We start from the raw sequence: 72,089 nt of genomic DNA, 5'->3' as shown, positions 1-72,089 counted from the left end.
ATGGTTAGGTGAAGGAATGTGAAGAAAAAGCATTTAGGAGACCAGTGAACATCGAGTACTTTTAAGTCCTGAGAAAAATCACAAAATAATTGTCTTATTGTCCATATTCAGATCCTGAGGTACATTTTAGTTACCTGGTTAGAATGAATAGTGTCTTCTCAGTAGTGAGGGGAGCGTTGTCATGCAAAGATTGCTGTATTATAGTTTAATCTGAATCATATTTTACAGCAGTTTAAAAGTCATCACTTGACAGCATGCCTTTGCATGCTGTAACAGCATGCCCTTACACACTGTATCATTGAAAACTAAAAAAACTCAAAAAGCTTCAAATGTTTGTGAGAGAAGCTACTGAGTGAATGTTCACATCCAAGCAGAAGAGTGAAGTATGCTGATGCTTTCATTTTTGCTCCTTACAGTGACACTGTGTGGATGAAACCAGGAGTACACGTACAGAATATCCTCAGTGAAACCCTAGTTAAGAGAATAATGCATGCAAGTTGTGTCTACCTCTGTTTATTAAACCTGAACTTTAAAAAAAAAAAAAAAAAAAGGCAAAACAGGCTGTGAGCAGTTTGTTAATGGGTTCACCAGAGAAGGTCAGAGGAGTGGATGTGGGAGCACTGACAACAGGCACACTCTGGTTTTGTGCCTTGTGGTTGCTGGACACGGGAGGGTTGAAAAATGTGTACCTGACTATCCAGGCTCTCTCTAATAGGAGGTGACCTCTGCAGCTTTTCCTGCTTTTGGGGCAACTGTGGGCTGTGTTGCCTCAGGCCCATCACATATTCTCAGAAAGCTTATACACACTTGATTGCCTGTAACACCTATAGCCTCTGTCAAATTAGAGTGAAATCAGTCAGCAGGGATTTTTTTTAAGAGACAACAGTAGGCAGACATGGGTACATGTACAGTGTAATCAAATTAGCTTTGTTTCCATAGAATATCAGGCTAAAAACATAGATGCACAATTTGCTGCCCGACCATGCGGAGCAAAATATGCCATCAGCTTCTATCTGCCCACTGACAGATAAATTAAATGGTCTTTTTTAATTCATCAGTTGATCTGGAGACACTTGCCAGTATTCCTGTCCTCCTATTTCCATGGGGTTTTTTTTCAGAAATCCTCCCTGTGTTGGATCTCCCAGCCCCACTCAGAAAGGGGTTGTGTCCCATGCCATCCAAGTTGCCCATGTGCAGGCAGGGTGAAAGCAAAGAAGTGAACAGGAGGTGTTCGATGACCCTGGCTGGTGAGAAACCCTGTCAGGTGCACACCAAATCCAAAAAGTAAGGTCAGAAACTGGCAGTGATGCATCAAATCTGTTCCCTAGATGCCCAGCCAGCCCTGCTGTTTCCATGGCTATATCCCTTGGTGTCTGCCTGACTTCTCTTCCAACTTATAAACCACCAGCCAGTCTCAGACACTTTTAACTAAGAGGGAGATTTCTCCAAAAGGTTAAAAGATGCTATAATTTTTCTGAAAATAGGTAGCTGTGCAAAAGAGCAAGATCTTATTCCTTCATTCACTGAAGAAAATGCTCCTGAACATGCCTGGCTAGATGTCAGGTTAGGGATAGGGCACACCAGACTTTGCCAGCTCACCTGGTCACGGGATGGCTCTCAGGAAGCCCGAAAAGGAGTTGGACATACTGAAGCTGTTTACTGTGCTCTGTGTGTACCACTGCTCATCCAAATGCTTTGCAGTGGTCTGCAGGTTCAAGTCCTTGATGGTGCAGCTGACCATCAAGGCCCCAAGATTTAGTGCATGATTCAGGAGTGAAATATGCAGCTGCTCCCAGATTCAAATTAAGGCATCTGGGCAGGAATCAGAGTGCATTGAATCATCCACAGAGCAGGGTTTGGGAAGCTACAGCCAACTACTCCAGAGTGCCTGCTTTGCAGGAGCTGTCAGAGCTACACTTTGCTGTGCCTGGCCTGTCTGCTCATTTCTGGGCTCCCATGCCATTCTGGTTTCACCCAGGAGAAAACTTTATGTTGGGGACTGACAACTCTTGTCATTCAATATTTTGTTCAGCTCTTCATCCTAGCCCAGCTGTGCTCTTTTGCAATTTTCTTTCTCATGTTATTGCAGCTTGAAATTAAAGGTCTCTACTCTAGCAAACCTTTCTGTTGCTGAATGATCCAGGGAGCTTTCCCCAGAGTGAATTACACCAACCAAGGTCTCTCAAAATCATCTACTGCTCAATTTTTACTTCAGCAACAAACACTCACCATTGATTTTGGAGGCACGAGGAAGACAAACTAATATATGCCTGACAGTCCTGGCCAGAAAACTTAATTGTTTTCCTACACACCTGAGTTGCATGTAAAAGCAGACAGGTGGCTAAAACTTTTCTCGGGGTTAGTTGGATGGAGACAGACCTCATTTGAGTTAAAGGGTGGAAAGGCAGTGTTGTGGCTAGCATAAGGAAAGTTGTTCTATTTGCAGTACTGCAGAAAGAAGAAAAAAATGATAATTGAAGAAAAATTTTGATGATGTGGTTCTCTTAGTAAATTGGGAACAATGACCCTTGAAGGACCATAAAGAAAGTGAATGTCAAGATAATTTATTATTGTTACATTATCTACCTCATTTTTCACTTTGTCTTACTGAGTTGTTATATCCCTTACAAGGTAATGCCCCATACATTAATGAGCACCTTTTTATCTTTCACGGGTGTGAAAAAGAAACAAACAGCTTCGAAAAGGGGTATTTTCTGGCAGTTTTATGTGTGTCTAATTGTTTTGACACAAAAATGAAGTATTTTTTGATGTGGAATATTGTGTATTTGATTAGCAAAACAGCTACAGTCTCTAGGATAGCTGAAAACATGTGAAGCTTCCTGGAAGCTACTTCTCTCTGATGTAGCATTTGAAGGAGCAGCTCTCTTAGTTTAGGGAGTCAGCTGGAGAGGGGAAAGAAATGTTTGACATGGCTAATTGGTTTGTTGTTGGCTTGTTTGTTTTGTTCTGCCCTGTCCTCCAGGAGAGCCAGTTTCTACGCCTGCCGCCTTGACAAGAACTTGTATGTCATCGGTGGAAGAAACGAAACTGGCTACTTGTCCAGCGTTGAGTGCTACAACCTGGAGACAAACGAGTGGCGCTATGTATCTTCACTACCACAACCCCTGGCAGCCCATGCAGGAGCCGTTCACAATGGCAAGATATACATCTCAGGCCAGTGTCTTGAATAATTCCTGCTGTGTGACAAGAAAACCAACCCAAAACCACCATAAAAAATACATAAACCGCAGAACCCCAAAACCAGAGAGCTAAATTCCTGCTGCAGCACAATGTCTTTATTTATATTAATGAACTGATGTGTATTTACTTTGCAGGAGGTGTTCACAATGGAGAATACGTCCCCTGGCTGTACTGCTATGACCCTGTGATGGACGTCTGGGCCCGAAAACAGGACATGAACACAAAACGAGCAATCCACACTCTGGCTGTAATGAATGATCGACTGTATGCAATTGGAGGAAACCATTTGAAAGGTCACATTTTTAATAGCGAAAAAGTATCACAGCGTCCCACATCTCACAACGTCCCACAGCGTCCCACAAAAAAAGAATATTTTTGTTAGACAGAGTTAAATACATTGAAAGCCAAGCAACACAATTTAACAGGACACTTGAGCCAGCAATTTTAAAAACATTTTATGCAAATTATTTTAAAATTATAACAGTACATTAAATATATGAGTAATGAATGCTTTAGATAATAAAAATGGGAGCTTCCATTACTCAAAGGCATGGACAATTTGTCATTACCAAGAATTCAATGAAACAAACAGATTATTCTTTGACCCGAAAGTACCAGCAATATTTTCCTCTGTAAATCATTTTCCAAAATGTGCAGTTAAAGAGAGCTTTATTCAGAGCAACACACAAAAAAAAACAAGCTCCTGATTTAATGAAGAGAAAAAAAAAAAAAGCAAACTTCAAGCCATTAAATATTAGGACTAGGCTCTTTAAATCCCTTTTTAGTATTAAATGCAGATTGTTTATTGTAATTCTTTTTAGAGGTCTCTTGTTTTCATCTTTTGAAAAGGTCTCATATTAAAATAACTATTGCTTTGGCATTTGGTAATTTTATTTTAATACCATTGATGTTAAAGAATGCTTCTTAATCCAGCCACTTAGACAAAAAGCACACCTCCTGCTCCTTTATCCGGTGATAATATTTGATCGTTTATATTCACTTTTTTCTTCTTTCTCCTTTAATGTTGAAAACTAAAAAATAAAAGACTCCCAACAACAAATGATAAAATCATAATATAGAAGAAAAAGTAAAAAAAAGTGTTAACTTCCAGTAAAACCAGGTCATGTCTGACCCCAGTCCTTGGGCCCCCATGACACTGAAAAGCCACATGCTGCTTTTGGAGATCTGAGTGTCTGTGGAGCATGCAAGGGACAAAGTCCCAGATGTAAATTTTCCCTGATAAATAGTACTGGTGCATAAACCCCTGCAGGCAGGTTCAGTGCTGCTGTGCCTCCACTCCCCACCCCCAGCTGGGATGGGTGTTTATGGACTGGACCTTATAAGGTGAAGAGGGCAAAAGCTGCTTGCACATGAACAACTGCCAGGATTCAGTGCTTCCCAGTGTTGGCTTTTCCTCCTACAAAAGTAAAACCTGTCACAGCTCTTCTCAAGCTAAAGCACATGCTTTGGTTTGCAGAGGCTTGAACTGCTTCTATTCTGCCACCTTCTTTTTTTTTCCCCACATAGTTTCACCTACTTCTAATAAGCCTTGCATTGTAGCCTGTACAGCTGTTGTCCTGGGTGCCTTTGTTATGCTTGAACTGCTCACCGTTGTGAGGGGTATTTGAAATCCAGGCTTCTGGAAAGATGTGGCTGTCTGGTAAAAAAGACTTTTTGAAAAAAAAAAAAATGGTTTCTCCTATACAGTGAAACAAAAGGAAGAACTGCAAGGATAGGGAGGAGGGAGGGGACTGAAGTGTGGATGAAATGTTACAAATTCTCCACAGGCCGGGAATAGCAGGCCTTTGTGAAGCTGAACTGTGTAGTAGTGTTAGCTGTGCATTTACCACATCACAGCTAGTCATGTGCATACTGCAGTTTGTTACAGAGCTTTTGACAGCTTCTGGGTGCACAGCAGTGGCCTTTTTTAGGTGCCTTGAAAACCTTAAAGCAGCAAGTAATTATTTCATATGATTATGAATTATTTCGTATTATTTCACACTCATTCCAGACAAATAATATGCAAGCAAGCAGCTCCCTTGTGAAGTGCCAATATCACCAAACACCCTTTTTTACAGAAAATCTTATTTCTCTTTCCTGTCATACCTTGAAGAGAAGAGAGAGGGTTAAGAAAAGCACTTCAGCATATCAAGAAAGCCATATTTTTACTGCAGTGCTCTGATAAAGAAGGTAGTTTGAAATAGGGAATTTCCTAAAATTAGAGCAGGAACCAGGACTCTTGTTTTCAATGTCTGTGTTGGGCTCACTTAATTCATATTAACTGATGCAGCTTGAGAGTCTTGAGCTGAGACCCCTCTGCCCTTTGGTGATCAAACAGAAGCAGTCGTTTGGAGCATTTTTTGGCCTACCAGGGAAAGATGGGACCACCATCTTTTGTGGTTACATTTTTTTGTTGCCTTAAAGACTTTACCCCAGCTGTGTGCTTTAGAGCATACCTTAAATCAGCTGGAAAATTGAAACTGGTCCTGCACATCATGTCCATCATGCTAAGCACTTTGTCCCTCTAGAACCAAGTGGCTTCAGTTGTCTTAGCTCTCCCTGGACTTGTTAGACATTGATTTCTGAGCAAAATTCAATCTGTTCCATTTTGAATAGATTGGATCTGCTGAATTTTGAGAAAGACTGTCAGGACAATTTTTTCCTACAGGTTCAAACTTGTATTAGCACTGGTAGACAAGGAGGAATTTTTTTTGAATCTGCTTGTGTCGCTGATAAGTTATTACTGAGTGTTTCCTGATGTGGTCAGGTTTTATATGGAGTCATGATTTGTAGAAGACTGTAGAACTAATGGTAAAAACCTTCAACAGATTTATTTGAACTGAAATAACGAAGCATTAATGTTACAGAAATTGGCTTAAATGTAAATGAAAATATTTTCTAAAAAATGTTTAACAATTATTTTATAATTTTAATAGTATAATTGTAACTATAATTTAATAAATTTAACAGTAAATTAAGTAATAAAACAGTATGTCATAACACATGTTCTCTTTTCTTAATGCCCTCATCCAGGTTTCTCCCATCTCGATGTAATGCTTGTGGAATGCTACGATCCAAAAGGTGACCAGTGGAATATCCTCCAGACTCCTATTCTGGAGGGTCGCAGTGGCCCTGGCTGCGCAGTCCTTGATGACAGTATTTACCTTGTAGGAGGCTACAGCTGGAGTATGGTGTGTACCTTCTTTCTACAATCACCTTTCCATTCCCTCTGCGTTCTTGTGGCCAGTCCATATAGTATGTAGATGGGATGGAGAGAAGAGGGGAATTAGCTACAGGGGCAGGCTTGGGTTGTTTTTCAGCTTATGGAGAACATGGAGTGTTTTTTTCCCCTTTGTGCTTCTCTATTTCGATCAGTTATTATTACACTCTATTCACCGATATGGAGCAATTTAAAAATCAAAAGGAATTTTGAAAAAGTGGTTGATAGGACTGTATGCTTACAGCTCTGCTTATGAAGTGCTTGTAAAGGAGACTGATTTTCAGAGGCTGGGTGCTGAAAAAACATAAACTTATTGAAGAGGTTCTAAGTTAGAGTGACCCCGAGACACTTTCAAATATCATTAGAGCTGATGTGTGACTTGGATTTTACCAAAACCACATTTAATACGACATTTTTTTCTACTACCAGGGAGCCTACAAATCTTCTACTATTTGCTACAGTCCTGAGAAAGGGACTTGGACAGAGCTGGAAGGTGACGTTGCGGAGCCCCTAGCAGGACCTGCGTGTTCAACCGTGGTATTGCCGGCCTGTGTTCCGTACAACAAGTGATGGGCCAGGAACACTGACACGAACACTGAGTGCATTTGGGAAAATAATGACGGGTGACGTAAATATTTTATTAGAACAGAATTCCTGTTAAAACAAAGCTGCCATAATTGACCCCTCATTCCATGTTTATGCTTTAGGAGCAAACTAAAAGAAAAGAAAAACCAAACCATCTCAGATAGGTGCCGGTGTCTTATGAAGCGAGAAGCTAAAACACACCGAACATTACATGCTGACAGACTGCCATTTCAGACTGATTTAAACTTTTCCTGCTGCAGAGACACTCCTCACATCAAATTTAACTTAAAAAAATAAATGGTGGCTAACTGTTCAAATAGAGCCTGAAGAGACAAGATCAGTATTGTGCATTGTATCTACCTGCATGTGATCTGTGTTGAAGTCATGAGGATATTGTTTTCATGAATGTTTCAGAATTCAGATAGTGAAAAGCTCACACTGCATTGCAGAATTGTCTCCTCCTCTGTAATCCTAACCTACAACTACTTCATATGCTCTGCAAGCAACACAGCATCAGAAGATTATAAAAGGTAAAGAAATATCATTCCGTTTTTGCACAGCTTGGCAACTAATACACTCTGCCTTCAAAGTCCCCATGTGCAAGTGCAGCAGAAAGCAGACTACAATGAAAGCTATGCTTTACAGAGCACTTCTTGCAATAGCAGCTTAGGGATTAGGATCAAATTCTGCTAATCACACTTGTGTAAAGTCAGAACCATTTCACTGAAATCACATGGAATGACTGGTTCTACATTAGTATAACAGAATTTGGATCCTACAGCTTAAAATCTAGCTTTGAAAAGTAAGTTATTTCTATGACCACTTAACGAAGCACCAGAAACCTTACTTCCTTTTCACTTACCTGTTAGATATCAGCATCTGTGCAAGTTCTTTCCAAAGACAAGAAGACTGCATTTAATCATAAATTTATTGCTTTGGACTCTGAAATGCTTATGCACATTTTTGGAGAGACACTGGTAAGTAGTTAAAGTAGTCCTATGTGGTTAATCTTAAGATGCACTCTGAGAGAGTTTTACTATTGATCCAAAGTAATATAAGGCTAGACTTTCCACTGCCTTATACCTGTGTAATTATTTACACATCGCAAAGTGAGTTCAGAATTCTCCCACATGGGACCGGTAGCATTTAGGACTTGCTTCATGAAGTCAGACAAACCAGACTGTCTATGTGTTAAGCTTATGTCTTTCTGTCCTGGCTTTGCAAAAGCAGTGACAAAATCTGAGCCTGATTCTTGACCACCTTGCAGCTAACAGACATAATCATTTGCCCCTCATTAAAGTATGTGCATAATTCTTCCACTGTGGTTTACTAGTGCTGCATCCATTACTCTCAGGACCATCCTCTTTACTGGTGTAAATTGACATTGCTCCGTCGAAGCCAATGGATGTACATTATGTCAGATAAATATCTGGCCTTTAATTTGCCTAGTTGTAACTGGCTGTACCAGATAAAAGGCAAAGGACACTCCAATCCTGCATATTCAGCCCTGCACATATCTTTCACGACAGGACTTAATGCTAGTGCATTAAGCAAGGAGCAGGCAGCTACTGGAGGTTGGTTTCAGCTGCAGAGGCAATAGACGGGAAAAAGACTTCATTATTTGCTTTGCAAAATAGAAAAAGGGTGAATGTACACAGAAATTACACTATATATTGATGCTTGAGAGCAATATAAATAACGGAGAGCAAATATCATGGGACTGTTTCTCTCTGGCATCAGTCCAATTTTATTGCAACTCCCTTGCTTGCAGCAGAATTACACAACTTGTAAAATTGGAGTAGTGCAGTAAAGACTGGTACCACACAAATGCAATAATCCAATTGATGAGGTAGCACGCCTGTAAGAAAATGTTTAAACAAAATAATTATCTGAAGATGCTAATATTTGAATGTGCCCTTGGGGAGTTTTCCAGTGAGCATCACTAAGGAACTCATAAAGGTGGAGTGTATATCCTGAAATCTCAATCCATTTCTCCTACATAGTGCAATCTTAGTTGGTTTTGTATTTATTTATATTGTTCAGATCCAAGGGATCCCTTGTAAAATACATTTGGTGCAATCATGACTTTTTTTTCCTTTCCTGTTGAAAGTATATAAATATAAATATATATAAAAAAGGAAACTGATAAGATACTAAATGAGGAAACCTTGTATGACATTTAAAAGGTCTGCCACTGAACACTGTCTGTCACCTGTCTCTACTAAAATGTACCATTTTCAAAGGATACTTCTTGTCCTTTTAAATGGTTCCTTTTTTTTTTACCAAGATAATTTAAAGATTTATGAGGACTGTATCTAAATCTTTCTATCTATCAGGAAGGCATGACCAAGGAAACAATGCTAACTAAATAAGTCACACAAAGAATGTAAATTTTGTACAGTACTAGACTGTGTAAATGAAGCTTGCTTGTAGGGGGGAAACTTTAAATAAAACTTTATGTACTAATTCAACTGTCTGCCATATTCCTACTTATAAAGTGTATGTATAAATAATATCTACATTAAATTCTTTGGAACTTTTTTTATCATGTAGATGTGTGAACTTCCTTTATTTTCTGGTGTTACATAATGGCCTCATTGTTTTCCAAGTGTCATTACTCAGTGCTTGTCAGTGCAGTGACCGCAGTAAAAGGCGGGTCTGTAGTGAGTCGGTCTTCCCCAGAGCACAGTGCCCGGCCTGGGAAAGCAGCACCTTTTTCCAGCAGGGAAAGCTCCACCCCTGTGCCTGCTCTCACTGGAGAAGCCACTGCATGCCTGTGAAACGCCTCTGCCTTGCGCTGCTCCCTCTGTTCCTCTGTCCCACAGTAAGTGAAAAGGACCCTGCTTTGTTAAGCCCAGTCTTGCTTTGGGGAATTTAATGCTGGTTGTTGTGGCAACTTCATACCTCTTCAAAATGTTCCACCCTTGGCAACTGACCCTTCTACCTATGGGTATTTCAGTTCTTGGAGGGAAAGTGCTGGCATGGGCGTGCTGTAGAGGAGTTGGGACAAGAGGTATACGCGAGGCTAAGACAAGGTAAAAGCAGGAGGCTCTACCAGGAAGCAGAAGGATCATCAATGCCAGTTACTATTCATGCATTGTTTATTCATGCCTACAAACCTTTGTCAGGGACCAGAATCTGCCTATGCAAACCAGGGGGGTGCACTGAGCAAAGTGGCCCCTGTGTTTAAAGCAGGTGTGGGCTGTACTGGATAGCACTAAGATAGCACAATGAATAGAATTGTTTCATTAATGAGTTTATTGCAGCAGAGGAAGGAAGGGAGATTTATGCTTTTTTTTAAGTAATGTGGGAGAAGGATGAAGAGGAGAAACTGGAAGCAATGGGCAGAGATATGACTTAGAAAGGAAGGGAACAAATAAACAAAAGGAAAAAATGGGAAACGAGACTGTGAGAGGAGAAGGTGGGATGTTTTTGAGGATCAAGGGCACAGAAAAAATCAGGATTAATGAGGAAAGCAAAGATGGTTTTTGAGAAGCACATATCAGACCAGGGCTGGAAAAAAATTAGAGGAAAGGCAATACAAAGGGCAGAAGAGAAACATAAGAAAATTCAATAGAAGACAATATGAGATAAACATGAAACTAACTAAAAAAGCCCTTGGGTGATGGTATTCAGCTAATCATTTTCAGTGGTCCTGCTGTTAAGCAGAAGGATAAATCAACAGAGTACTTAGGTGTTGCAGTGTTCAAGCCTTAATGCACAGACTTCAGCACAACAAAACCTATCAAAGAGATGCCCAGTGACACCTCACTACAGGGCCTGGGCTGTGGCAAACACCCAACCACAGCCAGCACCTGTGACAAGGGATGAGAGCTGATGCTGGTGGTGGGAAGCACAAGAAGAACAGATGAGCTACAATTCCTGGTCCCAGCTGCATTGAGAGCCCTTTCCATTTCTGATTCTCGTATGAGAGTCATCTTTGGGAGCTGGACACATGGACTGTTCCATAGTTCTCCTTCTCTGCTGTCCTTCCTGCCAAACCTTAATCTTCTCCATTTCATCCTCGGCATGACAAACTTGCCTAGGTACTTTTGCAGAGAGTTTTGCAGGGACCCGGAAAACAACAGATTTCTGACTGAAGGTGTTTCCCTGATCTTGAGCTATGGTCCCATCCACTGGGTGAAAAGTGTGACAAGACTGATTTGCTGGTGACTTGCAACCTGTACCCATGCCCTTAAGAATGACAAAGAGGGCATTTGAAAAATATGTTTTTCAATAATTACAGTGCTGTCTTTGAAGGTACTCTGCACCCACCCCCCAAAAGCTGGCATTGTTCCTTTCCCTCATATGTTTGTCCCCCTTTCTGCTTTTAATACAATGACTTCCTCTGCTAGCTGCATCTGTGAGCCAATTTCTGAGAAAAATCCATGCCAAACCTCATTATATATACTGGTTTCTATTGTATTATAATCACTCATCAATAAAGTACTCTACTTCCCCTGCTTTTAAGGGAGAGGCCATGTTTCAATTTAAATAGAGCTTTCTGGTACAGACAAAGGAGAAAGAAATCCCAAGCAGCGCTAAAAGGCCCAAGGTAAGTGCCAGTGCACACACTCCAGGGCAGTTTTAAGATACACATTTAATTTCTGCTATTAGTGCAGCAGTGGAAAGGAGTCAGTGTTTCAGCCTCTCGGGTCCAGTCCAAGGAAGCAGTCATGGCAGCACTGGAGGTCAGGGTGGTTTGCAGGAAGGGAAAGCACACTAATGAATTCTGGAGGGTTTGTAATGCCATAAAAGATTCAGTTAATCTGCAGCATAGATGTTGATCAGCAAAACTGAACCTAACTCTCTGGACCTTGTCAGATGTATTCTGTGCATGTCAGTGTTCCACACCAATTACAGATTTTAGAAGATGCTCTCATGCAAAACTATGTGCCCTAATATATAAGCCAGCTCAGATGTAACTAAAATTAAAATCTGACTGTGGCAAATCTCTGTGATCCTGATATATGAAAATCCAAATAAATGATTTGTTCCCAGAAATGAAAAATAACTTCAGCAGGAAATTTCAAAATTACTTATGCAGGATTAATCCAGTTCAATGAATGCATCTTGCGTTGATTAATAAAGCAATCCTGAATTGCAAACTAAAACGAGAGGAGACTTCTGGTGCTGATATATTTGTGTATTTCTGAAGCTGGAGAGAAATGCGCACTTGTGAGAGATGTGGTCAACCGGTGTAAACAGAGATTGAATACAAATAGTGATTTTCTAATTGTCTGTCTTCTCCCTGCAGCAGAAAACTACCTTTTTGTCATTGATCTTTTCTTCAAGAACATAGGTACGATGTTACCTGCCACATATTGAATGAGAACAGGGCATCTAACATGATTGTACGATGACTCCAATTAGTATCCAAATGACTTCTGCAGTTTTATATAGCAAAGAAAAAAACCAAACTTGAGCTACTTTCTGCTGATTTTCTTGCCACACAGAGTAGAAATTTTGTCTGGTAGCATTAGCTTTTGTGATCTGCTGCCCTTGAATTTAATTGGGCTTAGAGGTGAACAGATACAGGGAACCTATTTGGAAAGTGAAAACAAAGGAAGGAGATTTAAATGAATGTAACATTTTCCCAAAATTTTCATCAGCATCTACACAGACAAAAAAAATTGTTTTATTTATTTAAAAGGGTCTTTTAAATCTAAAAACCTGTTCTTCAGTTTGAAGAATTACTTTCAATCCGTGTTTTAAAAAGGAGTAGATATGATTGGCTGAGATATTTTACAAAATATCATTAAAATCTTTTTGGTTTTATCTTTAAAAAATAGTTTCTTGTGTCACCCTTAAACATCTTCCAGAAAATCACACTTGCAGGATCAGATTTGTAAATCTTCCTTAATATCTGGGTGTGTTGTGTGGTATTTGGTTCCTGATCTTTGAAAACTGATTTCCATTTTTGCTTCCATTTGTGCAAAATAATTCAGTTTTCAAAAAACTTTGGCTGACCAAGATTATTTTGTATGAATGGAGGCTGAACTTAAAAGGTACTTCACTGTGAATAGTGAATATGACTGATGATCCTTTTCATAAACACTAACAGAAAAAAAAATTGTTGTTTCCTGTGTATGTAGGGGTTTTGCAAAAAGTATTCAAATATACATGTACACGTTTACACCCAAAAAATGACAAGTTCATAGGCCATAGCAAGGACTGCTGTGACATTGTTTTTGCTAAAACTGTTAACTCAGTAACAGCACTGAAACTTGGATGTTTTTCTTTAAAAACCACCTCTTTAACTGCGAAGATGCCATTAGTCACAGCAGGGAGCATAACCAGAAGGAGGATGTCTGTAACTATAGCAAGAGAGCACATTAAACTGTAGGTCAAAATCACGACTGACTGATTACCTTCAGGGTGAAAGTAAATCTTCAGACTTGCCGGAGTGAGAGGGAACAGCACTGGCTGGGGCTTGCCAAGGTCATCCCCTGCCTCCCCCACAGCACGGCGGGGCCGGCGATGTCCAGCGCGCTCCCAGCAGACATTTGCTGACTCGCCTAACCTTCGTAGCCATGTGTGACGGGATGGAGTCACCGTCATCATCAGAAAATGCCTCCTAATGTCTAGCTTCAATGTCTCATTAGTTTAAAGAGGTGATTCCTGGAAAAACCTAAAATAGAAAACAAATATTTTCCAAAAGTCTAAGTCCATAATTGAATAATCTAAAACTTTCACAACAGACAGAATCTTTAAAGCTGCTTTTTCTTCTCCTGCTTTCAATGGAATAAACAAGAGAACTATTTATTTCCACTTTACAACAGCTTTTTTTTTTGCAAACCCAAAGACTCCCAGTCTTCACTTTTCTCTAAGCCTCCGACTCAATCTCTCCCTGACTATGGAATTTATATCTACCAGCAGTTCTGATTTTCTGTTTTTAGCTGATCTCCACCTGGCCCACATCTTCACCAGCACAGTGACCAGGAGGTTTCTGTCTAACTTACAGTAATGCAGCCCAGGATTGCAATGGACTGAAGCTTTGCAATGAGGTCTTTCCATCCCTAGGAAACTTCCCTATAACTTGCCCAGGTCACAACTGATCAGACCGATATTTTGGCACAAGACAAAAGATCTCCCTCTTATCTGTGCTTCCACTGAATTTAAGGACGAGATGTCATCTGGCTGTGCAAGATTCAGATAGGGAATCCAATAAACTTTAGTGAATGGACATACAGGACTGTGGTTAATTAACCTGCTGTAAGAAAGTGTGGCACTTTAATCACTGGGCATTCAGAACAAAATTACTGATGTCTTTTAAGCACTTTTACTTCTTCTAGGGGAATAAAATTAAAGATATCGGTGAAGAATTATATCTGGCACATCACCACCTCTTGTGAATTATTCTCCAAGCATTCTCTTTTGCCATGATATATTCCAGCGTTTTCAAGAGCTGCTGAGCACTTCCAGTACCTGAACTGAATAGATATATTTCTCCAACAATGGTCTTTTTTGAGTAGCACAAGGGTCTCATGCTTTGGACCGCCTGCTCTTGTTTTTAGGCAGTGGCTCAGGGCAATTATTTTCATAGACTGATGTATTCGTGCTTCTGAAAAATATCAGCTCTCCTGCTTGTCCTGTAAAAAATGTCATTGGTCATCAACTTCAGTTGATTCCAGTATGGATGCTTACTCCATCCCTGGCCCTGTAGTTCAGAGTTCAATCAGAAAACCTTTTGTTGCAATCTTTAGTGATACTGGATCTAGTAACTAAGTCTTTGCATTCAGGGTTGCAGTAACACTAGGCATTCCTCTTACAGTGGAGGAAAGAAAAAACCCAAAGAGCTGTAGCCTTGGTCTGCAAAGTGAACTGTGTATTAGACACCATGACTAGTCCAACCCAAAACATCAATGAATGAAGTCTTGGAGTAGCCCACACCCCAGTCACTACAAACACCACATTTCCATGCCAGCCCATTGGACTGTGTGGCTTCACTCCTTCCTCTCTCCTCCATTCCCTGGAGATAAGCAACAGCTCTTCCAAATGCCTCCTCCCTGGTGTCACTCGTGGTATTCCCCAGGCTGTGTCCAGCCCTGGAGTTCCCCCAGCGCCCACTGTCACTCACAGATGGGCAGCAGGGCTGGCATTGGCCATGTGTCAGGGTCTGCCACTGTACCCTGACCACGTCCCTGTTTCAGATGAAGTTATTAAACTACATTGCTTTGGGGGAATTAACTGTGCAAACATTTTAGGACCCAGCTGCAGAACAGAATTGACACCCTCATAATTTACCAGAGGGCACTTATTGGTAGCTCTGGAGATAACTCAAAAAATAATTTTTAAGACCTGAACAACACTTAACAGATGAGAAAAAGAGTTGTCATTCTGTACTTATTGCTTCCAATTAGAGGATGAACTGTCCTCTATTTTCTAAAGCATGTTTAATTTTGAATGAGTTTCTCATGAGCAGTGGGCTACCATAGGCAAATCTCATTTTGACAAGTACTAATTATGGACAACGCAGTGGCAGACTGTAATCTCTGTCATGAGAGCTATCAACAGGGATGCAGCGAAGGCTTAAACAGTGGGTGGCAGTACTCTGGGTCAAATTAATCACCACCATAATGACAATGAAATCAGTAGAGCTTTGGGATGTTAAGTTTGATAAAAGAAGCCATTCTGTTCTCTGTCTGGCTATTTACATTAAAGCCTGGCCTCAGCTTGAGCTAATCCTTTGTCACAGTGTTCAGGGCTGGAATTTTTTGGCATGGGGAGAGAGAACAAAGAGCAGTCCTCCTTGCAGAAGAAATGTTTTCATGTCCAGGTCTGAGTGGCTGAAAATGGATTACCTCAGTGTGAAGGAGACAGCCTCACAGGCTGCTGTTCTGAGGCACGTGAAAGGACTCAAAAATCTAAATCGGATTTTTGGGGGCGCAGCATTGGAAGTGCTGATGTGCTTGAAGCCAGGACCATTTGGCTTTGGATTCTTGTGAAAGAGCTTTAGGAAGGTCTGTTTTACTCCTTTGCATCCCTTTGCCGTGGCCACAGGTTGAGGTCTGAACAAGACTCCCTGGAGCTCCCCCCCTGGAGCGCAATGTAGGCAAATGCCAGACAAAGAGAGATGCAGTGAGTGCAGACACAGCTGAAAAAAAAAAAAAGGAGAAGAATCTAGGAATAACCAGGTGAGACAATTCTGCATGTAATGATGCTACACTAAACTGTGTCAAATCTGAACCCAAGTCAGCCTTGCCCTACAGCTATGGACTTGCTCACCATGAGTGCCTCATAGCACTTAATTCTGCTTTAGATACGTGTTGCATGCTCTGCTGCTAATGGCAGTTTCTATAACACCGAGCCTTGGAACATTCCCTAGCAATGTTCCATGTACCAATGTGTACCAATGCACAGGCTCCCTCCTGACCCACAGGAAGGGCACGTGCAGAGGTTGGACAGGAACTGCTGCCTTCCCTGACAGCTCTTAAGGCTTCACATCCCAGGCAGTGGGGCCCAAGGTGCTGTCCAGTGCATTCCAAGTGGTCCATGTGGACACAGACACAGCAATGGGCTGTGCTGCTTGTGTTCTGCTGTGGCACAAACATGGAACACCTCCTTGTTTAGCCACGCAGGGGTCCCCAATCCCCTGTCCTGCCCCCCTCAGGGCTATTGTTCCATGTTCTCTGCATCTTCTGGCAACTTAACAAATACTGCTTTGATGATGGTGGTGTAGCCCAGCATTTTGTCTGGGGCTACAATAGAGAATTTTCATTCTGACATCCACAGTCTCATATAAATGGAAGAATCAAATGTAAAACAGTGTCTTTCCATTCATCTATTTAGTACCAGACTGGTTACAAAAATATATAAGTACCCTAAAACCCAAATAAACTGCCAACCATCCATTTTGGATCCATTTTGTAACTGTGCAGAATAATCTGTTCTTTTATTAGAGTGGTTAAAGGAGATTTAGAGGGAGAAAAGAGCATGGTGACTTCCAAGGGAAGAGTGAGTGATTCAGTGCAAAAAGGGTAAATTTCATCTGCACATTCTTAACTGTGAGGACATTCTGCACATCTCAGGAGTGCACTAAGTGGTGCAGTAAACCAGTAAATTAGAAGAATGTAAATTCTTTAGTAGGAATTGCACGCAAGGGAAAAATGCTTCCTCATGCTCATATTTGTTTTCATGAAAATAATGTACACTCTTCCTAAAATCATACTGGTACAGAGCTGAGTAAGACATCAAAACCAGTAATAGATATTACACTGGACTAAGAAATGGCAATGACACAATTATCTTCTGTGTTTCTGATGATCACTGTGATAAAGCCAGGAGCTGGAGTACTTAGAGCCAGCTTGTAGCATTGTAGCTCTTTCTGCCTCTCCCTCTGTCTGTCTTATTTATCTCTCATTAAACTAAATTGTATTCTTATTGGCTGACTGACCTCTGATACTGTTATTAATTGATTTATATAGTGCCTTTTGCAAGCCTCAAGGCACTTCAGAGAATTGAAAATATATATAAGGATCACTTCACCAATCACCTCAGTGCAGCCACCTCTGGGCTGGAAACTGGTGGCCACTGCAGTGGCACTGGGAAGAGTTTGGGTTAGAAAAGAAGGCAGGGTTGCGGAACCAACACTTCCAGCAGTTCTACTGTCAAGCCGCTGCCTTGCTATCAGACTAAAAGAGTCAAAAAACTTTAAGAAAAAAGACTATTTCTGGCAAATAATGAGTCAACAAAATATGTTTGAAAGCAAGCTTGAGCTAAAATATTTTCATGGTGAATGCAGTGCCCAAGGGCTGTGGCAAGGCCTGTGTTTTTTCAGGAGGTCCTGAAGACCACAGAAACTCCCTGGACATCACTCCCTCAGAACTTCTGCCCAGCATCAGCCTCCTTGCAGCACTGACCGACTTCCCCACTGTCTTCCATGTGTGTGTGCAGCATGTCCCCACAAACCTTGTGGTACCCAAAGGGCTGCGGGTGCTGCCATGAATAAATGCCATGCACTGGATCACTGAACAGCTACTGGGAGCCAGGTCTGCTGCTTCCTCCTGTCACCTTGGGAAGCTGACAGGGGTTTCAGAGAGGAGACTGGAGTTTCCTGGCACTCTGAGCCCTGTTCAGCTCAGGACCTAAAGCATCCCACGCAGTGTGCGATGGCTGCTAGCACCACTGCTACACTTCCTTGATGCCTGCAGTGTTATGAGTAATGAAGAAAAAAATGTTAAACTAGGCAAAGACACATAGTGGGTGGCCACCCTGACAGGAAGGGATCACACACACCAAAGAAAGGATGCAGATCTTCTCCACAAAAGGACACCCCAGCCATCTTTCCCTTACCCTCTGTGGCGATTCTCAACACCACAGCAGAACCACACCTGTGGTCCCTGTCAGCATTGATGCCAACTTCTCAAATGTAGCAAGGCTGTAGTTTTTCTGTATAATAGCTTGAGCATTCACAATAAACATTTTAATACTTTCCCATCAATCAGAGATGAGAAGGCTTTGTAGTTTTTTCACAATATTATAGTTTTGACTTCATTTGAAACATCTGAATGCCTCTAATTAAAAAAAAAATTAAAAAGAAAAAAGAAAGAAACCTTTCTGAAGGTGCAAACATAACAGAGAATATAAGTAATCTTGATTATGTTAGGTCATTAAAGCCACTTAGTGAAATGCTTTATATAGATCTGAAGGTTTTGAACCCTTCCCCATTAAAATGAACCCTGAACATGAAAATGTGCACCCCTTTCCAGAGCAGAATTAATTTCACTAACTCCATTAACAAGCAGGTCTGCTCTCGTCTTATCTTTCAAGAATTCTCTACCTGATTGCATTTATGTTCTCATTTAGCATCTCAAAATGGGCACTTTCTCTCAAGAAAGGTTAGTGCATGACTCACCCTCTTAGTTAATCTGACTAATTAGCATACAGTCACCCATTAACAGCATTAGAACAACAACTGTAGCTCTCACTACCTCACTCTCTGGAAAAAAAGACCTCTTTTAGTTTGCAAGGACATTGGTTATTCCCTGTCTTTTGACAAGTGTGGGGTTATTTATCACACCAGCACAGGATTTGCACATAGCTCTGGAAGGGGTGATATAATTCTTAATATCCTGCAAAAACCCTCAACCCATAATCTTTCCTAGCAACTTATTGAAAATTATTCAAAAATTAAGTCCTTAAGTCTGCAAAAACCTTTCTGACATCCAAGCTGCTCCCATGCACCTCTTCCAACTTCACTGAATGAAATCAATGGTGGAAATTAAATAAGTTTTTCTGATGTGCGATAAGTCACAATAAATGTATCAATATTAAAATCTTTCATACTCCCACCATTCATAGTGGTCTTGGACTTATTTCCCGCAGATATCCTAGATGTATCAAGACAGAAGGAAGATTTGTGGGTGCTTAGAAGAGTAATTTTCTGGGAAGCATGCCTTGCAAACCAGGAATATTTTTATTCATGGAGGTGCTGCTGGGAACAGCAGGTTAAAAGACAGAACTAGGGAGGCAAAGCCAACAACTGCCAGAGCTCCTTAAGACAACCGCAGAGTGCCCAAGGTACTCAAGGAGATTTACGCACCCAATTTCAGCCTGCCCCAAATAGTCTGAAAAGCTGTAGAACCCAGATAGGTGTGAATTTCTATTATTTATTTCAAAGGGTTGTTCACTGGAAGCCTAATTTTGGTCACTTAAATGCCAGGACAGTTAATCTTTCCACTGCTGCTCACCACACCAGAAATCCCTGTAATCTAACAGACTTCTCCTGTGCCACCAGCACACAGGTGAAACCCACCAATGCCTTCACACACCTTCACACCCAAGGAATAAACCTGCTGCCTGCTGTGCTGCCTGCACAGTCCTCAGATGGTCTTCAAAGCATGAGGGGAAGTATTTAAAGCTCCTTGCTGTAAGCATGAAGCTGTTGGATGCTGGTGTTTGTCTGGGTTTTTAAAGTGGCTGTGTTGGGTGCTTTAGAGCCAGCTCTGGTGCCTGAAAGACCTTGAGGTTTTGTAACCTCTGTACCTCACCTCCTCCTCAGCCAGTAGTGAGAAGCAGCAGACATAATAAATGAAAAATGGGTATTCAACACAGCATCACAAACTTCAGAAATCTGAAATGCTTAGTGGACCTGCAGGTTTTACCTGATGGCAATGTCACTGTTCACTATCAACAGCAAATCCAATCTTTGGGCAGGCTCAGGCTGGGCAGTGTCAGAAGTCATGCTGAGTGTTTCTATCTGCTTTGAGCAAAAGCTGAGCCACAGATCCCCTGACCAAAGATCCCTCACAGGAGGTGATGCTGGTTGTACCCTCCTCCTGCTGCGCAGCCGTGCCATGCCACTCGTAATGACTGTGCCTCCACAGCTGGGACTGAAAAGCAGAAAAGCTCCTGGCACAGATGGGACAACACCAATGCCCCAGGAATCTGAGTCAAATCCTGGTTTCAAAGTGCCCCTGATGGTACCAACAAAGATTTTGTCCAACTCACATTAGCAGTTAAACTAGTTTCAGGACCAGTGGAGGGCAATATTGCTTTGGCTTCCTTGAATAAAGGGATTGAGGCACTAGCTAGGGCACAGACCTGATGTTTGCAAGGCAAAGCTCTTACTCTGGGCACAGGATGACACATTTTGCTCCACAAGAACCAGCCCCAGGTGTGTACAGCCTCTGGAGTACCAGCACCGCCTTGTGGAACACCTCACTCACTAAACACCAGCTTGCTGTAGAAATTGATAGTTTTGAACAGACACCATTTCCCCAGACTCATACACAGGGATAGAGAGAGGTGGAAGCAGCTCCAGGGTGAAACAGATTCTCTGTACATACCAGTCCTCTTATGACTTCTGTTTTCCTCATTAGAAGCTTGACTCAGCATTCAAAAATTTCCCAGTTCTGCATTTACCACAAGTTCATGTCTAAGTATATATATGAAGGGGGTTAAAAACAGTACTTAGGCTGTATTTTGTAGAAATACAGTCTAGTTAATTCAGGACATTAAGTACTTCTGGATTTGAGCAAAGCATTCAGAAGTTGAAGTCAGCAAGTCTGCAAAAGCAGCATGTGACTTAAAATATTTGCCCTTTTTAAAAGTAGCTTCTTAGACCCCTTTCATAATTTCAGATTGCTTATTTTAACTTTAAGAGGGAACATTCATATTTTGTGTTGCTTCTCTTAGCACTTCAGACTCAATCTTGCCGTTGTATGGCTTATTCTGCTATAATTTCTCTCCCTGGAAAGCAATGCTTTGCACTTGAGCTCAGTGAAGAGCTGTGGCGTTCCTCCTTTTCCATCTTTGGGGTCTGTGGCAAGTGATGGCTGCTTGTTGGCAATGATGGAGCAGGTGGCTGCTGCTGGGGTGGTGAGTGGACTTTCTGAAAAGATGGGACAAGAGCAAGAGGGTTGAAGCCTGGTTAGATAGAGATGGCAGGACATTGTCCAAACGTGGGGCAAAGCTGGGGCACCTGAGGGGAAACTAAAGCCTGATGGGGTTTGCAGGATAGTTATGGGGTTTGTGGGGGCAAATATGAGGGGTTTTTTTCTATCCCCTCATTCACTGGCTGCTGCCACATCCCTGCCTTGTCCTGTTTCCACTGTGTCAGGTGGACCACAGTCCCCATGAAGGGTCCCACAGCAGTTGCCAGAACAGTTCCAGCATAGACCACCAGCAAGCAGTGACAAGTCCTGATGCTAGGCTGTAGTGGGGCAAATCTGTCAGGAGAAATCATATTTTTTGTTAGACCTGTTACTTGGCTGTAAAACCACAGAAAAGCTTCCTAGCTTTTTTTATCTGCAGAGAAATTTGTGTCTGAAAACATATTTTTTCCCAGCTATATCAGTTGCTCCAAGAAAAAAAAGTGTAATCTCTTAATGCAATCTGTGTCTGTCATATCTGTAGATATGTATCACAGCTACATCATGATTCAGAATTTAGCACATGCCATTCGGTGTGAGCTGCAGATCTGTGCCTGCCGAAATGCTGTCCAAGAGCCACAAGTGCACATCAAACCATTTTTTAATTGCAACCTGTGTATGTTCAACCTGACCTTTACAGACACCAGAATTTATTTACACAGCATGGAAAGGGGCAGAAGATTGGAACTGAAGCCTGGAGTGTCTTAATGTGCTATTGGGATTCCTTTTTGCATGAGAGAAGCACTTATATTTTTTACATATAACTATTACATATAATATATAACTAATGATAGGATAGCAGCAAAGATTAGTGGAGGTTAGGTACTTCAAAATTAACAGAGTTGACAAGATTGACAGAAAATAACTGCATTTCACCTTTAACATGTGACTGCAAAGAACAGGCTGTCAATGCACAAATCATTCTTATTGATATTATACATCCATGTTTCTGAGAGAGTTTTAATGTTAAAACTATTGTCAAAAGCTTTAGTGAAGATCTGAAATAATCACCAAATAGATTTTTCAAAAACTTAAAAGCAATTTGGGGTTTGAAATTTCTGTCTTGTGATTCCACCAGGGACACAGGGGAACTATGAAGGTTCAGCTGCTTTTTTTCTTCCTTGTTGTGGTACTTCTGCCCCAAGGAGTTCCATATTATTGCATTATATGTAGAATGTTTCTGACTGTAGAAGACAGGAAAGAACCTAGTTGAAAAGCCTCTACTTTTAATGACAAGAGGTGCTCAATGTTCAGTGGTCTTGGACTTCAAGAAAGAAATATACTGTTTGTATGAAGACTTGCACCATTGCCTATCTGCAACTCTGATCATGAGAGAATCCAAAGAGATTCTGCAGTTAAAAGAGTGCTGGCACATCACATGGCACAAGAATGTATTGGTTTTACTCTACTGATACAATTTAGTGCCTCTTGTAAATCCATGCTTGTCCATTCCCTTTAATTTGCATACTTGCCAACAGTCAAGCTAAGCATGCAGGCAGGGTTAGTCTAACTCAGCTGTGAAAACCTGAGAAAGAAAATACTATTTTATTTTATTGCATTTAGCGTTCCATTACCAAAAATATTGAATTATACCTTTACTTAATTAGAATTAGTAATTGTCACGTGAGTCTTTAGCTCATTTGTGTGTACAGTTATCTTCAATTCACAATCCTGTTGGCTTTTAACACGTGATCACAGGGAAGGACTCCATACATCCTCAGGCTGTCCTTTGACATGTCTGTATTCCTCAGATAGAGGTGACTCTAACAAAAGAATCACTAAACTTTTGGCGGCTGAGAAAGTCACAGGGAGAAAAGAATTTATCATTTATCAGGAATGGCATCTCACTCTTCTGCAAAACTGGCAAAATCTTCTCAAAGAAGTGAGCTTTAGATCAAAAAAGCCTTGTTCCCTTAATCTTGTTTAGAGGAAAATAAAGCAAATTTCCAGATCCACCTTACTTCCATCACCTTCATCTTTCTTTAAGTGCTAGAAGTGTTCAAAACTGGACACCATTCTCCAGCTGAACACCACATCTGCATTGAGCAGAGGAAGAAAACTTCATCTACATTGAAGACAAAGGGCATTTTTAAAAATTCATTTCAGTACAATATTTGCATTTTTGCCATATAATTAACTCATATTCATAGTAACTTTCAGATCTTCTCCATGGCTTTTATGGTGTTTCAGGTATTTCCAGGTATGTGGAGTTTAAAATGCAGATTCTCATTTCTGAGTGTAGGGCTTTTCCTTGTGAACTCACACAGTATTTTTTTCTTATCTCCTTCTCCAAGACACCAAGAATAGTCTAGATCTTAGCTCTGTCCTGAAAACAGCAGGTGTGCAGCTCTCTTAGCTTGGTGTTTTCTGCAAATTTATTAAATATGCTTTTTACTTCATCAGACATGTTTCACTGAAATTTACTCTGAATGAACATTCAACACTAATACCAGGTCGATGACAGATCTCTGGAACATTCTCTCTTGAAACATGCTTCAGTGTGACAGTGATCTACTAATTATTCCCTTTAGTTTTTGAAGTGGCTTAGAACTGATGTACCCTGAGTGTATTTTCCTTGTGTGCTTATGGGAATTCCATGTGTAACCACGGAAAAAAAATCTCCCTGAAGTTGTGATTTACAGACTCTTATTCCTTCTTCCCTAATCCACAAGGCCTGTTATCCTGTCACAGAAAGAAATTAGGCTAGTTTTATACAATTTGTACTTGACAAATCCCATTTGTCCTTGAAGCTTGTTTGATTATTTGTTCCTTTAGTCTCCAGCTCTTCCTTTCCCTGCTTTCTAAAGATAAGCTTTAAGTTTATCATTTTCCAGGCTTATCCTGTGTAACTTATCTGGCACACATTTCATTACTTGTTTTCATCTCCAGCTTCCTCTGAAGGTGAGATTTGGTCAACTTCACCGGTCATCAAGCAGCACTCTTTTAAGCTGACACACTCCTGTGCACTTTGTAATGTGCATGATCAATGGCTCCAGAAGAGCTTTGGAGCACTCCCTCAGTGCTAGCTATCCTTATTTCACAGAAGGTATCAGTGCTCACGCTTGTGGATAAACTACAGCCACAGCTGCCTTGGTCTCCACAGCCACGGCACCACTTGTCTGCTCTCCTTTGCTTAGCCACAGCCTGTAGTAGCCCACAGTAATTTTGTTCCTCCACCTTAAAAACCACAAACTCCAAATTTCAAAGTCATCTTTGAGGCAGGTAGCGTCTTGGATTTTGATTTAAGAAACTCCATGCCACCAGTATAGCACAAACAAGTGTGGTTTGTAAAGGACAGAAGGGTTAAGTTTCAGTCTGCTTCAATCTTCTGACAACTCACCAGACCCTGTGTCTCCCATCCTGGCTCCTCTCACCCTTTTGGTCTTCCATTTCACCAGGCCCTATCTATGCCTTGTGAAGCACAATGTTGGAGAAATATGCAAGGTGGAAAACCCAGGAGGGTGTGGAAGATGATGGAGGATGCAGCAGTGAAAAGAGAAGAGTTGTATGCAACATCTGTGGTGGTTCATTCGACCCACAGCCCAGCTCCACCTGCCCCCCATCCTTCCTATTCAATTTCTGTTGCAGCATGAAGCAGAATTTAGGAAGTTAGAGTTGATTTGAAAAAATGATAGATTGTCTCCAGAACCATTGATTTCATCAGTTCGAAAATAAGACGGGAGATGATGACTTTCTACAGATTATTGGTGCTTAAATACCAACACGGTCCCATTAAAAGCTGCAGTACCCAATGCTACAAACCCAGCAGCCACACTACAAGTAGCCACACATCCATGGATGGCAACACTAGATAGAAAAGATATGATCTTTATGGTCTCCTTACAAGAAGACAATAAAGAGAAATTTGCTTTTACTTGGGAAGGTATCCAATGTACCTTTAGCAGACTCCCATGGGAGTATAAACATTCTCCCATGATTGCTCATGCTGTGCTTGCTGAACTTCTTAACTTTTACAGACAGTCTCACTTCCTCAAATGCAAAATTGTGTTAATATAGATGATATTGTGATTGCAGGAGATTTGCTTGAAAAGATGGGGAAGCATCAGTAACAGAGCAAGCACTGCATAAAGAAGGTGAGACCTCACCAGAAGCACATGTCAAGGGGCAAGTGAAGAAGCAAAGATTCTGGGTACTTGGTGGACAGCAGGCAGTGCAGTAAGAAAACACCGTAAGAAAAACAGAACAGCTGCAGTCATCCCAGTCTAGAAAAGAGTTACAAAAGTTAGTGAGAACTTTAGGATATGGGAGAAAACAACTATCTGGATTTTCTACCACTGCTTGCACATTATATTCGCTTTTATGAATGGGAAAACTGTGGAGGTGGAATTTGGAACATGAAGAGGCAGTCAAAACCTTAATACAGGAATTAAAACCATCAATCACTAGGACCAGTATACCCCCACAACCCTGTCATAACAGAATGCGGATTTGCTGAACAGGGTACTTCCAGAAACCTATTTCAAAGTGTTTCACTGATGCTTCAGCAAAAAAGATAAATGGCAAATGGCAATGTAAGGCTGCTGCACTAAACATTAACACTGGCAAACAAATAATAGAAGAAGGTGAAGGTAGTACACAAGTAGGAAAATCAAGGGCAGTTATTTTGGGAGCACAAAATGGAGGAAAAATTCTATATGTGGAGTCCTATGCTGTGCAGATAGGCATCACACAGTGGTTCAGTCAATGGAAATATCTGAACTGGGAAGTAGGCAGATCTTCCATTTGGAGAACTCAAGACTGGCAATTACTTCTTGATATAGACAGGAAAACATCATTCAAAATGGGATGGATGAAAGCTCATGCCAAGGGTAATAAACCAGGCACAAACTGTTATGAAAAGGTGGATGATTTGACTAAAATTAGGGAGATAAAAATAGGGAACTCTTTAAATCCTGAGTGGTATCAACTGGGAGAAGAGTCACATCAGAAATTAGGTCACAATGGCAAATCAGCACATTATTTTGCTGCACAGAGCAAAGGTTGAAAAACTTGTTGAGCTACTCTTATAGAAAGTCATCAATGCTGCTTAAAATACACCCAGATCACCCTGCTAAAGCATCAATCAGGGGAAAACTTTATGGTCTACATGGGAAATTGATTGATCAGGCCATTCAAATCCTCTGTAGGATACCAGCCTACCCTCACAGAGTGTAGCAGTAGTCTTCCAGCTTACCTACAGTGACTAAGTGATGAAAGGCTGATGGATGAAAGTGCAGGGGTTATGATCTTGGTTCTTGAGTCTACTTACTCCCCACAATGTGATACTTGCTCACACTTCTCATGTACAAAGGTGGAAGAATGGGCCAAACAAGAAGAAATTCAAAGGTGGAAGAATGGGCCAAACAAGAAGAAATGGGTATTACACACTCCAAATAAAATGGGATGGCAGAAAGACCTAAGAGATTGTTGTAAAGGAACCTTAAGACACACAATGTTCACTGGGATACCTGACCTTCCAAAGTGCTCCATCAATTGAATAATCTGCAATCTGTGAGTCAAGCATTCTCTGCAAAAGCTGAACTTGATGCTTTACCTTCCAATGAAAGAAAATATCAGATAGCATTACAGCCAGGACAACCTAACATGGTAAATTTACCACAAATGGGAACTGTGCCTGTGACTCTGACTAAACCCTATGGCTTACTTGGTTGGGAAGCTACTGATAGGAGTGTTGCAAAAATACAGAATCAATGCACAGTGGATTTATCCTGCATCACAAAAGGGAAAACCAATTCCACTTTTCCCATCAAAACTTTTTTTTTTCTTTTAAGCAGAAAAAGAATCTATATTGATAGCAATGAAAACAGCTGTATAGCCCCAACACAGTCTTGGTTTTCCTCTTGATTGAGAAAATATAATCCTTCCAGATCAAACACAAAAGCCTTGCGATCATGCACTGCATTACACTGGAACATTGGGGTATCCTGCCAAAAGATAAGGCAAGCTTAAGCCTTGCTACTTTGTTTATACATTGAAATAAGGAATATCTAGAAGATAAGTGAAGATGGAAGACATTTCATGGGAAAAGAATTAGAACAATAATAATTGTAATACCAGGAGAGGAGATAAAAAACAAAAATAGGGTACTGGCAATCAACGGCTCTACCCCAGAAAGTCCCATCAAGATTAATAAACACTATGCGGATTTTTTCAAACCAAGAAATAATGCAAAATCTTTCTATAAATTGTCAGAACCAGACTATTGGTTCAATTTTACTTTTACGCAACCCATACTCACATTCGCCTCTGGATAAAACAGAGTGTAGACCTATTATTTGATTTCATTATTGTTAAGCACAAAATGTGGAATTAGTGTACAACAGGGTGTCTATGGATTGATGCATATGTAATTCTAAATGTAGCTATGCCTGATCTAAATATATTTAAATATATCAGCAGTAGCACTACACAATAACATCTCCTTTTGTAAGCAGGAATGGATTCATACAGATGAAGATGATAACCAACAAATTCCATCTTTAAATGGATCTAAAGGAGACATCATTCTGACAATACTTTGGGATACACCATAAAGCTAATCATTGTGATGGGATTAAATCAGCATGAAACTATATCTGATAGAACATAGACTATGGGGCCAACAAAATGGGCACAAAGCTGTTGATGTCAGTGCATGTGCTGTTCAGAAACAACAAGGATTTATTTGTGCAAGTAATATCCTTACGACCCAAGACATTTGTTTGACACTGGACAAATTGTTTGTCATTTTGAAATGTAACCTGATGAAACTGCAAAACTGTACTTGTATATGTCAGAATTGGATTTTGGGTATTTTAAAAACTCTTTCTGATTCTATACTTACAGATAACATCACTGTAGGGACAAGAAATCAGTCAAATATCTGTGTCTGTAATTTGGGATGCAATTTTAACCATTCAGCTCCTATCACAACCCACCAATTGTTGCAAATTAACTGCATCTCACATCAAGATTTACCACCTACCCCCACTGGCATGAATTTTACCTTGGTGAAGAAACTACTAGAAAACTATGACCTGAGTCAAAAACCACAACATACATGTCTAAAATCATGGACACTGAACTCTAAGCACTGTTCATTAAGCCACAGAAGATATACATCCTGTCCTAGAAAGAGCAGAGAAGGACGGAAAACATCACTAGTGGGATACTTTATTTGGGTGGTTCTTATCACCAACAGGAGCTCTAAATTGAATCCCATTGTAATTTTATTTATCTCATATTATGCTTGTTATTTAACAGAGCGTGGAAAATAGGTAGATGGGTGGCACAGTTGCAAAGTCCTCCTTACATATGCAATACTTCTTAATCATGTTTAATAAAACCTAAATAGTAATGTAACGACCAAAAATTTCCCTCAAATTACAACTGGAATATGGCATTAATTTGTTTATGGGCCCAGAGGCAAGAGGTGACCACATCACCACTCTGTGGAGCAAGACAAATTGACTTTAAGTCATGCTGTGGGTTGTGGTGGTGCATTTCCCATACCCTCACAGCCCCCTTGGACCTGCTCTGTGACTTCAGCAATTCCCATTAAGCCTTGACCATACCAGCTGGGCAGTGAAGCGTCCCTTGACTGTAGGAGTTGGGCAGTGAAGCATTCCTTGACCATAGCAGGAACTTTTGAATTGCACAGCTGGGAGCGGCACAGCTCATACACAGGGCATCCATTTCCTGACCAAGGTGGAGAACAAGGGATAATCAATTATGTCCTGACAGCGTTGGAACATTACTTAGCTGAATAGTAGCCAAAGTGGAATGGCACCATTGTTATCAGACTTCTGAAAAACTTCAGTAGTTACTGACTTGGGTTGTGGCCAAGATTATGGCCATATTGATTAAAGTCAGTCATTTTGTGACCCTATAAACAGGGGACCTAAGTGAAGTCCTTTGAACTCTGATGGACTGTAGTGGACAGTACCTCTGTCAGAGCGGGATGCCTCTCAGAGCCTGCAAACTCTCAAGTTTGTGATACTTGAAGGACCATCACCAAAACTAATGGGGCAAGGGCTGATACCCTCCACTCTTCCGATGCTCAGTCCTCACCCTTTGAGAAGTGCAGTGCATAGACATTCAACAGGAGTATTTCACTGAACTTAAGGGGGATTTTTAACAGGTACCTATATACATTCCTGTATATATATATATATATATATATATATATATATACACATACCTCTGCATCTGCGTATATGCATTTGTGAATTGATCCAAATTCCCTCTAATATGTATAGTGTGAATGCTGCCATCCTCAATCTATAATTAAATAGTTGTTGTGAGTGTAGCAAATCCTGTTGGATCACTTTATAAATAGTAATCAATAATTATGTGCTGCTATGCCTTTTAGAATCATTGGTCAAATATGGGATTTAGATTTGACTTAGCTACATCTAGGATCTTTCAGGAGTTTAGAAAGCAAAGGGGTCCTCTTTGAACTTTGTAACTTAACAGAAGGGTCTCCCTTACCCTATTGCACTCTTACATGTTTTACATCCTCAGTCTCAGTGTAAATCATTCTAAATTTATCCCAAACTGACTTTCCTTTGTATTCTTCTTTTCTGTAGTGAGTAATAGAGTGAACCTTGCCACTGAACTCTGTTAAGCCACACTTTCACAAATCAATATTAAAACCTGCTTTTGCTAATACCTTTGGTGATGATTTTTTTAGTGGACTAAACTACTTGTTTTCAAGAGTAGCATATGGGGAAAATGCTCTGTGTGTGGCACACTGGGCAGAACAACATCAGCTTCCTCAGCTATGCTCCTTTAAAAAGTCCTAGCAGTGACTTCAAAATTTTTGGTGTACAAATAACCAGAGAAGGTTAGCAATAATAATATTGAGCAGAATGGTGCTGCCCAAGAAAGCACCAATTTCATTGGATTGATGTGCAGAAATATTAAAGGTCTCCAGGCAAACTGTGAACATGAATTATTACAGAACTGCAAAACTGATAATGTGCTTTCTGTTGGAATGGAAGAGAGCTTGTCATGAAGGTGTACAACCTATGTGTCCCACTGTGAGAGTCTGTTTCTCTAAACAAGGCATATGAAGCATTTCTCAACATTTTTTACTCTCTCTCCAAATAACTTTCAACTGCTTGATCAATATTTCAAATGATGTGCACAATCACTCCTTCACCTTTGTGTGTGTGTGTGGGGGGACCTGGATGAAAGTTTGGGGGTTTTTAACTCTAAATCAAAGAAAATGCTCTTGATTTAAACATCATTTTTACTTAAGGGAGGCATGCCTTTAAGAAGGTTAGACTGAGTTAGAAGTGAGCATTGATTATTTCATACCTTTGTGGCAAAAACTGCGCCTTTCTGGTTTTTTCTCTCTTCAATGGGTATTAAGCATTCAAGTTTCATATAGCTCCCCTCCCTTGCATACCACCCTCAAGGCATTTTTAATATTTTTTAGACAGGAAGGGGAAGATACCATCCCTGTTGCTTAGGAAGCTGTAGAGACCAAAGGGCAATTTATTTATTCTTTCTTGTTTTACAGTTATTGTTCTAATAATTCATCAGAGGGTGTGATTACATTAATTACATTTTACTTTCACCAAGTGTTTTATCTCAAAGAGCAGCACAAGAATGCTAATCCCCAAAGTAAGGCTTGTGCATCAATGATATCACCAAAAAATAAAACATGAGATAAACCATCGAATTTTCTCAGGTATCTTCTACCCTAAAGGTGCATTTCAGGCACTCTGGTTCCAGATTCCCAAGGAGCAGTGCCAATCACAAATTGATACTGGGTATCAGTGGTCAGCCTGTCAGAACTGCTGGCTAGACTTCTTGTGCAAAGTCCCCTAGGCTCATACTAAACATCTCTAACTGTATCCAGATTTTCTTGGAAAAACAACCAAAATGTAAATGTTTTACATGGCTTCATATGGGAAAAAATACTTTTTTTCACTAGGGCAACATGGAAGCCATCTACTCCAGCACAAGCAACTGCATCTGCATAAGTGGCAGCAAGCAGAAGAGGTGGTGTGGCCACAGTGACCCCCTCAGCCTTTACAGGAACACCACAGGGCTTGTCAGTCTGTGACCAGATCTGGGCCCAGATCTGGGCCCCAAAGCCTTGGATCCTGACAAAAATTCCAAGCATAAGGAAACCCACTGCACTTGTGTTGCTCACTTGAGACAATACATCACTATGCAAGATACAGAAAGCTACATTAATTTTTTTAACTCACAACATATTTAAGGTACTGTTAAGAACTTGTAATCTTAAGTTACATCATAAATTTAAAAAAATCTAAGGCAATAGCTTAATATTTTGAAGTTATCATTAAACAGTTTACAATTTTCAAACATTGTAATTTACTGAATAGTTTTATCTTTCAAAAGTAGCCTTAAATAAAAGCTGAATAAGAACTGAAAAATCACTAATGTTTCCCTGACAAATACTTATTACTCAAAGTTGTTTCAGTCAACATGTTATTATGAAAGAAATAAATAGACTGCATTTGTTAATACTAAGAAAACATTGTATCAGAAATACTATTTGTCCAAATGGTGCCGGCAGTGATACCAGGGAAAATGAGATCTTCCAACAGTCAGACTACAAGGGAAACTAGGGAGAAAGAAAGACAATAGTGAAACAAGTTAAGAGAGAGGTAACAGATGAAATACACCCCACAAAAATCCTGTGTTTCAAGGGCTGACATTCTCACATTTACAATCACTGCTTCAAACCTGTGAGGAACAAGTGAGGCATATAAGAGGGAGCTGCAGCAGTTAGTTTCTGTCTGTCTACCACACTATAATTTCATTTTTACAGAACTGTCAGGTTCCTCAGCTTCTTCTGTGTTGACCAAATATACTTCCCTTCAGCTGAATCATGCAGTACAATCCCAATATGTCTTTTTTCCAAGGCTGTTTTCTGCAGCCAGTGTTTTTATGGGACTTAGATGAGGTCTTGGTGATTCATAGTACTTAAACTACTCAAGAGCACTTTTTCAATTGGAAAATTCACTTGAAGTAAATGCATCATCAGCATGATTGTTCATGCATGAAAGAGCTACAAGCAAAACAATGAGCACCATTTTTTAAAACCTACACTTAAGCCAAGAAAAACAGTTATCATGAAACATATTAAAAGACCTTATTTTTCATTTTCCATGAATCTCTCATGGAAAACATGGGTTATCCTTGTCTCTGCATCTCCTATTCTGAGAATCCCAAATTGCAAATGACAAAGAAGTATAATGTGCACATTGGTTTAGAGTAATTAATGTGATACATAGCAACATAAATTAGATTATCTACAACAGATTAGGGTACTACTGATTTAGCCTTATTCTTTTACCAGAATTTTCCAGAAAAAAAAGCCTATTGGATCTAGGCATCAAATAATCTTATTATTCCCTACTTTGCTTTCAGAAGGCTAAATATAAATAAAATGCAATTTAAATCTTTTTACCATTAGTGGAAGATGCTCCGGTATCTGCCAAGCACTGTGGATTTGTGGATTCAGATACTTAAATGAAAATGGACGCCTGAATTTTTGACATTTATCCCAAGGAAAACATACTATCTGGGGGGTTAAGCTTGTGCATGTGCCTATGTGGCATTTTCACAGATGATTTGATAGTGGTATTTCCAAAATATTTCTGCTCCTAATAGCATCAACGCAATCTTTCACTCTTATTCCATTCTGGAAGTGTTTATTTATTTATTCACTTAAATAGATTTATATGATACATAGAAAGGTCTATCTGCAACTCTGCATGCTTTTGATATATAGGAGGATCTAGTCAGACTAGTGACAGCAAGTATAAACCCAGCAACCTCCATTAAATCAGAAAACAGTCACTGAAAAATAAATTAAAAAACCGTTGCCTGCTCCAGACAGTCATTTAGATAACCTCCACTAACCAAAACCATGCAGCCAGTTGGAGAAGGTGGCTTCAAACCTTAAGAGCTTTTAAAAAATGCCCAGCTCTAAGTACACCCAACCCAGTCCCAGCTTTTTGTTCCATAACTAGTGGGGACTGGAGATGGAGCCATCAGATCTGAAAGTCAAAGGAATTAGGCGATTTCACAGGGGAATGGTACAGTCCAGATGAGAGAGCTCCTCACCAGGATGAAAAGGAGAGGATACAAGTTCACGTTGCCATTTGCATGTAGTTTTGGGGTAGGCTGGATGCTTTTGGACACGTATGGGCTGACGGCCACCTCATAGCTGGAATAGCAAGTCTGGACATAGAAGAGGAGCATGTGGCATGGGAGTTAGCAGGACCAGCTGTGGTCCCACACATGAAGACAAGAGCAAGCCAGTGAGTGTCAGCCAGGGGAAATGAGCTAATGCCTACAGGACAGATGGAACATTTTTGCTGGTTTACTCCTCCAGCAACTTTGCTTGGTGAACTTGAAATAAAATATGGATATTTCTACTGAAGGTGATACAGATATAGCCTGTGTATTCTCAGGCTCATCTATAAGCAGTCTGCTTGCATGGTTTCCTATTTGTTTTCATTACTGGGTAAAAAAGTAATCGGAAGAGTACGTCAAAGCTTACCTTCAAAGATGACTGTCACAACTGCTTGGCCTTTAGTTTGTGACCTCTCTAAGCCACATACTCCATTTAGATCCTCTAAAACTGCTGTAGGAAATAATTCCCATAAATTGTACCTAAAGGTTCCTGCAAGGATGAATTCAGTCCTTCACCTCTACATCTGCTCTAATTTTCTACTCTCCATCCCCCTGATTTGGAGATCAATCATCTCCCTCAGTCCACACTGCTCTGACATTACAGGTGCTAAGAAAAATCAGAATAAGCACATGTACTTAGTGTCTTCCTCCTACTCCTAATATCTCAATGATAACATTTCTTTTCACTCCTTTTCCTATTACAGGTCTGTTTTTGTGATGTGAGGATGCTTCCCAAGTTGTTGGTTTTTTTTCAAATAATAGAGATTCCTGTGGCAATTCCTGTGGATGCTGTTTACCAAGATATCTTCTGTATTGTTTTTGTAAAGCCAGGTCTTTGTAGGTAGGGCGGGCTACATGGGTGGCTTCCGTAAGAAGCTGATAAAAGGTTCTCCCGTGTCCAATGGAATCAGTGCCAGCTTGTTCCAAAATGGACCTGCAGCTGGCAAAGGCTGAGCCCATCAATGATGGTGGCAGTGCACCTGGGACAACAGCACTAATCACAGAACCACAGAATGGTTTGGCTTGGAAGGGGCCTTAAGGATCATCTCATTCCAAGCCCTGCCCTGGCAGGGCTGCCATTCATTAGACCAAGTTGCTCCTGGCAATAATCCAACCTGGCCCTGAACACTTTCAGACATGGGCCATCCACAACTTCTCTGGACAACCTGTTTCAATGCTTCATTCTTCTCTTTTTCTTCCTAACATCTAAACTAAACCAGCTTTCTGTCAGCTTAAAACCATTGCCCCTTGTCCTGTCACTGTCTGCTAATATAAAAAGGTCCCTGTCTCTCCTTTTTATAAGGTCTCTTGAGGTACTGGATGGTCTCTGTGGAGTCTTCGTTTCTCCAGGCTGAACAACCACAGTTCACCCAAGTTTGTCCAGGTCAAGAAGAGGGAGGGAGGGAAAGGGGATTTTGGTGGGAGCCCCTGGGCAACCACAGCCAGAGGAGTGAGAATATGTGAGAGCAACAACTCTGCAGTCACCAAGGTCAGTGCAAAAGAAGGCAGAGAAGGTGCTCCAGGCACCAGAGAGAGATTCCCTTGCAGCCTGTGGTGCAGATCGTGGTGGGGCAGCTGTGTCCCTGCAGCCCATGGAGATCCATGGTGGAGCAGAAATCCACCTAGAGCCTGTGGAGGAACCCATGCTGGAGCAGATGGATGCCTGAAGGAGGCGGTGACCCTGTGGGAAGCCTGCACTGGAGCAAACTTCTGGCAGGTCTTGTGATCCTACTTCTTTCTCTGTAATGTATCAGGATCCTTTTTACTTGTCTTTGTAACTAAAATATTTCTCTTAGCCTCAATTATCTCTCCCTCTGATTACAGAAATCCTCATATCTTTCATTTGTTCTCCTTGCTGCTCTTGAATCAGCTGAAATTGCCTGTTACTGTGATCACTGCACTGCCTCTTTCAAATATATTGAAAAACATGGCTTTGAATCCAGAGATATCAAGGGATACACTAACTGAGGATAATAAACCAAGGCAGAATGTAGTGACAACTTCTGCCATTGAATAAAGTTAAAACCTACTGCAAATCCCAAGTGAATTGTGAGCTGCTACAAACAATGGATAACTCATCGCAATCACTTTTCAGCAGTTTTTATCAGTAACCACACATTTGAGTCATTCTGATGTGTAGAGAGAGATGTCCCACTCTCTGATGAAATCTTAAAAATTATATTCTGGTCTGACAGAGAATCCTATCTCCTAAATAACTAAAATACTTCACAGTTGGCCCAGAAATTTTATTTAATGATTAGTGAACCCTGTTTTGTCTATCATGAGTAATTTACCTTAATTTTGTCCACTCAGAAGTGGTTTTATCTTAGCAGAAATGAAAGCAAAAAGTTCTACTTTGGTCACTTAAGAGAATCTATTCAGTGTGTAATCTTGACATGAGCAGTGACTTAGTACTGAGCATTTTAAATCCAAATTAAGCCTCGCTCTTTCTTCTCATTATCATTTTTAGCTTATATCTCCAGCTCTGGAAAACTTTCATGAATATGCTACTAATATTTGTAATTGCATTAGTATTCTAATATTCCATCAAAATAATTTCAGATGGAATACATTGAACCACTTTGCAATATTTTGTAAGTTTTACTTCATTAAGGAGGAAGCTTCATTTATTAAGGAGGCTGTGGCATCTGTAACAATACTATTATGTTTCAAAAGAATGCTTCTTCATCTTTGGTTCATATTTATGTTCTTCTCCTTAACTTTTTTTTTTTTTTTAATGATAGTTGCTAGCAAGTATGTGCAAAGCAGGGTTAGAGACAAGATTATGCTGCATGGTTTGCATTAAATATTTTGCTGAAGAATCTATCTGGTTTGTTCCTGCATTCAGAGCACTTTACAGTACTTTCTGTAACTGCAGTGAGGAATTGTCCCACTTTTGTGGGGGTTTGGCTCTATGAAAAATCAGCTGCTTTATCAACTCATCAGGAGAGATTGGGGGCTATATGCCACATAATGAAAACTAGGAGGTGAGACCAGCTTGAAAATTTAAAATTATGGCATTATCTACTTTGCCCAAAGTATTCTGTACTCAGAGCAAATTAAGCAGCTATTTCTAAACCAAATGCTTCAGGTAAGAAGCAAAAATGTAAGAATCATATATATGAGACCAACTGGAACAATTTACAAATAGTGAAGAAAAATGAATGTGATGTTTTCATAATCTAACATTTTATAAAATTATATTTTAATAAATCTAGTATTTTTTCTGTATGAAAATTCAAAGATTAAAACCTCCTTTAAAATTATGTCTTTATTAGTAGTACTATTAAACATGTTTTTGGATAGAGTCAAGAAATGTAAGTGAACAATCAAAAAAGCTGAATGAGAAGAAAATACATTCTTTTCCAAAGATATCTCAATAAGCATAATGGAAACTTCATTTTGTGCTTTGCACTGATTCTTTTGTAGCTACAGTCATTATTTTCAAGTCATTAGCTTCATTAAACTAACTTTGCTTATGCTTAGCCCTGTAAGTACAGTAATATCATATATACAAAGTTATGGAACTTTTTTCTAAAGCACAAAAACATGTATTTTAAAAAAATACATTTCATTCATTGAATGGTAGTTTTTAAAGGAGCTAACATTTAAATGGTTTGAGTCGTGGTAAGAGATGGAAAGACTGTCCCCTTGTGGATAGGAATATGAGGAAAAGTGATATTGTAACTCACTGAGAGCAGCAGTAACCCCGGGTATTTGGAGTCTCATTAGGAATTTGGCTAGAATCCTGCCTTGCGCATGGCTTATAAATCAACACTTGAATGTACAGAATGCTATGGAGAGCCTTTTTATTGAAATTGCTTGGCCTGACAGACAGTAGAGGGTAAAGACTGAGCTAATGCAGCATCCTTGTTAACACCATCAGTCCAGGCTAACACGTAAATGTAACTGCTGCAGGCAGCTGCAGCATTGCCTGCATTTGAAGAAAGCTATTTTGAGAAGGACAACCTCAGAGCAGACAATCAAGAAGGCTCCACAGCAAAGACAAAGCCTTAAGGCGTATCTGTAAAGCAGTGTGCTGCCCACGTGCATGCCTCTGTCCAACCCCTGCTACAGCACCCATCACAGGACACAGCACCATTGTCCTCGCTCCAGCAGCCTCACTGACAAAGGGACCAGAGCAGGACAGATGCACAGCTGCCTGCAGGCACTCGTCTGTGCCTGCTGATGTTACAATATCTGTGCTGGAGTTCCCCTATACACGTCATCACCTCTGACCCATGAGAAAGAGCAGAAGATGCCACCACCCTATCTTCCCGCAGATTCGGGATAAACAACGGTGACTTCAAATTTCCACATGGGGAAGCAGAACTTCATGAGGCTGCTGAGATAGCAGGGGATTTTTCTCATAGGAAGTGTTCTGGTTTATGAAATCCAGTCCTTCCCTACTGCAGGCAGTTACATCCCCCCCAAACACATTCGTCTCACTTTGCCTTTATGAAGAATTTTCTCCCAATTATCTCAATTGCAAAAATTTTCTGAAATATCATTAGAATCCTCACAAGTTTTGGCTTAGCCATATTCATGGTCGGTGTATAGCTATCTATTCTTTATTTTATGCATCTTTTTTTGCTTCCTTTTAGTTGAATCCCTGGCAAAGAGTAACCATATTCCCTCCTAGCCTTTATTTTGCTGAACTAAGCAAGCCACATGCCTGCTGCTTTATTGTACAAGTCAGGCCCCCAAAATACCTTCATAATGTGATGTGTCACCTAAAAGTGTCCTGTGGGCTACACATTTTCCACCAACAGTCACTCAAGAATGCATTCACACTCATCAATACACAACCTTACTCTGTGCCTAACTGAAACACTTTAACTGATGCCTTCTTTTCCAGCACTGGGTTTTTTACACAGAGATCACCCCTAAAAAGCCCACCGAACTCAGCAGTTGATTTCATCTGTTGTTCCCTACTCCTTATTTCTCAGCTTGTGGCAGAAATTCTCAATTTTCCAGCAATGAAGGAAATGTTACTGACTGAGGGACAGGTTGATGACATCCTTTGGAGATTTTCTACAACAAAGTCCTAAAGGTCACCAAGTCCAATACTGGCAAGCTGAGGTGCAGGTTGGTGTGAGGGGTGAAGGGGACATAAGCCTGAAATAATACCTCCTTGATAAGAGGCCAAGCATTATTTCATTTGTGGAGTCAGCATGCCTGGAGGAATTTAAGAGGTGTCTGGATTGGGTGCTGGTGATACAGTTTAGTGGTTTATGGGTTACAGTGGCAGTGCTGGGTTGATGATAGGACTGGATGATCCTAAAGGGATCTTCCAAGCTTGATGGTCCTGATTCTGTAATTCTGAATCATGCTAGGTGGAGCTCACTGAGTCATAAATGGTCCTCCACAGAAAGCAAATGTGTCACATCTACAGCTTTGATACATAAAGTCATCAAGTTGTTAGTTGAAGGGTTGAAGGGGACAAAGTGAAATCCCATGGGAAGTCATTACAGGCCTAGATAGACACAAATATTTGCAAACGTACATTAGCACTTTTCATTCAAATATATCCTGTTGCTAAATTTACAACACTGGATGAGTTCCGTGTGCATGCTGGCAAATGGCCACGGGCCTTATAATCTGGACAATGTGGGATCCTGGTAAAAAAACATCCAGACACACATGCAGCAAACGTACACTGTTGATACAGGTTATTTTTTTGTTTGGGTTTTTTTTTTTTTTTTGTGTGTGTGTGTGTGTGTGTGTGTGTGTGTGTGTGTGTGTGTTATAGGTCACTTTGACTGTCAGATGACAATAAAATTAAAAGTGAAAAAGAGGAAATTCTTAAAACCTGTTTCCTCAGCCTCTGACCTAGCGCGAGGAAGCAATGTGAAACCAGACTGTTTATTTCTGTACTTCACGGGGGAAGCGTCATGGGGGTTGTGAAAGTTCCCCGCTTCCTCCCTCGCGATGAAACTTCTTTTAAAAAAAAAAAAAAGTGTATCTTTGCATAATTTCATAACGCGGGCTCGGGGCAGTGGCTGGCGCTGAGGAGGCTCCGGGCCCGCTCCCGCCCCGCCCCGGCGCGGCCCGGCCCGGCCCGGCCGGCACTCGGCGCCCGCCATGGCGGGGCTGGGGCCGGCCGCGGAGCCGCGGCCGCTGCTGGTGAAAATCGTGATGGCCGGAGAGTCCTGCGTGGGGAAGACCTCCATCGTGCGCAGGTACACGGAGCCCGGCTCGCCTCCCGCCGACTCTCCCGCCACTTCGTACATGGCCACGATCGGTGAGTGCCCGCCGCCTCCGTGCGCCTCCGCCCGCCTCGCTGCCGCCCCTCGCCCTCCCCTCCGCGGTGCCCGCGGCTCGCACACGGCCAGACCGGCGCTGTCAGCGCGGCTCTCCGGGCTGGGAGGTGTCAAACCGCCCTGCGCTGAGCCGTGCGGCTGTGCAGCTGCGTCCCGCAGCTTAGACCTTTGCCGGGGTGTCAGGACAGGTGTCGCGCTGGCTCCGGTGCCGCTGCAAAGTGCTGGCTTGCTGTTCGGCTGGGCTTTGGGAGCCTGCTCCTGGTATAAACTTGCGAAGACTTCTTACTGCCCACTGAGGCCCTGCTGCTGTACGTCAGTGCAGGTGCAGAGAAAACAGTACAGAGCCCCAGATCAGCTGGATTGGAAATGACCTCTGATACCATCGAGTCCAGCCTGTGACCAAAGACTGCCATGTCAAACAGACAATTCACAGAGTGCCTTGTTCGGTCTGAAACACTTCCAGGTGACTCCACCACCTCCCTGGGCAGCCCATGCCAATGTCTAATCACACTTTCTGGGAAGATATTCTTTCTAATGTCCAACCTAAACCTTCCCTGGCACAGTTTGAGGCTAATTTCTCTTGTTCTGTCACTTGCAGCTTGAGAGGCCCATCCCCACCTGGCTGCAGCCTCCTTGCGGGTACCAACCTCAGAGGGCCGTCAAGTGTCAGTAAAAAGAGCCCAGTTCATCAGTATTTCAGGCTAGAAAAGGGCTTTAACTTTGTGTTTATAAATTTAATAGTATATGGATATCATCTACTGTAGTTAGCAGTGTGCATGATGATTAAAGCAGAGCTGTTGCTATGATGGAGATCATTAACCCTGCCCAGACCATGTCAGTTCTGCGCTGGCACCACACACTGCAGCTGGCAGGTGATGGAGAGCTCCCCACTGCCTTGGCACTCCCAAGCTCACAGTGCCATGGGGAATGGCAGGATGACTGTCCACATGCTGAAAACCTTGTCTCCAGCCTGAAAATGTGTTACGTGAGCACAGTAGTTTGATTAGCTGTGGACATTTTCTCAAATCCTCACTGGGAAATTTTGATTTTTAAGAGTTTGCGTGTAAGAATATTTTTTCTTTGATTTGATTTGATTTGATTCTGAAGAGAAAACTAAATTATGCCAGGAAATTGTATATTCTTGCATTTGGAATATGCATGGCTCATTTACACATCTTTCAATCAGGGAGATCTTGGTGTAGTGGAATTAAATATCAGACAGTAGCTGTAGCAGTAGTTAGTCCAGGGAATACTTAATGTACCCAAGATGACTTGACCTGCCCACATAAGAATGGCTGAACTTTAACCACTTTTTATTTTCTTGCCCTTTCTTACAAAGCAGTTCCTGAAACCAGCACAGACAAAGAGGGAAGAGCACAACAGTAAAGTCAGGAAATGGATCCTAATTATAGGCAACTTGTTGCCAGGCTTAGCAAGAAACCCCAAAGAATGGCTATAAAATAAATAGTGGCTTTATTGATGTGGTTTACATTGAGATTCCTGACCATGAGGTTATTATTTTGAGACATAATTTCTTTTACTCCTGATTCAGCCCACTGTAGACTCTAAAAATTTTATATGGTGATGATATTTAGAATATATTTCCCAAGTTGTGACTTGAACTATTTCAAGGAGTAATGAAGATAATAGTTTTTGTGACAGTTTATGGACTAAGATTAATCTCTTTAGTTTCATTAGTGACACCTATTATTGAGATGTTTAAAAACATTTTTTAATATCTGGAATGCTTATCTGGAATATAAATGAATAATCCAAGCATGGTATTTGTTACCTGAATGTGTTTTTAAAGTTATTTCTGAACTACTGTGTTCCATTTATTTCCATTTTACAATGTGTTTTAGAGCTTGAACTTTGAAAAGAAACAGGATTATGAGGGGTGTCTTCCAAAAGAGTAATGTTGGAAGTAGAGGGTTCCTTCTTCTTTGAGGCAGCTGGAATGGAGAGGATGCCTTAGAGATTGTGGCTCCTAGTGATGTAAAGGAAGAAGACACAGTGTTTTCTCAGTTTGTGATGTCTCCTTCCTCACTATTGATACCATCAGAACAAATAACTGTTTTTATCTGGATGCCTGTTTCCTACAAGCTCAGTCAAATGATCCCTTTCTGTTGTACAGCCTATTAAATGCTCATATGCTGTCAGGTGATTTTTTCACTTTACCTGTCCAATTCAAATGGTGATTTGAGTAGAGAGAACGTTATCCTGACTGTGCAGTCTTGCAACTTCCTGAGTTCCCTGACAAAATCATGTGCCATCACCTTCCTTGGTGGCAGAGGGTCATAGGCACACAAGTTAAAAGGTTGTTGAAAGGTTGTCTCATTTCTATGTCATCATGAATCACAGATTTGTGTTACTAGGAAAATTCCTAGTGTTATTGTGGGGGGAAAAAGCCAGACAAGTATTTTGTAGTGAACTTTTCTAAAATTATGTATTTTATGAGAAAATGCAAAAAATACATCCACGGTAAATTTTCATTGAAATCTTTTAATGCAACATTTAAATACTCAAGGCTGGGTGCCCTTCCTCCTCTTCAATTACATAGTTTGGATAAATTATCAGCAGTTATAATTTTCTAATTAAACTTATACACATCATAAGGTGGATGCATTGTATTATGAATAGATTATAAAGAATAAATGTCTTTGTTTAAACAATAGTATTGCATATAAAGTCATAGAGGTTTATGAACAAAAGAACCTCCTTGTATAGCAGTGAACAGAGTTGTGATCTCACAGGCTGTGAGGTTATTTTGCTGTATTGTGGTTGCTGTGGTCCTTCAGCACATGTGTTTTCTGTGAGAAACATTTCTGCAGAGCTGTGAGTCCTCCCAAATCTGTTATAGTTGAAAGTGGTACAAATTCAATTAGGATTAAAAAGTCTATGTAGATTCCCTGATATTTACTTTAGAAGGGAATAAAGTAATCAACAAAAAATGACCCATATTGAAGGTAAATGTGTCCTGTGTTAAGAACACCAGTAGCAATCCACATCTTTTCTCTTTTCTAACAAAACTGGATATTTTTGTCACTCTTGTTTTCTTAACAAACCATCTTATCCCATGAGTTGCTTTTCTCAGCAAACCAGGAATTATCAGTTCTTGTGACTGCTCAGACACACCTCTCTGCTTCAGACATTGCTTGACATGTTCAGAAAAGAATCTGATACAAGAAATGCACCAGCAACTAGGAGGGGTTAAGTATGGGTTAGGAGTAACAGTGGAAACTCAACCCACCATGTCTCGCTGGGCACTTGCCCAGTTTGGGTGCAGGAGCTGCTAGGAACTGCTTCCTTGTTCCTGGAGTTGAAGATGCTGTATGACAGGCAGTGGGCTGGGTAGAACCTGCACAGGGGCATTCACCACCCTCTGTCCATGCTTTCCCTGTTGTACCCTGCTAAGCTACTCAAACTTGTATTTTCTTTGGGCAGACATATGTTTTTGAGCATTTTCTATCAGGGACCCACCAGCTCTGTTTGGGTGAAAAGTGTGCTGTAATTTTCCAGGCCAGCTGCAAAAGACCTCTTTGAAGAGGATTTCTGCAGATGGACAAAGGGAGGGAAGAGAGGGGCATTTCACAGCTGAATTACCCTGTGGCTGACTATTTTTATGCTTTTTAGCCTTAATTGTCTTTAAGGTGCCTCAGTCCTAATATGAGCATTATTTACTCTTTGAAATACAAAGAAAATAAATTTTCATGGCTATGAAAGTTGGAAATAACAACCAGAATTAGAGCTTGCACCCAGCATCCTCCCTCTTGGTTTTATTTGATAGCTTAAAAGAGGCAAGTACATGCTGTTGCATTCCAATAACATTTATCTCAAGAGCTGTAATCAATGCTTGCTTTGTTATGTTGATCATGTTGTATACCAGGTAGGTCTTAAAAGCATCTGAAATCCGTGAGCTGTCTTTGGCATTGTGTATCTCATTTTTCTTTTCTGTCTCCCCAATTTGCTAAGTTTGCTGGAAATTTCATATAAAGACATGAACAATTCATGCATGCAGAACATATTGACTTCTGTTTTTCACTAACATTCATTGACCTTTTAGGTCAATAAATTTTGAAGTTGACTTAAGAAGTCAATATGCCTGATTTTAATTTAGATTAAGTTTTAGTCTGATTCAGCACTCTGCTTCCCTTTTTACAATTTTTTTTTAAAAAGCTTATAGCAATTTATTATTAAAATTATGTCAACTGAGAACTTTTCCCTATAGTTCTGGGAATCCCTGTCTGGAATATATTTTTTTGCTGTGTTCCCAATGCACCATTTGTAAGTGACGTTCCAGCCTCCCAGTGTATACTCTGTCCCTCTCAACTGTTTCAACATCAATTGTAGAAAATGATACAGATAATTAAACAAAACCATGTGAATTTCAGGAGCAAGTGTTTTCCATCACATTGGAATCTCACCTTACATGAGCAAATTTTACTTAAATTACATTTCCTTCTGACAATATTAATTCCATCAAGGAAGCTTTGTGTAATATTAATTACCAATACCAATTATATTATTTCATCTTTCCTTTTCACTGAAGCTTCAATGAAAATTCATCAAGTGAAGGACATGATTATCATAATAATTTTTGAAATCCACCTCAACTCCCTTACCACATACACACGAAAAAATGGTAATGGCATTGAAAGTGCGTGTGAGTGCATGCATGTGAGAGTGTACTTGTCAAAATTTTGTGCACAATACATCTGTCAGTACAGAGAAAGGGAGCATTTCCTCTGCATTTTTGGTTTGCTGCCATGGGTGCTTTCCTTTGATTAGTAATTTGGCTTGCACATTCTTACAGAAATCAGTTCAGTGGTATTAACTGAAAATTTTTGTGTGTTTTCAATCTGTTTGGTTCCTTCAAATGACATTACTACTGGTGAAAAGACGCTGTCATTTTAAGTAGCTATAGTTTGATCTTATGGAATTTTGCCCATACAGTATGGTCAGCTGTCACAATGTTACCTTAAGTTCATTTTCTATAATTGACAAGAAGAGCCTAATTGTTTTTCAGTGGGGGACAAAAGCAATAATGGAAATTATCAAATGGTATTTCAAACTTCAGCAATGAAGTAATAGGGGAAACAATGCTTTACTCTGCAAAAATACGTCATTCTAAGATAGCAGCTGATAGCTGGCAGATTCTAATTTTAGAACTGGAACTTCAACAGCTCATAAATCTAGGTATCATCTAACACGTCTGGAGTACTAATTGACGATTCAATAAAGGAAAACGCTATAAATCATAAGGAAAATATCTTTGTAGTGTGCACAGAGACAACATTCTGGATTGATTTTAAGTATTAATGCTTGCTTTTAGCATTGGCTTTCTGGATCTGATTTAGGCTGTAGAGCCAGTCCTCTTCATTTTGAATTAAATCCCATGTATGTTTGTCTTTGCACTTGCTGTGTACAGGCAAGTTGTACTTCTGCTCATGTACACCTGGATTTTTTTTTTTTTAGGGATTTGGAAGTAAGGACAGAAAATTGTGTTGCCCATGTGACAGCTGCTTTGTGAGCATTTTTACCTTCCCACTCATAGCTGCCATGCTCTTGAAAATCACCAGTGTATTTGTACAATGTACTGTTGTGCATAGGCCATGAAACTGCTGTCACGTCCCTTGCCAATCCATGGTAATACTTACTTGTAGTTTCAGAATATCTTCACCTTTGCTTTGACCTGCCCTTTCTTTGCTTGGTATTGGCATTGCTTTGTATTGTATTTGTGCAATGTATTGGCACTCAGCAGTGAATAATTTCCTTTTAAAGCTTCCATATTGAGTGTATGTGGTTGGCTAGTTATTCTTTCTGTGCTATTGTTCCTTTTCACTTTCTGTTTGAAATTGTGTGATAACTAGAGCTGAGAAACAATCTTATAAGGGAATCCATGTTGTTATGAGAAATGTTACAGATTTTCCTTTTTTCTTCTAGGCATTGATTTTAAAGTAAAGCCAGTAGTGTTTAATGATACAAGAGTGAAACTTCAAATATGGTAAGTTTTAATTAGTATCACAAAAGAAAGCCAACTAAATTGCATTATGACATGAAAAATCTCATCTACTTTGAATTGTGTGTCTTTATAATGTGCAGGTACTCCTACTTGAAAATTTTAAAATTTGAATTTAGCCTGGGAGAGTATATTTTTTTTTGCAACAACTAATGTACGTTAAAAAAAAGGGTTGTCACCGGGTTGTGTTCGCAATAAAACTTGCAGCATACAAACAAGTGCAGATCTATGATCCGTATGAAGTGTATTTAATTGTATAGGAACATTGAGGAAAGTGAGAAAGCAAGATGTTAGATTTCATTACCCATCAAATGTATGTTCGAAAGGGTCACCAAGAGACATTACTTTTGATAAGATGAATCTTTGGGAATGTGCACTATTTTTGGTTCTGAAATTTCTCTGAAAGTTATATTGGGCTTCTGACACCTGGCTTTCCAGGCATCTAATACTGAAGATTATATACCAGTATTTAACTTGTCAAGGAGTAAATCTGTGTATGAATTATCTGACCAGTATTGGATCTGCACTTATTTCATCTCAGGCTTTAATGAAAGAATAATAGAGGCTTGTTTATAGTTTTCTTAAGGCGTAATTCATAGAATCATAGAATATGCTGAGTTGGAAGGGACCCATCAGGATCATTGAGTCTGACTTCTGGCCTTGCACAGGACACCAATAATCTCACCATGTGCCTGAGAGCATTGTCCAAATGCTTCTCGAACTTTTGTCAGGCTTGGTGCTGTGACCACTTCCCTGGGCAGCCTGTTCCAGTGCCCAACTACCCTCTGGGTGAAGAATCTTTTTTTGACAGCCAAACTACCTGCCCCTGACTCAGCTTCTGGTCATGTCCTCAAGTCCTGTCACTGGTCACACAGAGTGAAGAGATCGGTACGTGTCCCTCTGCTTCCCCTTGTGAGGAAGTTGGACTGCAATGAGGTCTCCCTTCAGTCTCCTCCAGGCTGAACAAACCAAGAGACTACAGACACTTGTCGTATGGCTTCCCCTATTTTCATGGCCCTCCTTTGGATGCTGTCTAAGAGCTTAATGCCTTTTTCATATTGTGGTATCCAAAACTGCCCCCAGCACTTGAGGTGAGGCTGCCCCAGTGCACAGCAGAGCAGGACAATCCCCTCCTGTGCTTGCTTGGTGCTGCTGTGCCTGATGCCCCCAGGACATGCTTGGCCCTCCTGGCTGCCAGGGTACTGCTGACTTATGTTTAAATTGCCAGTGACCAGGACCTCCAGGTCCCTTTCTTCAGCCCTGCCTTCCAGTAAGACATTCCCCAGTCTGTACACAGAACCAGGATTGCCCCGTCCCAGGTGCAGAGTCTGGCACTTGCCCTTGTTAAACTTCGTGCAGTTGGTGATTGCCCAGTCCTCTCATTTGTTGAGGTCTCTCTGCAGAGCCTCTCTGCTCTGGAGGGAGTCAACAGCTTCTTCCAATTTAGTACCTTTGGCAAACTTACTTGGTGTCCCTTTGAATCCTGCATCCCAGTGGTTAATGAAGATGTTGAAGAGAAGTGGGCTGAGGATGGAGCACTGCAGAACCCCTAGTTCTAGTGACCAGACCCCAGCCTGATGTCACCCCCTTCACTGTAACCCTTTGTGCCCAACCTGTGAGCCAGCTGCTCACCCATCACTGAGCATGGTTATCCAGCTGTGTGCTGGACATTTGGTCTGGAGGCTACTGTGAGAGACAGTTCCAAAAGTTTTGTTAAAGTTCATTGAGATCATATCTATTGGCTTTCCTAGATCAGGTAGGTGGATTACCATTTTATAGAAGGAAGTCAGATTCAGCAAGAAGGACTTTGGCCTGCTGTGCTGTCTGTGGCCAATGACTGTGTTGTTGTCCAGGTTTATCTCCCAGAATAATATTTTTCATTATTTTACTGGGCACTGAAGTGAGACTGACAGGCCTGTAGTTTCCAGAGTCTTGCCCTTCTTGAAAACTGTGACAGCTTTACCCAGCTTCCAGTCAGCTGGGACCTCTCCAGACTCCCAAGACTGCTTAAAAACCAAGAGAGGCTTTGTGGTGACATCAGCCAGCTTTTTGACAGTTTTCAGATGAATCCCATCAGGCCTCATGGATTTGTAGGGATCCAGCTGGAGAAGCAGATTCCACACAATTTCAGGGTCAAATGGGAGTTGATCACTCGCACAGTCATGGTCCTCCAGCTCAGGGCGCTGAGACCCCCTTGGTCTGTCTTCTGTGTTGAAGACAATGAATGCATTAAACACCTCTGCTTGTCCATGTCCCTCCAGGTGAGGTGACCATCCTCATCCTGTAACAAACTGACGTTATTTCTACACTGCCTTTTGCCATTCATATATTTGAAAAAACCTTTTATTTGTCTCCCGTGTTTCTATCAGCTTCAGTGTAGCTTTGACCACACAGATTTTCTCCCTCCAGTGGCAAACAGAATCTCTGTATTCTTTCCATGTCACCTGGCTTTGCTTCCACTGGGCATGCACCTTCCTTATTCATTTTATTTCCCATCAGGTTTCACTCATGCCAGTGATGTCATGTCTCTGGGACTGGGACAAAGCTTGGAGCTTGTCTCATTTGTTCCTCTTGCTTGGTGTAGTAGTGTAGAAACATTTCAGGTATGGTGCTTTGTAGCCAACATCTCCTGAAGCAGATTGAGGGATACCATTTGCGTTTGTTTCCTCAAGTTTTGGCATTATGTGTAAGAACCGCTGTGTCCTTATATTTTATGGCTTTTTCCCAAAACCTGTCTTCCATCTAAACCAGGTTGTTGTTTGTATCACAGTTTACAAAGGGGTTGTCCAAATATGGGGATGTCATCTGACATCTTGTCTTTTTATCGCCTGAATTACTTATATAAAGAAGGAATGGTGGGCTTGACATTACTTTCAGGTTTCAGCCACTGGCTTGGCTTCCCTAGTAGGGCTGTATTATTCAGAATACATTTCCAGTGTATTTCTTTTATTGCTATATCTGGCACCCAGATTTTCTGTCATCTGTGTTTTTTCTTGTTTGTTTCATGTTAGAGTACATAATTTAAAACTTGGACAATACTCCGTAAAGTAATCTTTCTTGGGGATTCTGCAGTTTGATCACATCTTGTTTGTTTGTTTGTTTGTTTGTTTGTATGTGTGTGATTTGTTACAATTTCCTTCAGGGATACTGCTGGCCAGGAACGGTTCCATACACTTAGTACCAGCTATTTCCGTGGTGCACAAGGCTTTGTTCTCGTATATGACATCACAAATCTGAAGAGTTTTCAAAGTATAACAATCTGGATGAATGACATATATGAGGTAAATATATCTGTCAGCAGTTGATCGCTAAATGAAGGTAATTAATGTGTCATTTTAAATGACTGCATGAGATGTATTCTTGTTCCTGTATGTTTGTAAACAGAATTTCTTGCATTTAACTCAGCACATAGTATGATAGTAGAATTACTGTCATCTGAAACTGGAACATGGTTTATATTTAGGCAAGCCCATGTTGATGAAGGAATGTTTTCTGAAGTACTTCTAAAACATAGCTTCCAATCCCTCTTTGTGCATGCTGCATTATGGTGCTCTTGTCACTGGTGTGGCTATGCGTAGATCAGTCCGCATGAGCTCATCCTGGGATTTTAATTAGATTCCATATCAAAATTCTGTATCACAGCCAGTGATTTCCCTTTCCTAATTTCATTACTTCAGTGTAGTTACCTCATTCCAAGATCAAAGGAATTAAATATCCTCTTTGTCCTTGCTGCATGCTCCTGGAGAGGATGGTTTCAAGAGGGAGGAAGTGGGGTGGGAGGGTATTTAATTAGCTCAGCTGCTCGTGGTGCTGCAGCCAGAAATACGTGCTTTCATGTGACATAGGAAGTGATTCAACAGCACATGGCTTCCAGACAGGGTATGTGTTCCCACTGGAGCTTGTCAGAGAGAGCCCACTGTGCTTCACTCTGACTTCCTAATGTGGTAGAAAACTAACACAGCAAAAGAAGTTGAGTGGTTTTTCTGCTCTATTAGTGAGTTTGAGAGGCTCATAGAAAGGTCTGACACTTACTGGAGCTGTTGTAAAATGAGCTGGTAGGAGTAGGAAGGCCAGAATAAGAATGTCTGGAGATAATGTGAAAGGACAGAGGTGTGGGCAAGCCCTTAGACAAGAGATCATTCAGCTGACTCTAACCCTGTATTCCAAGTCTTTTTGGGTAGGTCTCTCTTGATGTGTTCTCTGTTAGATAGAGGCAAGGCAGTTTTAGACTAGAATATTTCTGCTGTAAGGGATCTTCAATGATCATCTAGTCCAGCTGCCCAACCACTTAAGCCCTGACCAAAAGTTAAATTGTGTTATTAAGAGCACTATCCAGATGCCTCTTAATTTGGCTTGGGGAATTGACCATCTCCCTAGGAAGCCTTTTCCAGTGTTTGACCACTGGCTCAGTAAAGAAATGTTTTGCAATGTCCAGTCTGAATATCCCTGGCACAACTTTGTGCCATTCTCATGTGTCCTGTCTTTTGATACCTGGGAGAAAAGATCAGTATTGTTCTCGCTATTGTTCTCTCTAGCCTAAGGAGGCTGTAGGGAGCCGTGCTATTTCCCGTCAGCAGTAGCACAGTAGTTTGTAGTTAGTATGCTTGTGGAAATTTGTGTAAGAATACAAGCAAGGTGGTGCTCTCCATTGATCAAAATCAAGCAAAGTTTAAGGCAGGTTTTTAAATATTCTAGTGATTTGGTGGGGATGGATGGGAAAGGGGGCTTTTCCTCTTGGGGAAGGGGGCTTGAAATAAAACCATCAAATGCATTATTTTCTCTCTTCACAGCTTCAGTATACAGCTGAATTAATGAAATACACATGATCATTTATCCAATAATATATACAAGGGATATCTTGAACCCTTAGGAAAACATTGCATGCACATTATCTCATTTTTAAAAACATTACTCTGGTAACCTAGTAAATCATTGTTCTTGACCTTACAGCCATCTTAAAAGTCTTAGTGGCAGCAGAGCCTAACTTCAGTAATGTGTTACGGAGGAGATTCGATGACACAATATTCTTACTGGCTTGTCTGCACAAATTTTAAACTAACACATCTGTTTTCTTATTTTGTTAAGAAAAGCATGGGCCTTTCTTCTGTTGGCCAAACAAAAGTCACAGCTAGATATGCCACTGGTTGTACAGTTTCATGGTTAACAAAAATATAGCTCAGCAAACAGTATGATAGCAGTTTTACTGTTACCTGAAACTGAAAATGTAGATTATCTGCATATATCCATTTCTTCCTGTCTGTCTATCTATCTATCTATCTGTTTATCTATCTATCTATCTATCTGTTTATCTATCTATCTCTCCATATTTCAACATAAAATGTTGTTCTGGCTTCACACTGGCTCCAAAGGGGTCATATTGTCCTGTCATCTTCAATTAGATGAACTAGGTGATTGATTCAGTGGGCTACAGTGCACAGCCATAAACAGCAAGAAGGTATCAAGGCTGCATGGCTAGGGTGGAGGGAAGGATGAGACTAGCTCCTGTGGCCACCATGCTGGTTTAGATCTGATTTAGTCAATCAGGAAATGACACCTGCACAAGCCTGCTCTCTGTTTGTGACATTTTAAAAGCTTTCATGTAAATGTACTCAAGGTATTAATACTTAGACTGTTTAATCTTAACCCCTGAAGGTACTTCTGTTAGTTTAAAGTTTAAAAAAATGGAAAAATACTCAATCTAAAACAATTTCTAGGAATGTAAATTGCATGATTGATTGTACCAATCTCAAAACTAGCAATTAGTGTTGTAATAGAGCTAGATAGTAATAAAAAATTTAATTTAGTCCTAGTGGGATATCAATTTCTGAAGTGTCTTGGTGAAAATATATGGGGCTATTCATTGCAAAAGAAATGTTTTTAAGCAATAACTGTTAAAAGACAGGGCATTTCATGAAAATTAATTACTTCCTGGAGGTCGGTGACATTCCTTGCACTTGCTTTGGTCTGTGAATATAAACCAGTATTTAATTCCCTACAAATGCCCAAAATCAAAGTGACTGTTGCTACAGCACCATTTAAAATATGCAAGCATAGAAAAAAATAAATAAGTTTTTAAAAGGGAAACAGAGAGAATACAGACTTCACTAAATACCATACTAATAGGTGTAAAACTTGCACCTGAACCAGTCAGACAGGAATTTTGGAGGCAATTCAGTTATTACATTATGCTCTCATTTTTTGGTTCTTTGCACATAGAGATTTTAAACAGATTTTTTTTTTTAAATCTCTTCCGTGTGCTAAGCCATTTTTGCAACAGTTGAAAATAACAATCCAAGCAATTTACTATTCCTAAAAACTCCCATTGATTTTATAAAAACTGGCCAGTCAGTGCAATTACAATCAGATTACCAGTAATGTTCTCATTATATTTCAGTTAGTTTAAGTGTGGAATACAGCAGCCTCACTATTAAAAATTAATTATTGTCCAAGGAAGTACAAGACACAAATATGCTTCCATATCTGTATTGCTGTAAAATTTGAATTCAGAACTAGAGGAAACTAAGTAACATAACTGTACTTTTTAAAAGCTTGCTAGAAAAATATACACATGCACAGATTAATATTTTAGGACATTACTGGCAAGTCCAGTATAGGGATATTGGATTTGTAATGCATTCATTAGGAGCGTGATAATTGCAGGAAGATAACTTTAGAACCTGAAACCATTCTTTATTTGGGGAATTGCAGGTTATGTCCAATTTATTGAAGTGTTCCTCCTGCTGACATGGCTTTTAGCTACTGTATGCACCTCTTCTGAAAGGCTGATGCTGCTTGGCCTTTGAAAATTAAATAAATACAAGCAGCTGTGAACCAAATCATTTTGCAGAAAACAGGTTTTTTCCAGGATGTTTTGAACAAGATTCCAACTAACATTGGCAAAAGGTTCCTCACAATAGAGTGGTTCAAATGCTCAAATAGGTGCCCAGAGAGGATCACTTAAAGGAGACACTTAAAACTCCATTCAACAAGGCCTTGACCAACCTGATCTGATTTTGAAGTTGGCCCATCTTTGAGTGGAAGACTAGACCAGCTGACTTCTAGAAGTCCTTGCCAACTAAATCACTCCGTTACTCACACATGGCATCTGGGTCTCCAAAAATGGTTGACATAGATGGTAGGTCTTAATTTACTTCTAAATACTTTGAATAGGTTTTAATTGTGCTAGTCTTCTGATGTGGCCATCGGCCATCAAGGTGGCAATACCAGCTCCTAACAGTTATCTCTGTGCTGGAAATTGTTTGCCATCACAGAATTTTCTGCATGGAGAAGATAATTTTCTTTTCTTGTGCAAGTCTTGGTGGCAGTAGTGAAGTGTTTTTTAATACATTAACTTTCTATTTGTCCTACCTGAAGAAGTGACCCCTCAACCAGGATATGAACTGTATGAATTGTTAAATTGCTGTCATTTCTGCTTAGTGCCCTTTTTTGGTTTGGTTCCTCTGGTGCATTTGGGAGACTAGACTGTCTCTCAGTGTTTCTGCATCATACTGATGCAGAAACTTAAAGCAGTTCAGCAAATTGCTTTACAAATGTAAATTAGTTTGACTTGAAAGTCTTCTGAGTTTTTCATCCTCAGATGGGAGAGCTTGATGTCAAAAGATCGAATTGTCCCAGTTAATAGATAGGTTTGTCATTATGGCTCTGATTAGAACTTAAAATTCTTGCTCTTGTCATTTTATTAAATTGGTTTGTCTGTAGTCCTAGGTTGGCTTTGGGATAAATTGGTTTATATCTACTGCATTCTAAATTTGCAGGTAGACAAATAAATCTGATCCTTTGTTTATTTCCACTGAAGTCCTGGAAACCAGGCATTTGGAATGGAGGTCATAAGGTGGCACTTAGGAAAATATGTGGAAAGAGACATGTTTGGCAATCCTAATATGAACACTAGCTGTGTGATGCTTTCAAAGAGACTCTGAGGACAATCTATTTCTAACAAATTGTTCTGCAGTACCACAAAGGGTAGGTTTCTAGTGTCATTGTCTAATGAGTAAGAAGAGGTTGTTTCCCAGTTTTATGGCTTTCTCCAGCTGCGCCTTCATCTTGATGTTTGATCATGTACATCTTCTTCAAATGTGAAAAGCTACATTTCTTCCTCAAATACAGACTATTTCAGAATTCCCATAGTTTATTTATCAGGCATGGGTTCTCAGTTTCACTTTTAGACCTACAAACTTCTGTTGCCTTTTCAAACTGTAATTAATGAGTATCAATATCACGCAACCCTTCACAGCTACACCCTGGAGATGTGGTGAAGGGACAAGGTGGTGTTCTGGAAGATGTATCCCTGGATAGATAGCTTTATATGAAGACTCTGGGTGAGCTCATAATCATCATGGGGAGTTTGCTGCAGGGGAGGTTGGGATCATTCTTGGTAGGTCTGTGTTCACCATTTAAGAAGTGAAGAGGCAGTTTCTTCCAATAGTCTGTAAGTACAGATATGGTGTAGTTTTCTTATAGAAAAAGTATCTGCTATTTTTCATACTCACATAAATTCACAGCACTTCTGGAAAATAAAAACCGTAGAAAAAAAAAGACCTAACATTTGAAAAAAAACCTACCCTGATCCCCAAACAAATTACATACAAAAGGGATGAGCAAGATATTTTAGCTTTTGCATTTTTGATTTCTGTTAATAGCCTCATAGTCAGGTTGTGTATTTCCCTGGCTGGGTGGACATTAAGCAGTGGGGTGAAGGGCACAGGTGGGTGGCCCCTGTCAGTAATGTACTGTAGAGACTGTGGTGCTGTGATGTGAGTGTCCAGTGTTCTGAGTCCAGGATGTGGCACTGCTCAGTTTGAGGCTCTGCTGCTGCTCCCTCCCGTGGCCATTGCTCAGAGCAGCCTGGCTCCTGCTGCTGCCAGATCCAGCTGCCTGGGAACCCAGTGGGAGAAAAACCCTTCTGCCAAAACCTGGTGGCTCCAACCTGTGCCAAACACTTGAGAAGATTTGGTCAGTCTCAGTAAATCTCTTGGCTCCATTTTTTTCAGAAAAATACAATGATGATGTTTTCCTTCTCAAAATATAGTAGTGTAGGTATTCTCCAGGTTCAGATTATATTTATTTTAACCTTCAGTAAAATATGAACTTTGAAATGTTAAAATGCGAAGAAAAACTGAGAGAGTGAACCAAAAATCGGCATTTTTTGAGATACCAGAGTAAAACTTTTATCTGGAAAAAAATTATTTCTGCCTTGATGAAATTGATGATTTTTAATAGTACTTTTCCATAATATGGGGAAAAATGTTTCCTGAGTCTATGAGCTTATTCAGTGCTGACTTGCATAATAGGATTTTAACTGTAAAATAGCCTTCATCTTTTTAGCTATAGATTTTGCATTTGGGAAGCTTATTCCTGAGCTATAAATAACAGAGCGTGAAAATATACAGCAAGCTTTTGGAAGCACTGAAAAGCCATATTTTTGGCCAGTTGAAATCAGTGTACTCATGCAGTTTTTATGCCAGCTGAGCACATGGTCAAACTTCTGCCTAGTCATATTGATTTAATTTTTAAGACATCATACATAATCAATTTTCAGAATTTAAAATGGACATAATTTTGACTAACAATCTTCAGTTTTCTAAATGCATGAAACTGCAAGATACCATCTTTAAAAAAGGAGAACTAGAAGTGCTTTGGTGGAGGATCAGACAAAGTGAAAATACATTAATACATTATATTGATGTAGAAATAGTAGTTATTTGCAGAAGTGAATACTTTGTGATTGGTAGTACTAATAAATACTTGCTGAAAGGCCTGGTACCTCAAACCTCATTTAAATGTTGTTATTGTTTGAAGCTGTTTAGAAAGAACATTCCTACTGCAAAAATTTGTGCTGTTGATACAGAAGTTAAGTTACAGAATGAATTTAGTTGGTTTGTGCATGCAGTATGCAAGTATTTCCCTCTAGACTTTAACTTCACAGTGAAGTCAAATGTCACTTGTAAAACCTTTATCAACCTTCAGTGTTCTTCCAAATTAAAGGTTGATTACATAATGAGATTTAATTGTCTATTTAGCCTATATTGGGGCTGATGTATGTGGTTTTATGTAGGAGAGCCACTGATCTTAATTATCATGAGTGAAACTTCAATGTATTCTGAAACAGCCAGTGTTTTGGTTTGTTAATCCAGGTTAGAATAATTCATTATTTTGGGCCCCTACTTTGTACTCTTACAAAGTTTACTTCATTTTAATAAACTGTGTGTATGAAATAAGTCTAGATGACTCTAAGAGGAGAATGGAATAAGAAAAAAGATATAGTGCTCCTTAATATTAAATTGTGCCTACTGATGAAGTCTTCAAATTGTTGTAAAAGTAGAAATAGACTAAAAATAGTGTTCTCTCATCCTTTAATGAATAGAGGTTTTTCTGGGTATGGTTGTGGTGGATTTTGTCTTATGGCAAAGTTAGAAAAGTTAAGCACGTGACAGAGGTCAGAGATTTCATCAAAGTCCCTGTAGAGAGATCTGCAGCCTGAGACCAGGCCTTTTGAGTCATCAGGGAAGCTGTGGGAACATGTACCTCCAGAATAAAAGCCATGGCATCAGACTACAGCAGTTTTAATTTTTTGTAGCTTGAGACCCTCAGTGTCCTCCATTTAAGCACCAAAAGCGGTTTTAAATATTATGATTTTCACAATGAATGTCAGTTTTTAAATTCCATATGCTGTTGCAGAATTATTCCCTTTTGTTGTCATTATTCCAGTCATGTATAGTTACAATGACTTTTCTTAAAATAACACTGATGTGAAAAACCCAGTGCATTTCACAGTCATCATGCATGCGAGTGGATTAGAGGAACAGAGAAGGAGACAAGGTCAAAAAGGTAGATTTTTCTTCCTTTTGAAAATCAATGAGGTTTTTAAATTTTACTTCATTAAAATCTATTGCCTTCTTCCTAGTGTCTTGGAATAATCAGACTTTTATGTTGAGTTTGAACACTTTGAAAGTAATTTTACTGTCTGTGTGCAAAAGAGAAGCACAGAGAGGTGCTCTTTCAGGTGCAGCAAATTCCTTCCCTTTTACTTGTGAGTGCTGGATGTAGAGCAGAGTCATATGCTAATCCATGAATCTATTACTTTTAGTAGGGCAGTGTCTGTGAATTCAGGGCATTTCCAGTCACTTTAAAGCCTCAAGCTGGAGCATTCATCAGAAGATGGTGCCCATGCACCATATACTTTATATCTTATGAAAGAGGTTGGAAATTATACGTGGCACTTCCAAGTAGCTTTTTTCTGCTCTTTGCATTCTTGCTGTTTTCCTCCAAATCCCAGTAACTGGTGGAAAATATTTGCGCATATGAAGGTCATGAGAGAATTTAGCCTTTACTTTCAAGGAAATGGAGTGCTGAAGGTTAGTGTGAGCTGAAGGTGAAGGGCTTTTGTTGTTTGCTTTTTTCTTGCTTGACATTTATTAATGCTGGTTCTCTTTTAGAAAGCAGGTGATGAAGTGGACGTAATACTGTTGGGCAACAAGTGTGATAAGGAGTCAGAACGAGTAGTTCCAAAACAGAAAGGAGAAAAGGTATCTTTAGTACTTTCTTTGGGTCCTCCTGAGTTTCTTAGTATGTGACAAAGCTGTTAAACTGAAAATGATATAAAGCTCCTGAATTCCAAAAGTTCTATTAGAACTTGGCTCTAGAAGAACAGTTGTGAAGTTCTAGAGTGCTAGATACACATTAAGTAATCCCTTGCTGATCTTTTCAGAATACCGATTTTTCTTTTAAAGGTTAAAATGCACTTTAAAAGTTTTAGGTGTTACAACAGAAATTTTATTTAGACTACATTTTCAGAGTACTGTTGTAATGTAGAATATTAAAAGGAAATACATTCTGCATAATTTTTCTGATACCACCCATCAGTGATATTTTTGCTACAGTCTGACTATGAAGAACTCTTCTGGCAGCCTGTGCAAAGTGATCTGCATTGTCTCTTGAATAGCCTTAAATAAACCTGGACAAATACTGAACATCCAGCTCCCCAAAACTGTGTATGTGATGTATAGTTGACTCTACTGTAGTAGAGTTTCTAGCTGCTGATCATGGGTAGGGTAAGAACTTACAAACTGGGGAGTGCTGTTCTGAAGGGAATGGTGAAAGTCTTTCACTGAGAGCCAGTGAGGAGATGCAGAAGTCATGCTATGACAGAAGAAATTGGGTTAATAATTAAATGTTGCAGGACAGCGTGTCCTATATACCAGTAAATTTTGCTACTGCAAATTGTATGCATCTGTTCTCTGGAACTTGGAATTAGCCCTCCTGTTATGCTTTAAGGCATGGTGAGTCAAGCAGGATGTCTCATGTTTAAAGAAAAATAACTCTGATAGCTTCTTGCCAATTATATAATCCCAGATTAGAAACTTTAAAGAAATAACATCGGCTTTTGGACAACGTTACACTCCTGAGAGTTCATAGTTCACATGCAAGATGCTTTCAGTGTTAATGGACCATATCTGTGTACAAGGAATAAGGTTGCTGAAAAATAGATGATGTAGTCTCACACAAAGGTTGCACTGTCAGAAACCCAGAGAGTCACTGGATGCATGTGCACCAGAGGGCAGTAGTAGGGTTTTGCTTAGGGTATTAACCATGACATTTTTTGACATCTGGGCTCTTAACCATGCAACCAAAATTCCTCTCAATGTAATTTTTTTTTTTTTGGAAAGAAATCATTATCTCCTCCCTAGTGAGTCTGCTTTCTAGATTTCTGTGTTTTGAGTCAAGGCAACTCTTCTGTTATACTATTTCTTCTTTTAATATGATTTAGAAGTGTTCAAAGATCTGACTGAATGTGCTGGAGAAAGATTCTGTTAGCAGAGAGAGAGAGAGACAGTAATTGTCCTCTCACTCTAAAGAAGAAAATATCCTAATTAAGAGGGGAAAACAGTTTAATTCTAACTGTGACAAATAATAATTTGTAGTTACATTGTTCATGTTACCCTGATAGAATGAGCTTTAAGTGTTGTTCTGTTCAGTCTCTTGCACAGAAGAACTCTAGGTTCCCTGGGAATCTCATCATCTATAGTGGCATTTCTCTAAAAATCTGTTATAACTGAGTGGCTGTCATGTATAATTTCATTTCAGTTGAATGCTGAGATTTTTTTTTATTGTTTCTTTTTGCACAAAATCATGTAATAATTCATTTTGTGCAAACTTACGTAATTGTGATCACTCAGAAATTGAGATATTTAATTTTAGCACTATGAAGTATCATTTTCTTGTATTAATTGTTTATTATTCACTTAGATAAAAGTTCTAACTCACCTTCTCTGGGCTTCTCTGTTCACCCCCCCAATATGATTATCTTTTTTTTATTGAAAGATAAAAATGTTGACGGTTATATGACTTGGTAGAATGTGGCTGGTTTTCTCCTCTCAAATCTTTCCAACAGAAAAAGCCAAGTAAAATCTTCTTCCTTTTTTTTGCTTTTGCTGTCTTCATAGCTGAAGCTGATTTATAGTTTCAAAGCTGATTTTTCACACGTAATGGAACTCTGCACAGTGTCAGAATATTTCAGATATCTCTTTCTGATTCAGCACTAAGAAATCACACCAGCACTTTGCTAGGAAGTAGTATTAGCATTACTTATTTTATTGTTAGCTTATTTCGCACAAGTTCTCCAAACTGTTATCAAGGATATTATAAAATATCATTTCTTAGTAGCATAATTCCCACAGGTTTGTAAATGTATTTAGGTATTTTATTTATGGATCTGTTCAAGATGCTCCCAAAGGAGAAAAAAACCCCAAAAAACTAGTTATTTAAATACACTTTTCTATTGTCTATCAGAGAGGGAGTAGCCAAATACATGTTCATGCTTTCAACTGCTTTACCACTGGACCAGTGGGGGTTTTTGCACTGAGCTACATTTCTGGGGGACTTGCTTGCCACAGAGTTTAGCAGTATGCAGGGTAAAGTTAAAAAAATACATACAGTTATCTTCTGTGGCCAGTATTGTGCACATATAGAGAAAATGGGGGTGCATTGATAGATGTAGTGGGCAGTGTAGTGACATGATACAGAAAAGGCTCAAGTACTCAAGGTTTTTTTATTTGATTTGATTTGATTTGATTTTTCTTTGGTCTTCACAAATAGAGCTTGCTTCCAGGGCTCTGCAGGTCCCTGCTTGGTTTGGGAAGGAGCAGGTCAGCCAGCAGTGGGAAAGCTTTGGATTAGAAATTGCTTAGCAAAGTTCGATGCGCCCATAGACATGATGAAGTTCTCCCAGTTGGGCTGAAAGAGCTGATCATTGTGATTTGAGCCACTGTCAGTCAGCTCTGAAAAATCATGGTGGTTGGAAGAGATCCCTTTTGATGCCATGATGTGTCTTTTAAAAAAGGCAAGGAAGAAGGTTCCAGAAACTGTAGGCAGTCAGCCTTGGCTCAGTCACATTGTTGGGCATGTTCATTGGTGATTTGGCTGGTGATAGAAAGAGATTTCCATGTGACATGAGATTAAGGGGTGTGACTGGCACACCACATAGGAGAACGCCAATTCTGTGGGACCTTGATAAATTTGGGAACTGGGCCAGCGGAAATATTGTGAAGTTCATGAAGTGCAAAGATTTGCACCTATGATGGAATAATCCAAGGCATGAATCACTGCCCTGCTACAAAAGATCATGAGTTACAATGAACACCAGCTTGACTATAAGTCAGCAGTGTTCCCTCATGGCTTTAAAGGTGTTGGGCTACATTAGAAGGATAATGGATGGTAGATCTGGGGACATTATTACCCCCCTTCCTTAGCGCTGACAAGGCCACATGGAATATTGTGTCCAGCTTTGGCTCTCCCATTCCAAGACGGGTGTTGAGAAACTGCAGCTGGTCCAGCAGACAGGTATAAAGGTGATTGGGGTCTAGTACAGGTATTCCATGAGGAGAGGGAGCTGGGTAAAGAGCAGGCTAAGGAGCAGTTACTGGTCTACAGCAACTGAAGTGGCACTAAAGGAATGCCAGAAATAGACTCTTTTCAGTAGAGACAGACAATAAACGGATGGGGAGCAGACACAAGTCCTGGCTTGGGAGGTTCAGGTTGGAGTTGAGGAGAACCAGTTGCACCAGAACGTTGATGTAGCCATGGAAGAGGGTACCATAAAGGCTACTACAGAATCTCCATCATTGGTGGATTTCAAGACTTCTGTAGGAAAAGCCACGGCTGACCCAATATTGCGTGGGCAGTAGCCTCATTTAAAGTGGGGATGTCTTTCAAAATTATTTCTGCAATTCCATGATTTGAAGGGTTGGTTTGTGCTCATCAAAGTTTGTACACAGGTAACTTCTAGGTACCTGTTACATGACACAAGGAAGGAAAAGGGCATGTAATAGTAGTTTCTGTGTACTTTTTTAATCAGCAAGCCTGTAGTTCTCTCTACTTTATTAGCCCAGTATTCTTTTATTGCTTGTCTTTTTCTTTGTGAACCCTTATGCATCATTGTTTTGTACTGGCAATAGTTGAACTATCTTAACCTTCTGTAACAAGTTGCTGCAGTACTGAAAACAGTTCACAACAGTCCACTGAGTTTCAGAATCCCTTATGAAGTTATGAAGTGGTCTCTGTCTAATGAATCAGTTAGATCTCATCTTTATTTTCAGAACTACAATTTCTTGTGGCATTTTGGAAAGGAAACCATTTTGCTTACTTTGTGGTTTTTTTTTTTACCTTTTGTGTAATCTTTATTATATTTTGACTAAAACTCTGAAGTCTGATTATTGTATATGTATTGTGTTGGAGTTTTTTTATTCATGCCAACATAACTCAAAGCTATCTGTAAGGGAAATACACTGGAAATAAGACAACAGGAGTAACTTAAAGAAAACCAACCAATGTAAAGTCTTTGCTGCCCATCTACGTATTTTCTCTCTTTGCCTTTTACCATAATATCATTTTGCATGCCTGTGCTTTCTTTGCTTGCCTGTATCTCTGTGCTTCTCTCTGTCTAGCATAAAGGAACATCTCTTTTTTTGTATTGCATCCTGCCAGTTTTTTTCAGCAGTTCTTGTAATATTTTTATCTGCAGGCACTCCATTAGTTTCCTCTAAATAATTGCTTAGGAGACAGTTCATTTTCCAAATAAATCAAAACACTAAGAACAGACCCACTGGATTTTATTCTTGTTATTTGCAAGTAAAGATTAGTTTAAAAAGCTGTTCTGAAAACACACAATTTTAAGAAGAATATTTTAAAAGGTAACTGAAATTTATAAACTGAGGATGAATACAGAGTACTTTATTGAGCAGTCATGTACTTAACTAGTGTTTTTGTAGAATGTTAGCAGTCAGAACACCTTCATACTGCTTGCTACTAGTACTAGGTTTTTTTCTTGAAGAATGTTCATCCCATTTCCTACATTTGTTTTTCAGCTTGCTTGGGAATACGGAATGCCATTTTTTGAGACCAGTGCTAAAGAAAACGTGAACATTGAGCATGCATTCTCAGTCTTGACTAAGGAAATCCTGGAAAAGGTAGGCTTCTTTTCCAAGGAGGAAGAAAATGGGAGATTTTTCTTGACAGATTGGGTAAACAAGGTTGTAACTACAGAATAGCATAAGCAAAGCACAGCTGATGCTGTTTTTGCATTATGGAGTTAGTATTTTGGGGGGATGCTGTAGCTGCAGGCATACAGAGGAGGAAAATGGGGGAGAAGAATCATGGGAGAAGACAAAAACAGAAGAGGCGAACAGGTACAGTACAGTTCAGAGAGAAAGGGAAAATTCAGGAAGACTGCATTCGGGGCTTTATTTCCCATACTTTCCTTTAAGGGAGTGCTCAACAGCTCCCGAGTAGTTCCACTTCTGTGCCAGGAAGATTCCTTTTTCCTCTGGTTTTCTGCAGAGTGTGCACACAGTAAAGATGTTGCATGATGATAGAATCAGTAGAGCTTTTATGTTCAGCAATCAAATGTTTTATGCAAGGTTCATAGCTGTTTGTTTGGCTGATTTACACTAGTGCTTTTGAAGTTATCAGAGCCTAAAGATTTGAGTTAATTAGTGGTAGAATCAATATTGTATCTGTCAGAATCAGCATCTCTCTTAACTTGAGTGTGTTGGCTTAACGGTCCTTACTCCTCAAAGTTGCAATTCTTTTGCAGGACTGAATTATTGTTCATTTGCTCTGAAAATGTTTTGCATTGCAATTTATTTTTAGGTAGCAGAATATTATTTTAGACTTTAATAGATGTTCTTCATGCAATGTATTATCACTGCCATTCATCACCAATATTAGTTGTACAAAACTAACCTTCCACTCTGAATACTCTTCAAGTCATAATAAAGATAAATGAGCAAAGTTACTGACAAAGTCACAAATAGCAGTGTTTTGGTTAACTAACCATAGGGGATGGTCAGAATAACAGCTCAGGGTTGGACTGCTTCTAAATCAGGGTCCTGTCATACTACATAGTACCACAAGTTGTAGTTGGTTATTTTGGGGGAGGAAAAAAATGGCAAAAAAATATTTTGGTTACTTTCACATGAAAATGAAGCTCAGCAACTGAACAGTCAAATGTTGTTTAGAGCAGGAGGATAATGGCAGGCCCTCAAGTTACTGACCTTGTTGGAAAAAAGTCTCAAGTAAAATAACTCTGATTTTGTTGTAAATGAAAAAGACATTGTCTACTGTAAATAGAGAATATATTGTTAGTATGAAACATGAAAACAAAACAATAGCTATGATCATAACTGCTTCAAAGACAAATATGTGTGAAGTGAGCATTGCTGCAGAGTGTTTGGATGATATCTAAGAGAATTCTCTGCACATGCAGACATGGTGTTTGGGTATTTTTCACATTAAAGATTGCCTACACTTACTTTATGGTAAGTGAAATTTCAGTATTCCTACTCACCTTCATGAAAATTCATGGAGTTTGTGATATGGACATGGCAAAAAAATTAGACCACATTGAACATGTTGCACTAGTGCTTGGTTTTAATTAGAACTGCTTTGAACAGTTGTATGCTCTGCATGTATGTGTGTTTGGAAAATGTGCCTGTGAGAATTTGTCTTATTTGTCTGTAGTAACATTTCACCTTAGCTAAAAATATTTGGAATCCTGATGAAGCATCATGTATCATTATTTTGGTGTATAATTTGCCATTTTTAGCAAAATGCATTTGTTGATTTAAACAAGAACCCCTTTAGCCCAATTGGTTTTACCACTGGCCTGATGAGAAACAGTTTGCTGGGGAAAAAAAATCTGCTATACAGTTTCATCATGGTTTTCAGGTTCGACAAAATAATTTGCCTGTTCACAAAACTGTGAAATCTGAATGTAGTGCTTGAATTTTAACTTTCTCTAACTGATGAAATTTTGGAGAATGGAAAATGCAGTAGCAAGTGTGACTAGTAGCTGTGAAAAATGACATGATAGATGCCAGTGTGAGATAATTTCAGTCATACATCCATTTGGTAGTGGTGAAATACGTATTTGCTGATTGTGAAAAGGAGATACAGCTTTGCACAGTGTTTTGGCCCAAGGCACCTATGCCTGGGGGTATCAGGCCTCCCTGCCCTCTGCAATGGACCATCTGTCCCAGACTGATGAGATGCTTCAGTGGAAGCACATCATTGCTTTCCCAGTCCCACAGAAGAAAGGAACTCCCTAGGACAGTCTCTTATGGCCACGCTTTTGGAAAGTGCATGAAGCTTACTCAGAGATAAGATAAATAAGCAGGGTAGGCTGGCAGGCAGTAGACCATTCTCAGATGCATTGCAGTAGACTGTATTAAATCTGAGGAAATCTAGGACTTTTTATGTACATTCTTGCTTGCCATCTAGTGTGGACATGTCGTTTAGTAACTTCATTTACACAAAGCACTCCTGTAGATGGGCAAGATTGGTGTCCAGAATTACAGAGTTCATACAGAAGTACTAAACTTCTTGATTCTTTCAAAATTTGGAACAGGTTGTGGTTCAGTGGTGGGTTGGGGAAAAAAACACATTAAAAAGTTTCATATTAAAGACATTTAAACACCACAAAACAAAAAAGCACAAGTGTTCCAGTGTATTGTCACTATTTTGTACTGCATTTTCCCATCTCTTTTTGCAGTTTGTTTTGTAGTGGGCTTAAGGGAGAGAGAAGACTTCTATGTCCCCGTGATCTGGGTAACTAAAGTGCTGCTTGACCTTTGAGATACTTTTCATCTCAGCCATTCTTTGCTGGGTCTTGGTCTTGCAGCTCTAATTTAGTCTCATTAAAACCATCAGAATTTTTTTTGAGATTTTTTTTTTTTTGCTTACATTGGTAACAGCTGAGTCATGCCATTTTTCTGAGAACTCACAATATTCAAACCAATCAGTTAATAATAACTGAATGCAGAGGAGTTTTAACTTCCTCTGACTGACAAGTTTTTGGAGAAGGGCAATAATAACCCATTTGATTCTATTTGAAAGGCTGCAGTGGAAATAAATGTTAATGACATAGATTATTCCAGGAGTTTGCTTAGACATGTTTACAAATAACAGTATTTTATTTATTCACAAGTCTCATGAATCTCAGGTATGCCTAAACCTGTTCATTAATAGATGACAGCTGTTCTTTGACAATGCTTCTGGTTGCCAGGGAGCTATTTAAACTTGTGAGTCAGTCCTCTAAAAACAACCAAAACCAAAAAAATACCACCCAGAATGCAGTTAGCATTTGCTCTTTTGTGTTCTTTGGTTTCATGCCTGGCAAGCAGTAGTGTTCTCAAGCAGGTTTTCAAAAAAATATCACAAGCCTTTGTATATGTCCTTTTGGGAGTGATTGTTGGTATTTTTCTAAACTAGGATTGGGAGAGAACACCATTAAAAAAACCAAAAAGGGCAAATTAAGTTATCACCTTTTTCTGAAAACTGCAATAAAACTAACCAAAATCTGCATACCTCCCAAGAGTGATTGACTACTAAGACTATTTTAATCATATTAAATAAACATATATCTCCTGAGTAGAGAGCAGTGAAAATCCATTTAAGACCTTGCCCTGTGTTGTTGAGAGTAACATTTAATGTTTAACAGCTGGATGTCATTTGAGATGAACATTCAGAAGTAGCAGGCCTTAATTTTGCCCTTCCTTCATTTCTTTACACTTCTTTCCTATGGCAACAAGATTGTTGAGATTATACTGTTTTCTATTCCTTTGCTCTTAAAGTACCTTTGGAATTTTTTAGCTGATTTTAAACAAATTTGACAGATCAAACTAAAAAATAATTAAGTTCCTGAGTAGTTCCTTGAAAATAAGGTGAGGCAGAGTACTCTGCAGAAGAAAAGTCTTCAGCATTAGTTCATAGAATAGTAGAGACCACTACACAGAGAGACTGCAAAATGCTTCAACCAGCTACTCCAGCTGGAGCTTGTATCACAGATATCAAATTTAATTCACTTCAAGACCTAAATCCATAGGAAATCGGATTTCATTATTGCTGAGGTTCATGGAATTGTTAGTTTGTCTAAAAGATCCCTGTGTCTCCAGCAGTGCATACTCAGTATTTCTTTATTACCCTTAGTCATGCATGGAGCCCCAGGCTTTGTTTGCCCTTTATTTATCTTGTACTGACCACAGAATAATAATTCCTTCAAGAGGTTTTTCATAATGCTTGTCCTGCTGTACTTAAGATCCATTTTAGATTTTTATCTCCTTAACTTTCTTAGTAACATTAGGTAGATTCGGCATCGCACATGTGGGAACAGAGGTACTGAGATTAAAGCAAAGAGGATAAATGGTACCAACTCGCTTAGTGCTGGTGCAATGTAAGGCAAAATTTAACTACACTATCTTATTTATTTTTTTTAAAGTCTGTTCTGGACATTGAATGAGCCAGATATTTTTCTGGAAACAGAACAGTAGCATATAATTAGGTCATGTAAATCAAAACTTAATCACAGCATCTGTGAATAGGGGATGAGACTCGTCTTGGCCAGCTAAAATTTGCGTGACTAGTCTGGTTTCTGGAATCATCTCTATTCAATGGAAAGAGATGAGTCTTTAGGATAAAATTGTGTTTCGGAGGTGCCTTTCTCCCTCCATTGATTATGGAGGCCTCCATCTCTCAGCCTATATGGTTTCATATGATTCAAACTAAATAAAATAAACTCCAGGAGAAAAAAAGAAATTTACAGATTTGGCTTACTTCTGGCATTTGCTTTTGCAGGATATTGACTTTGAAGATATATTGCTCTCTTAAATAAGGTTTTTATGATGCAACTATATTAAACATCACCTAGATGATTTGTAGGGTTGAGGAACCTCACAGGAGATGCACACCTGTCTTCTCAAGTTTGTGAATAACTAATTGCAGGACAACATTGTTACAGTCTACGTGGTAGTAACAGGAGAGGGAGATAGAGCCCCACGCTTTGCCAGTGGGTTAGATGTTTCAGACATGGTGGAATAGCAGGCTTTGGGAGCAAGACCTTCATCAACATTCCTTGAGGAGTGTAGTCAGCAGCAGTTAGATCCTCCTGTGCCAGACCTCATATCCTCTTCTCCTGCTCCTGTACCTCTTCCCACAGTGATTGCCTTCCCTGCTAATATATCCCTAGCCCTTGCTTAATACTGCTTGTGCCATATCCAGCCCATTGTGATCGTGAGACTACTCTCTTATATTTTGAACAGATAATTTGAATTCCAGAATATAGGGGAAATACATAAAAAATGTCGGGACGATTAATAACTGAGCTCTCTCTAATGGCAGGTCAGGCACTGAAGTCACATGGGACTTGATTTCATGAAGTTCTCTGCCAGTCTTTGTCAACTATCACAGTTAAATATAAACAAAATGATTGCAGTAATTAAGTAGGATCATTTTTTAATAAGACTAAAAATCCTCAAAATTTAAAGAAGTTATAAATAATAGTAACCTCAGTTCCAGTCTCTTCTGTTTGTTTCTCCAAAGCTTCTAATTTTTCAGCAAGCACTCCAGGTCTGACTTTGACTGGGAACATGATATGGATAAAGCAAAATCCTGTCACTCTTTCAAACCCACAGTGAGCCCCACTTTCAAAATAACTTAACCAGTATCAAAATACCAAAAACTGAAAAACTGGTGCTAGAGAACATGGATCCACCATTAACCTGAGTAGGTTTTCAGCAAGGAATGTGCAGCTGAGCTTAATGAAGATTTATATATTTACTCCATTACTCCACTATCTTTCAGAGAGTTTGTTGGGGTTTTTTCATTACATTTTCCTTGGTATTCTACCCAAACTTTCTTGCCTTGTTTTTTTTTTTAAAAAAAAAAAAAGGTATGTGAGCCATCTCATCACAATTCCTGTGTCTAGGTATCTATTGCATGCCAGTGATACATATTCTGCTTAGAAGTGGGCAGAAGAGAGAGCCAGAAGGGGAGTTTTAAGCAGGAAGTTTAAAACTGGCTTGCAGAGATGCCTGCCAGTTAGGTGAGACAAGTCTGCTGTGCTATTTAACAGGAAAAACTAGTATTTAATAGCAGGAAGTTTCAACATCTTACTGAAATCACTGCAGGGTACAGAGGCAGCTGTGTCTGTGGCGGTATTTTCAAAACCTCACTTTGCCCAAGATACCGAAGTGGAAACTCCAGCTTCTTGGTACCATTTTGGTTTTTCTCACCTTTTCACAGTTTTTTGCTGTTTGTTGGCTGACTTGTGGGGCAGTGAGTTACAAGCAGCTGAGCTGAAATGTGAGCTGGAAGTGTTAGTGTTCATGGAGCCCTGGAGGAGGAATGCTGCCCGCCTTGTTCTCGCAGGTGGGAGAGATTTGCATACCTCCCTGCTGTAATTTCAGGAGAGGGGGTGCCCCACCTCTCCCAAGGCTTGGCTGGGGCTGAGTGCTACGTGGGATTGCCCAAATCTGATCATTGGTTCAGTGCTTTATGCAGGACTTGTAGTATCTCTTTAGATTATGAATGTGCACTTTATAAATATGTGTGCAGCACATTTGCTTAAATGGATCCCAGACCCTTATTTGCTTCACAAAGGCCCTATATGGAACAGTCTTACAAACTGAAGTGATTAATAGTCCTCAGCTTTTAAATTATTTTTTAAATGGCTGTTCTTTATTTGTGGAGTGGTGGTTCTTGTCTGTCTGTCCCAGCTAGTTTGTAGATGAACTAACAAATAATGATTTTAGAGATTATAAGAACTGTTGCATTATCAAATATGTTTCATCATTCTTAATCACTTAACAGTACTGAGGATCCTTGCCAAGGATATATGAAGAGCTTACTTACCATCTAAAAGTACTATTGAGTAGTAAAATGCTAAGGATGCAAATAAGGATCCTAAGTGTTTAAGGAAATGTAAGTTTCTCCCCTTTGACTGGAAGCATGAAGTTTGGTCTTGAAGTATAATCTGCAATGTCTTTAAATTACCAGTTTCCTCTAAGTAAGTGAAACTTGAATTTTGAAACTGTTCAAACAGGGATTTTTCCAGAGGTGTTTTACTATGTAAATTGATTGTTTTCTCCAGAAAAAGCATGGGTGAAACACAACCCATTTAGTTGATGTTCACAACAGTCAATGCTCGGTGTTATTTTTTTGGTCTCAATTGAGTGAAATTAAATTTCTTACTGTACCATTATCTTCCAAAGCTTTTATTTTATCTCTAAACCAGAGTGGTATCTTGTTTCTTGAGATGACAAGGTTATGTTTGTGTAATTTTCATTCTGCCTTGCTCCCTTTTTTAAAAAGGTCTTCATACTTCTAATTTACTGAATATGCTTGCAGACTACCAAATACTGTCTCTGCCTAGCAGAAATCATAATGGCTAATGCCTGTACCTCCCACAATTGTGTAAAAAGTTTAAACTAATCAGAAGCTATAAAGCTGCATCTTGGTATTTGTGGAAATTCTCAAGGGTAATAAAAATGCTATACCTTTTGGTCCTTCCCACTCAAAAAAAGAAATTAAAAAAAAAAAAACAACCAACCAAACAACCCCAAGTAAAAGGGCACCTGCTGTATTTCTTCATTATGTGGAGAATTCATTATGACAAGAAATTTCTAAAATCAGTAAGCAACAGTCTTCGGATATTCTAGTCAGTAGACTAGACAGTATTTGCTAATAATTTAACTGATGACAGCTTCAGCATCCATCCTGGGAATTAGACACTACAATACATTTCCTGCTCTCTGCTCCTTCTTCTATCCATCACTTTTGATCCTTTCCCAGATGTTTCATGTTCTCCCCCCAGCACCATGCACTGTGGAAGCCTCCCTGGGTCCCTGCAGCCTCAGAGAGTAATGAGCTCAGCCACTCTTTGTGGGGACAGCTCTGGCACAGGGCAGCCAGCATTCTGGAAGAGCTGGAACTATGGCTACAGCAGGAAAAAGGAAACAAATTCCCTGCATCTTCTCCAGAATTTTAAGAAGTGATGAATATTCGCAGCCAAAGAGGCATAAAGCTTATTTGTAGCACATGGGAAACTTTATATTTTGCCCTCGTTCTGATGCAGCTGAGTAATTTGAGGTGAATCTTTCTGGACGTAGTCAATGTTCAATTACCCTGTGACTTTCTATGTGTCAGTTTTCAATTCTGAATCATTATTAGTATTGTACTACATGATGCCCTTTTCTTCCCTTCTTCCTTTCTTTTTTTTTCCTGTGCTTTGGATTTCATTCATTCCAGCTTAGATAGCTGTTGTTTCTGGAAGCTTCTCTTTATTGTCAGACATGGTTGTTTATGGCTGTTGGGTTTGGGTTGTGAGAGGAATGTGGTGAATCCAGTGGTTGCACTTATTTCTCTGTGCTTGGTTGCTAAACCTGCCAAGACACAGGCAGCAGAGTGTCAGGTAGAAGAGTTGGGGCTTTCATTTTCCTGGGCATGTGACAATATTCTGTGTCTTTGTGCCCAAGTTCAGGGTTCAGTGTTCATAGTTTCAGAGAACAAGATTGCGACATGTTCTGCATTGCACAACTGGGTTTGATTGTTTCTCTGGTCAGCATTAATTATCTAGTTGAGTTCATTGCTGAAAGGAAGAGTCCTGGTTTTGGTGATTTTCATTTTTGTTACAATCTGCTTTTGCAATCAGTACATAAATGTTTTACAAGGGTGGAGTGCTATTTTGATAGTTTATCATGATAGAGACTGAGCTGTTTCCATTTGGGGGTATTCCTGATTATTAAATAGAGGCAAGAAAACAGAATTTTAGTGAATTTCACAAAACAAGTTAACATCCTGTATAACGGTTAATAGCCTATGCCTTTTTTTTAGTGAGTAGCAATATTCTGTATTACCTGTTCCTTTCAACTGGACTTTTCCAATCCATGCTCAATACTTCAAATATAAGAGTACTTGAATGAAAATTAGATAAAATTGGTGTAGTCAAAAGAAGAACCTGTACTTGACAGTTCATGTGAGTAAAGATGTACTGGATTGGCAAATATGGTTTGTAGTGACTCCTCAAAAGACATTTTCTGTCACCTTCAGATTTAGGAGAGATGTTTGAGGCAGCTAAAGAATGTCAGGATGCCAAATGGGACTTGCGTAGGCATCAGTTTCCATCTAATTTATTAGAAAACTTAAATCATTTAATTAAATATTCAATGGAAAAACATATCCAGTGACTGCACCAAATATTTTACATTAAAGTATGTGAAAAAGCAAACTTTTCAACCATTGTGTTCTAGTTATCTTAATGAAGTGTTTGCTTTTGTTTGTTTTTCAGAAATCCGGTGTATTACATGACTTAGACGTTGTGTCTCTAAAAGAAACTAAGAAGAGAACCTGCTGTGCATTCTAAAATACTGTTTCTTATTCAGTTTTTTCTTCAGGAAATATCAAGTGTTACAAAGGAACATATAAGATTTTTGAAAGTGAGCCTGTAATCCAAAAATACAGTGTTTAAGCATCTTTTGTATTACACAGACATTGTCACCAAAGTTTTTATATGTTTATCTTATATTTTCATATTTTTAATGTGAAGATAAAACAGTTATCTGATTTAGGAATTATTAGGCACTTCACAGGGTGACAGTGCTTGAATGTAAATGTTTGCAGAAATGAAGTCTAAGTGTACTAATTTTTTGTTATTAAAAAAACACCCTTCACTTTTTTGTGTGTTATTTATACCAGATTTGTAATACAATGAACATTGACATCATCACACAAGCAACCTTCTGATATATGAAATCATATATCATTTCTTTAAGTACCTGGTATTTACTGCAATCCCATAAGACAAGTGTCAGAGAATTTTTGGCTTGGTTTCTTTTATACCCATTTCAGACACATACATGCTACTTCAGTACCCTTGAACAGGGACTCTGCAAAGG

At 39.7% G+C, this 72,089-nt stretch overlaps 2 protein-coding genes across 8 annotated transcripts in view; both read left to right on the top strand.

Annotated features, from left to right (window-relative positions):
• Nucleotides 1-9,555, top strand: part of KLHL14 (kelch like family member 14) — a 60,513-nt gene extending 50,958 nt beyond the window's left edge. For 4 of the 5 annotated variants that reach the window (XM_038128371.1, XM_038128369.1, XM_038128370.1 and 1 more), the window contains 4 exons: nucleotides 2,984-3,174; nucleotides 3,336-3,494; nucleotides 6,235-6,392; nucleotides 6,851-9,555. In XM_038128371.1, coding sequence (XP_037984299.1) covers nucleotides 2,984-3,174; nucleotides 3,336-3,494; nucleotides 6,235-6,392; nucleotides 6,851-6,991 — 649 coding nt within the window. In that variant the 3' untranslated portion in view covers nucleotides 6,992-9,555. The remainder of the gene's footprint in view (nucleotides 1-2,983; nucleotides 3,175-3,335; nucleotides 3,495-6,234; nucleotides 6,393-6,850) is intronic. The other variant, XR_005255859.1, reaches the window with a different exon arrangement.
• Nucleotides 9,556-39,519: 29,964 nt separating this feature from the next.
• Nucleotides 39,520-71,865, top strand: LOC119697696 (ras-related protein Rab-10-like). Of its 3 annotated transcripts, none has more exons than XM_038128766.1 (6): nucleotides 39,520-39,808; nucleotides 45,771-45,831; nucleotides 48,989-49,127; nucleotides 57,303-57,392; nucleotides 62,229-62,330; nucleotides 62,701-67,848. In XM_038128766.1, exons 1-6 carry the CDS (start codon nucleotides 39,649-39,651, stop codon nucleotides 62,812-62,814), a joined length of 666 nt encoding a protein of 221 aa, XP_037984694.1. In that variant the 5' UTR covers nucleotides 39,520-39,648; the 3' UTR covers nucleotides 62,815-67,848. The 3 variants fall into 3 exon arrangements, with proteins under 3 accessions (XP_037984694.1, XP_037984692.1, XP_037984693.1); XM_038128764.1 differs by lacking the exon at nucleotides 62,701-67,848 and adding an exon at nucleotides 71,483-71,865 and having other exon boundaries at nucleotides 39,532-39,808; XM_038128765.1 differs by lacking the exons at nucleotides 57,303-57,392; nucleotides 62,701-67,848 and adding an exon at nucleotides 71,483-71,865 and having other exon boundaries at nucleotides 39,534-39,808.
• Nucleotides 71,866-72,089: the final 224 nt, after the last annotated feature.

This window comes from Motacilla alba, chromosome 2 (genome assembly GCF_015832195.1).
Source record: "Motacilla alba alba isolate MOTALB_02 chromosome 2, Motacilla_alba_V1.0_pri, whole genome shotgun sequence".
NCBI lineage: Eukaryota > Metazoa > Chordata > Aves > Passeriformes > Motacillidae > Motacilla > Motacilla alba.
This window is presented reverse-complemented; position numbering and strand designations above follow the sequence as displayed.

Coding starts and splice junctions, on each gene's coding strand:
- LOC119697696 (XM_038128766.1), top strand. CDS start 39,649: ATGGCGGGGCTGGGGCCGGCCGCGGAGCCGCGGCCGCTGCTGGTGAAA. Junction 39,809..45,770: donor TTCGTACATGGCCACGATCG/GTGAGTGCCCGC, acceptor TTTTTCTTCTAG/GCATTGATTTTAAAGTAAAG. Junction 62,331..62,700: donor CTAAGGAAATCCTGGAAAAG/GTAGGCTTCTTT, acceptor GGTTTTCTGCAG/AGTGTGCACACAGTAAAGAT.